Source organism: Chanos chanos, chromosome 5 (assembly GCF_902362185.1).
Source record: "Chanos chanos chromosome 5, fChaCha1.1, whole genome shotgun sequence".
Lineage (NCBI taxonomy): Eukaryota > Metazoa > Chordata > Actinopteri > Gonorynchiformes > Chanidae > Chanos > Chanos chanos.
In genome coordinates this window covers 42,826,611-42,885,057 of record NC_044499.1, presented here as the reverse complement: position 1 = coordinate 42,885,057, position 58,447 = coordinate 42,826,611, and the positions used below count along the sequence as shown (strand labels likewise).

Here is a 58,447-nt window from a genome sequence, read left to right as displayed (position 1 = left end):
AACAGGAATGATGATTAATTTGACATATGAACTGTGTTAAAGTGCTCACACAGTGTTTGGCCCTCTTTTGTTCAAACTATGTGTGTCTATGTGCCTCCTTTTGTTTCTCAGGGAGCAGCAGGGAACAGGTATATCTGCATTTGTACAAAACCATGCAGCCACAGCAGATATGTTACAATACAAAAGAATGAAACCGCTTCACAATGTAATAACATTTCTGGATTCTACTCACATGTCTGACGTCTAAAAAAAAAAAATAAAAGAAGCTAGTCATGACAGATTTCTGGTTGTCTGAAAGTATGACTGAAAGCACTAGAAAATACCAACACTGACTCGTGATTCTTGAACAGGCAGAACATGTGAGTATTTGATTTCTCTGTGACCTATAGTATAAGGAGTATACTTATAGTATAAGTATAAGAGTTCAGGAAAAGTGCAGAAATGCTGAACACACACACCCCAAATGCCATTGCTGATTTTTCCCATTTTTTTTTCTGTTTTTTTTATGAAGCTGTATTTTTTTGAGTGTGTATTTGAAAAGCTTTGTTTAAAATGATTACGATGTACTGCGTTCTTTTCTTTGAAAACAGGAACAGGGTCTGAATGTGTGATTAAGAGACTTGGATTTTTAATGTAAAATTATTTTGAAGTCACTGAAGCGCTGTGCTTTGATAATTTTGTTCACTGAAACTGTGCTGTGAAAACGGAGTCAATGCAACTGTAAAAGCTTTATATCCATGCCCATCCCTGTTATTATCTATCTGTCTTTCAGTCCTCGGAGCTGACATTCAAAATATTGGGCATTCAGTAAACAGAGTGATTAACTCCATCTTTTCACAGTAAAGCAAGACAATAGAACTTTCTGGAGTGAAGATCACTGGATTGTAAAAAATAACTGTTGTAGAACTGTGAAATAAGAAATGACACTGGATTTTATGCCAATATACAAATAACTCCATTATAATATTTATCCTAACAAACAGAACAAATATGAAAAAATGATAACAGTCCAGTCTGGATGAACACATTTTTCTTAAATTTTATATTTTTTTTATGTTTCCATATTTTCTTTACAGTGTCTTGTTTGTTTAATTGGTTTTTAAACATTTCTTTCTTTCTTTTGTTCACTCAGTGTTTTATTTTTCTTTGATAGACCTTCCATAAATATAAACAATGACAAAAAAAAAGACATGACTTCTGGTGCCTTTTTATTCTGTTTTTCAAAAGAGTTTTCAAATATTGATGTATCATAAGCTACAAATATCAGTGCGCTGTAAGCTACACCTGATGTGTATTTCTCTTTGTGGCTGTGTGACTTTGTATCTAGGCTTCCAGCAAATGCTTTGCTTTGGCCTAAGTATGTGAAATTCTGTTAAATCATTTCATTGTTCCTGGCAATATAGTTACAGTTTTGCGAAAAGTGTATCATATTGTTGCATAGACTGTAATGAGTGTGTCTGATTTAATGGACTGATTTAACGTTAGTGAAGACTGAGGGTGCATGAAATGAGGTTGGTACACATTAGTGATGGTTAGTTTATGTGTGAGCTTCAGCACTGACTGACCTGAAAGGCTCCTTTTTTTTCTGTCTGAGTGAACTCTCTGTTTCTCTCTCGTCTCTCCGCTCTCCACCAAAATCATCTTCTTTTTCTTCTTCTCTCTATCTTAACCCACACACTCACACACACACACACACACACACACACACACACACACACACACACACACACACTTTTCCTCCCTACAATTCTCCTCAAAAGCACAACCACATAAACATCTCATCATCTTCTTCTTCTTTCCTGACCTCACCTTTGATCATGGTAACATACATCTGCCTTTTTTTTGTTCATGGAAAGGTAACTTACCCATTGGCCGAACTGTAAATTTTTTCCATTTAAGCAGAGCCAAAGTTGCAAAAGTGGGAGACCATGTTATCTAAACCCCTGTATTCCTAATCAGTGTCGTTCTCTCTGTGTGCACTGCAATCCATCTTTAAGAGATGAAAAGAACTCAACGTGACAGAAAATGAAAAGAACACAAACAAAAGGTTGAATCAGAAAGTGGGGGGTTATGTGTATGGCTAACAACAACAACAATAAAATCAACAAACTCTAAGGCTTTGTGTTTATTCAATCTGCTTGATCTTCGGGCTTTAGTTTTTCTTTCAGCTGAAAAACAAATGTAGAGAAAATGATATATTAGAAGAAGAAAAGGAGACAGAGTCAAGTGGTTGGGAATGAAAGTTAGTCATAAAGACTCAAGTATTAGCACACAAATTAAACAAATCAATGCTGTTTGAGTGCATTCCTTAGAGAGGGACACAAAAACTTTCAATGGCTGATTAGAGTCACGCACAATCATCACTATTTATTTCAAAGAATCTCTGTCCTGCTAAAAAAAAAAAAAAAAAAAAGTTGTTGAATATTTTGTGAAGGCATGCTGTAAATACTTTATTGTGAATGGCCTAGTTAATGTTTTACCATAATCAGAAGAGGTGTGCAATGTCTGGAAAGCCTAGAACAGATAGAGCAAACGCAGAGCAGTGGAAGCTGCGAATGTCCTATTCACCTCCTTCTTCTTAAGTTTCTCTGTTTCGTTGAAAAGCAATATTTTTTTTTCCTGTTGAAACTGGGGCCTTTATATGACTTAGCCCCCACAAGCTCTCTGGCAAACCCCATTTCCAGTTCCGTCACTATACAGCATGAATGTAAAGTAGTCTAAAATGTTGGATAAGAGCCAGGTTGAATTTTAAGTAGTGACCACTGTCCTAATTGTGTCTTTGGACATCTCTCTCTCCCTCTCTCTTTCTCTCTCTCTCTCTCTCTCTCTCTCTCTCTGTCGCTCTCTCTTTCTTCCTTTCTGTCTTTCTTTCTCTCTTACTCTTTTTATTTGTTTTTTAATAATTTCATTTAGCACTTTACAGACATTATTTACAACCGTTCTTGCTCTTTTCTGGGTCCTCTGTCTGTTATTCATTTGATCCCCGCCCCCTGCCCCCGTCCCTATATAAATGTGTGTGTTGGTGTCTTTAACAGAGAATAGGAGTGCACGAGAGAGGGATGATAAGGTGTGTGTCCTCAAGACAAGTGAAAGACCATGAAGTTTAAAGTCCTACTCTATTTATGTCTGCTAGGCCCAATAAAGCTAGGTAAGTATTGGCCCATATCTCTGGCTATAATAGTGAGTGAAGCCACTGTCAAAACATGATGTTTAAGACTTCAGTTTGATGACTTTGATTGTGTGAGTGTGAGTAATTTTTGTTTTTTGTTTTTGTTGTTATTGTTGTTGTTGTTGTTGCTTTGTTTTGTTTTATTTTTTGTCATAGTTATTGATCTGACTGAATTACAACTGTGACTGTCTGATGATAACACTAGTCGTATGCCACTCAGGAAAAAATGCACTATGTCCTTGGATAAATGTAAACACTGTGTCTTGAATCTGTCCTTAAGCAAGTCAAGCACTGTAAGGATGATAACGTGTTAATTACATGATCACGTTTAAGCTGCCTTAAAGTGAATGAAATGTACAAATAATCATGTTGTTCAAAGTTATTGATGAGTGTTTTTATTCTTAAATTAACCTTCTGTTTTTGCCTCATGAAGTTATAAGTTCAAACAAGCACACACTGGTTTAGGAGTATATTTTAGTGACAAGGGTGTATTGAGTATTTCTACGGATATAAGATGATGATCTTCTCAGTGAAGATAGTTAAATGAAGGAAGAACTCTCTCGGTTGTTCGTTTTGATGGGTTTAAAATGCTAAAACCAATACTTAACCTGATCTATTGCTTACCAGAACTGTTGTCAACACAGGTTTCCATAATGATGGTCCAGCTGCACTAAAAACATCTGAATAAATTGCAGAAATGATTTAGCCTCATAGTTCATAGGCTCATTTATTGTTGGTTTTATCATCAGATCAACTGAGGGCAAAAATCTGTCTAGATTATGTCAACCATATTGTGGCATTCTGTGTCACCTTGAGAAGTTTTACTGATTTCTCATTCTCCTCCGATCACACGATTCCAGCCACCCATCGTTCAGACGGTACATTTCTTTACAAACACTTAACATATCACCTCAAGTGTAAAGTGTTCTTAAGTATTCTAGAGCCCACCTTTTATCTTGCCAACAAATATTTATTATCCTGGTTATTGATTAAACCAATCAAAGAGTTCAACCGGCTTCTATCACATACAGGTTGTTCCTTTTATTTGCCAGGGAAAGGGAACAAGAAAGGATTTAATTGGTACTGTTGTGAAATTAAGTTTCACAGAAAGAAATATCCCTTTACCCAGACACAAACTTTATGACCGGTGGCAGGCGCACACACACACACACACACACACACACACACACAAATACACACACACACTAAACATGTCACCTAACCTGATTTCCAGTATCTTTGACATTCCGGCGCTCAAAAATATCTTTATGTCTAGGTCACACCGCAGAGAGTGAACTATGGACCTTCCTATTTTCCTTATATTTTCCTTGTATTTTCCTTCAAAAACAGTCACTGGTCACTTGGTTTAATAGCATTTCCTGCAGTGAGCAAGTTTTTCTCAAAGTAGAAATGTATTCGTCACTGGACCCTCAGAGGACAACAAGAACACTTAAAAAATAATGTTTGCAGTTTCGGCTAAAACACAATCATTTCGATTGTCTGTGTTCTTTCAGTCCTCCTTCCATGTCAAAAAACTCTTTATGTCTCTCTCTTTTGCTTTCAGGCTTCTCAGTGGAGATATTAGCAGACCAGAACTCTTCCGTTACGCTCCCCTGTTTTTTCACACTGCCCGCCAATGTGAATGTTTCCCTCCTGGAGGTCAGCTGGTCTCGTAATGGCTCAGTCATCGCTTCACAGAACAACACTGAAAAAGGTTTTCACCTTGATACATCTGACTTCGTAAATGGATCCTTTGCTCTGAAGGTAGACAATGCCACCGTGGACAAGCAGGGAGACTATGAGTGCAGGGTCACCTTCAACACCACTGACTTCTCCAGCAATGTCACTCTGACCATAAAAGGTAGGTCACTGAGTGACAGAAAATTAATGATATTTGTAAGTAGAAAAGACCAAGTAAATTTATATTATCCCGAAAGATCCAAGTCATTGTCTCAAGACTCCAGGGAGAGCATTTAACCAGCCAGACCAGCTATGGTATTGACAACTCATGGCTCCAAGCTCACCCTCATTGTCTTCATTCCGCTTTTGTTTTGTGGATATTTAAAAATCAAATTCAACACTGATCCCAATGAGATTTGCTTTTTACCAAAACCTCCTTTCTCTCCTTTGATCCCAGCTCGTCCATCTCTCTCCATCCCTTCTCTTGACGTGGTGTTAGGTAAAGAGAGTGAAGTGGAGTGCAGAGCAGAAGGTTTTAGCCCTCCAAAGATTGCCTTTTCCTGGACAAGGGCCAACGAAGAGCTTCGACCACCTCAGTGGGTCACTGCAGTCAGCCGCATGGAGAATGGGCTCTTTGTGGCAGTTAACCGTCTGACATTCGTCCCTGAACCTGTCGACCGAAACAAAACTTTTGGCTGTGTGGTTCAACACATCAGTCTGAACGAACCCCTCATTAAAGAGTTTCAACCCAGAATCAGCAGTTAGTACTTACATTCTTCTTTGCAAGCTGTCAGTGTCTGGTGTCCCTGTTGTGGATTGCATTTGCTCTGCTGACAGAGTTAGCTGAACAGACTAATTATGTCATTTTTGCTATAATAATAATTTTGCTAGTTATAATGATGAAGCTACAACCTATTTCTGCCTGTAAGATTCTGTTACTCATCTGTCCGAAGCTTAAGCATTGTACATCGGAAAGTATATAAACTGTCACTGACCTCTTTTTCATTCTTCTACACCTATCTTCTCTTTCCAGTCCTGCCATCCGTCTCTGTCTCCATCATTCCCTCTTCTTCCCGTTCCTCCCCTCTCACTCTTTCCTGCGATATCAACGGATACTACCCAGAGAGAGTGAGTGTAGACTGGTACAAGAATAACTCAAAACTGCCTGAGAGTTATCAGACGGAGCAGAACCAGGATGGAACGTTCAAAACGCGCAGGTTCTACACTCTCGGTGAAAAGGAGAGGAAAGAGGCTGGGGTGGTGCAATGTGTTGTTCGTCTACCAAATGTCACAGACTCGGCCGTGGGCTCCATCGACCTAACAGCCGCTGACTCATCCGGTACGGTTAAAGAAGCAGGACCTTTAGTCGCTCTGCAGCTTTCAGGCCCAAGGCCTTAATGAGGATATAATGAAATTACAGTACAAACAAAACTTATAAGCCCAAATGATTAATTAGGATGTAAATATTGTCCTACGGTTTGATTAGTCAGTTTCGTTCTATCTGGCCAAAGTGCTTTTTGATCTTCGTCTATTATTATGTTTATCTCAATATGTGTGTAACCCACACAGCTTTGAGTTTCTAGAGACGCCTTCTCTTCAAAGTAGATTGTGACTCATGGTGATTTGTGTGCTTTTTCATTACCAGTACTGTTGGTTCCCTGAACTGGAATTTAACATTTTTCATACAACATTTACAGTCTATCATGTAGACATTTCTACATGTTATACTTGTTGGGGTTTGTTTTATACAGTGATATGTGCACAAGCATCACTCTTGTCATGCCTTGCCCCTCCTTCTCCCTTTCAGTGACAGGACCGGCTCTGACTAAGTCAGCTAAGGCCTCAGTGGCAATGATGATCATTTCCTTGGTCCTTGTTATTCTGCTGTGCTTTGGATTCTCCTGGAGGAACAGGGATGGTGAGAGGCAGCTTACACACACACACACACACACACACACACACATGCATGTGAGCAAACTGAGCACAGAAGAATAAATACACAATGCTATCCTGTCCTACAAAATCCATCACACTGTCTTTCTCTATGTATCTCTGTAGAAAAACAGAAGTCTCTGAATGTGTCCAGAATAATTCTTCCACCAAAGGTAATTGTGGGACAGAAAGGGCGTGTGACACTGAGCGTGGAGGGAAGGAGGGCGGACATGGTACAAGTCGCCTGGTTCCTGAATGACATTCCCATCATAGACACGTCATACGCAGGTAGGTGTGGACTGGAAAGCATATTTTATGAACGATAAATGTATGAAATGAAAATGTCACGTGGGTTGTTCCCTAAAGAGATATGGCATCTATGTGTTAAGATATAAGCAGTTATCATTATTTAAACCACCAATGGTAGCAAGAGTCATAGACATAGAAAGGCTTATAAGTATACAATAATAAGACGACCTTAAAATTCACTTTGAAGACTTGCAAAAGTAAGGACACAAAGTCCTTCTTTTTTCTAACACTCATTAAATGTACATTTCTTATTCTGTCTAAGCACAGAAGTATTACCTAACAACATGCTTCTTGATAAAAACTGATCAGTCATCTCAGATTATTAATCATATTACGTAACTCTGTTTTATCATAGAGCTCTCAGGGACATATATCTCATTATAACTCCCGTGTCTGGTTACCACACATTATTAATAATTAAAGTAATAATCTCTCCACACCCTCTCTCATTCTGTTTTAACTCAGGTGCCTATGCTCCTGTTATTCCTCAAGGCCACACTCCAAGAATCTCTGTGGTATCAGAGAAAGGCCCTTTACTGCCCCCTACTGCACCAGGGTATTATAAAATGCACACACAGCCTGCCTTGCACTCAACCTCTGGCATCAAACAAGTCCTGAGCTCCTTCACTTTCATCCCAAATCTTGCAGTCCACAAAGGTGCAGTCTTCAAATGTCAGATCTCCTATAAAGGCAAAGACAAGCTGGTGGCTGAGAGAGTGTCTGAAAAGTTCACACTGCTTGGTAAGGAGAGCAGATATGGACATTGTTCATTCCCGTTGTATGTTTTTATTTATCTACATAAATTTGATTCAGGTGCTTTTCTTTTCAGAAAACCTTTAGTAATATTACGCTATGTATGATTTTTTTTTTTTTGGTATGTTTTGTTGTAATCTTCTTTGTTTTCCTTGTTTTTTTCTGCATATGTTGTGTTCCATTTCTCAGTATATTTTATTTGTTTATCCGTTTGTCTTTCTGTTTGTTTCTTTTGTCTGTTTTTTTTGGCATGTTTCATTTGTGTAGCTGCTCCAGAGGTGTCAGAGATCCAGCTCTCAGAGCCAAATGAGGAGACAGGTATTTTTTTATCCAGCAAACACTCCCCTTTGTCTGGAAGGTTTTGCAGCTCTGAGAAAGACATAATCATAATGTTGGTAGGACATGATACTAATATCTTAGCTTTTGAAATCCTTATTGTCTGCCTACTGCAAAGAGTAAACTGCCTCTAAAGTTTGTTAGATTTAAAACAACTAAGCAGTGGGTTCTAGAGACAGAAAGTTACATAAAGATGCATTGAAAGCTCATCACATATCATCAGATGTCTGTGTGTAATGTTGTGTAAGTCTTGTGTAACCAAACAATAGCTCACCGAGTTCAAAAAGCATTTCCTCTCACTGTATTTAACAAAACAAAAGGCTTGCAGCATTTCCGCAGGTTTGTGCAAACAGCTATAGTGACCTGCCCCAACCTTGTTTGTTGACAATAGCCCCAAGAAATACTGGAAGTAGATTGTTTCGCTAAGTACACTAACATTGTGTTGTCTTTTGTGCTAACTTCAACTTTTCAATGGAGTATCCCTTTGGGCTGTTTTATTGTAGAGATAAATTAATGCAACCAAAGCTGGCTTTGGCCTTTTGCTATGGCAGGGACATGGTGACACGAAACAAGACAAAAAAAAAATCATAATCAATAGAGTAAATACAGGATAAAAAATATGACGTGTCCCCTTGTCTGTATATGTCTGTACTTAGAATTCTATAAAATACATACAAAAGCTTTAAAAAAACCCCAAAATGTCACCTAGTCATGTATCTCAAAAACATGATCATATGTGTTAATGACCAATTCTCTCTCTCCAGGTATTGTCACACTGACAGCCAAAGCCTCTCATTTTCACCCGGATATCATCACATTCCGCTGGTTTTGTGAGGGTGGGGAGCTGAGCCCGGTGTCTGTACCACCAGCCCTGGCAGCCCCCCAGCCTGACTCTGAAGGTTTCTTTTCTGCCATGAGCCAGTGCAAACTCCCAAGAGCTGAGTTGGAGAGGGGAGAGGCCAGGGTGTGGGTTACCATCCATCATATTTCTCTCAAACAACCCATTACACGTGAAACCAGAGGTAAGAGACAGACAAAGGGTCCATGAGATGCAGAATACAGAGTGAAATTAAAAATGGATGAAAAAACGGACTAACTGATACAACGGTTTAAATAAATCAAGCAAATGAAATCAAAGAATGAACATGAGAGTTGCATGGAAAAAAAAAATATTAATGAATCTCTCCCTCTGCTCCCTCTGCAGGATTCATAAAGAAGCCAACTGTATCTGATATCACCTGCTCTCCCTCATCTACTTCCCAAGTACCTCTGACCCTGGGCTGTGACATCACAGGTTTCTACCCCCCTGACATATCAGTCACATGGCTTAAGCATAAAGAGATAGAAGGGAACAGTGATCAGGAAAAATCTGAAGAGATTAAAGAGGAAGTTGCTGTCTGGGGGCCGCTCCTGACCCATACAAGGACTTTTCGGGCCACGGCTGTTCTGCAAGGGGTTGAAAAGCTTGTGGAGGAAATGCAGAACGGTGGAAAGATCGTGTGTCGAGTGGAACACTGCTCACTTCAGGAGCCCGTAGAAAGAGTCTGGAAAAATGTTCTCATGGGTAAACAGTTCTGCTCTTCCAACAGCTGAGTTAAATTGGTATTTTTTTTCAGTGTTCATGTAAGAATAAATGTCATGAAAGCACTTAAAAACAAATCAGTTTAACACTGTATTTTTTCTCTTTGTCTTTCCCCTCATCTCTCCCTTGCTCTCTCCTGTTCTCTCTTTCAGTGGCTCCCTCCATTCCCCCCAATCTGTCAGTTTACTGGGATAGTGAGGGAGTAGGGGTGTTTTCTCTCCTACTCTCTGGAGGGAACCCACGGCCTGAGGTACTTTGGGCTGCAGGAGGTTCGACTCTTACCCAGCTCCAGTCCAAGGAAAAAGAGCAAATGACTGATGAGGGGAAAAGAGAACTGAGGAGCGTGTGTGCTTTGAAGAAGATTTCAGGGCGACAGAGTCAAGGTGGTGTAACACATAATCGGAGAAATGGAGATGTTCACAGTGAGTAATTAATGGATCTTATCAGTAAAAAGTATTAACATATTACTGGGTTAACTAAAAGTGAAATTATGCAACTGAATTATGTTAAAAACTTTTTGCAGAGCGTAAATTTGATGTGAATTGTTTAGGTTATGACAGTAGTGGTCCTGAGATACATCAGACTTCCATGGTTGTAATGAAATAAACAGATCTACTTTTTGGCAGATTAGAACACAAGGCACATTTAAAAACTTTAAACTCTGGTATATGTTACATTGTACTATAGTTACATGTACAAAAAAACAGATACACAGATGAAATGATCAAAGTCTGTTCTTCATTGCTACAGAGATTCAGGCATCTGATGTGAAATGTGAAACAGAAGAAGAAACTGTTGATGAGAGAGCAGATGAAGAGAAAACAAACCCTCAATGCCCAGAGGTAAGGGAGGATGTGGTGGAGAATAAGGAGAAGGAGAGTGGTGATGAAAAAGAGAGAGGAAATATCCCATCTTATGTCAACACAGTACGCATGAGGAGAGAAGGAAGAGAGTGCCTAAGAGTTACAGTGGAGATAACTCATCCAGCCCTGAGCATGCCAGTGTATCGCACCTGGACAGGTAGTACCAAGCATACAACACAGCTTCTAACATCATACTGCATACAACAGATTATGTCATCTGGCACTATTACAAGGGTTTGGGAAAGCACAATAAGGCCTCCCAGTGCATTCTCAGCAACAGTCAACAAAAACAAAACTGCACATCAATACAGACGCTTATCGCTGGTTTTATTTTGAAGCTGATGATAGATAGATAGATAGATAGATAGATAGATAGATAGATAGATAGATAGATAGATAGATAGATAGATAGATAGATAGATAGATAGATAGATAGATGTAGTAAAACTACATAACTTATCGAGCATTTTGTTACCTAGTAAAAGAGTATGTGGTTATTTATTCACACGTATCTCATTCTTTCAGAGCCCACAGGGGAAGTTTCAACTTGATGCATCACCCACACTGGCCCACATGCTTATTTATAAACCTCTTGAACTTGTCGCTGTCTCATCTTCACCACTCCAGCTGAGAGCTTGTCGACCCAAACTAAACTTTACTAATTAAACAGCATTTACTGTCATTTATTTCCTTGTTCAGTTTCCAGTCTGATGTTTCTTTCCTTTTTACAACTAATAATGCAACTTTTGTAACAAATGAAAATTCGATGTTACATTTTGTATATATTTTGTAAATCACTTTCCATCAGTAAAATTTATTAAAGATAAGTTATGTTAAATAAAATCCTGCCTTGGACAGACTGTTGTTTTTATTACATTTTAACATCCTGAATTTTCGTTCTTGATGAGATGTATGTGCGTGCGTGCGAGGTGCACGTGGTGGTGGGGGAAGGGGTAACAAAACACTGACAGATGTGAAGCGTGCGAAGTTTTGAGGTTATGCGTCATGAGGTTAAATAGAATTTCACATGTTTCATCTCAACCTTCATGGAGAGGGGTGGATCCGGACGTTATGTTTGTCAACTCAGACCAGTACGAAGGCGTGGAGTGCCATATTTATCGTAAAAAGTGAAACAGTCGTAACATTCCTGGTGTCTGTTTTCCTACAATTTGATCAAGTTTGACAAACTGCACTGTTTAGATCTTTGTGACCAAGTTCATTGTCCGAAATAATTGCATTTTCTACTCATGGCGCTGCTTACTTGGCTGTATGGGTTTACAGCACATACGGCATTAAAAACAGCACGAAAAAAAATTTCTTTCATCCCTTCTGTCTTCCTATTATCTAATTTCCTTCGCTAAAATTGTGAAACTGGGAGCGCTGGAGACTTAAAAGAACGTTATTCTTCCTCATTATTCTGATGCGTCACCCTTTAGAGGGTGGTGAGACCTGTCCACTTCTTCCTCTTCAGACAACGGACATCACATCATTTGGAACTGAAGAACACGGCCCTGTGAACTGTTACTTAATTGTTTTGATAAAATTCTTTATGGTTTATTACTCTCAAAACCAAACTCTCCTGGGTGATTAAGTGTCTCTTCTGACCCTTTGTGGCATTTAATCGTTATCTCTGGAGCTCTCATGTTCCGTTATACAGGAAGTTTCCTATTAATTTCCTCTCTTGCAACATACTTTGAGGTGCGGCACTGATATAAAATACCACGCATAATTCAAAGTGGCGATGGACCCCCCTGAAACCCCGTTTGCTCGAGTTGGACGCACTTTTTGGTCAGTTTGGGTAAGTGATCTCGCAGTTAAAAACATGTATTTTGCTTTTAGAAATCGGTTCTGCTTCCAGCTCTCAGCTTAGGGACAGACTGACAGTCTTGCAATAGTGACTGAGACTGTCACACACACGCACGCACATAAATATTTGTTAACCCTTGTTCGGTCCATACTAGAAGAATGCTCTTACATGCACTTTTGACTGTACCTAGTCAGATATTCAGATGTAGGGAAAAGACTGGAAGGCAACTCATCTGATTATATTATTTTCTTCTGCTCAGAGGTTTTGTGGACATTATACCTAGCTGTATTGTTTCAGACTGATCACCGTAAACAAGACATTTTCAAATAGGGGTGCTTCCTTAACCTTAAACTGTGCCAAGTTTTGGTTGAGACCATGTTGCAAAGGTTGTTTTTAAGCTTTAGACACTATCCTGTTCAGTCAGCTGTTCCTGTAAGTAAGATTGGACTTTTACTGCCGTTCCTCTTTCCTGATGCAGTTGTTCTTTGGCATATATTTTTTGTGACACACTAAATAATTTAGCTATTTCTGTGACAGACCTATCTATAGTGGTGGCACTAATTATATCAAACATGGTTATATCTGTCATGTTGCTCAAAAGACCTTCAGGTGAACTAAGTGTTTAAGGGTACATCCGAAAAATGATCAGTCGATTTAGAAATGCAAGATTAAGCTCATTTGTCCGTTTGCTCACACGTTTAACAAGCCCATTTATTAAACAACAAGAAATAAACAGACAAAGGATAAGAACAGAAAAAAGGAACAAAAGGAAAAAAAGAAGAAAAGAAGTTAGCATGAAACACATGCATAGACTTCTTTTTCATTGTGATTTAATTTCTTCAAAATATGAGTCTTTTTAATAAGCTGTTCCCATTGCCATGTACATCCCCTGTATTGATAATATTGGAAATTCTTACTGATATAATTTTTTCTCTCTCCCTCTCTCTCTCTCTCTCTCTTGTTGTCTTTCTCTGTCCCTCTCTATCAAAATAAATATACTAAACCACTCCCACATGTACACACACACACACACACACACACACATTTACTCATGCACTTATCATGTAATGTATTCCTACATTTAGACCTACATCACAGAGGCTGTAGATCGATATTTCAGAGCAGGACCCACACCAGTAGGCCAGGAAATACCAAACTCAAGGCAAAAAGAGTCTACGACAGTCAAGGAAAACGAAGAAAATTATGTGGACAATGAGGGATGTGAGGAAGACAAATCAAATCAGAATGAGAGTCAGCTAATAGTGGAAGCCAGTATGGTAAGCTCAAGAGTTCCAGGCCCTCAATCCACAGTCCCGTGGGAGAGTTGTGAAGTGGTCAGGACTGCTGATACAGACAGACAAGCTAATGCATATGTTGTTCTGTATAGCAGGGCAGAAAAGAAAGAGGTGAGTTCTTATGATGAAAAGGATGGAGGACATGAACAGAAGCATAAAACAGAAAGTCCGCCCAAAGAAAAGAATGAAAAGGAGGAGGAAATTTCTGTTTTTGTAGAACCAATAGATCTTAGGATTGAAAAACGGGGTGAAGGGGCTGGGCAGCGTGTCAGAGGGGACTTAAATGAAGTGAATGAAAGTGGACAGAGGTTAGATGGGAAAGGAGCAGATGATGATAACAAGGCAACTGATAAAATAATCATGAGAGAGTGTCCAGAAAGTGAGGGAGAGAAAGACAAACCAGGAAGCCATCAGCAAGAAGTAGACCCTGTGGACAGTGAAGCTGATAGATGTGATTATGGGGAAACTAAAGTTGTCATAAGGGTCCCTCAGGAGAAAGTGATAGATAGTGTTAATGAGGACCCGTTAAGTGAAAAAAATATTGAGCAAACTGATCGGGAGCAGGACGACAATGAGAAGGAAACTGAAACAGAGGTGAAAGATGAGGATGTGGTGACTGAAGTAAAGAATTTAATACAAACTGAGATCAGTCCTTCAGAGGCACCTCAAAACAAGGAACACGCAATGTGTGAAAAAGAAACAAACATATTGGGTATAGAAAAGGAGGACATAATTATGAATGAAAATGAAGTGAGGATGGTAAGTGAGGAACATCTGTGGAGTATGGTACAAGAAACTGAAATCATGCAAACAGAGGAAGACACAGCAAATGAAGAGGAAGCACAGGACAAAGAACAACAGTTTGATGAATTGGAAAGCACTGAAACGTTTATAAAACATGAAGGGGACAAGCAAGGCACAGAGTTTAAATCAGATGAAAATCTATGTGGAAAGACTAATTCTGGTGTAGAATTGCACTCAGAATTTACTAATGTCATAAAGTCTGGTTCGCTCATAGAGTCAAAGGAGGCACATAGCGAAATGAGTGTGGTTACTGATGAGACAGATGCTGGATTAGCAAAAATGACGACAGAACCTGGATTATTTGAGAAATTCATGGATGCAAACTCTGAGGTCTCAAACAAAATAGAGACTGAATCAGAAGAATTGCAGGTTAAATCAGTGAGGACTGAGATCAGTGAAGGGCTCGAAGAATCTCTGGAAAAAAGAATGACCGGAATTACAGGTGACATTTTTGAAGATGAACATGGAGTTTCAGCAGAAACAACACAGTCAGAAAGGAGACCACTAGAGCAGCCTCAGAAAACAGATTCTGAATGGGTAGAAGAGAGACCAGAGACAGAGACATTGCATGCAGAGGAAATAAATGAAAAAGAGCGTAGACTCACGGACGGAGTTTTACTAGTAGAATCTTTGTCAATGAATGAGACAGAGACCGTGGAGACTGAAAGTACTTTAATGAAAGATACTTTAGAATCAGTCCCAGAGGCCCAAGAGGAAACTCAAAATACAGGAACTGGGAAGTCATTCGAAACAGAAGTTATAACATCAGATGAAGCTGTTGTTAATACATGTGATCTCTTTGAGCAAACACAGTGCACAATGACAAGTGACGCTGAATCACAGATCTGGCCTGCAGAGACAGAGAAACATGCGCTGTCAGAAACACTGGACACAAAATCTCGGTTTAGTGAGGGCATCTTGGCAGTAGTGTCACCAGATGTTTTGAAAATATCAACTGAGATGGAAACTGAATTACCAGACCAGATTATGGGAAGTGAATATGAGACACTGAGTGAGACTTATATTTTTTCTGCTGGTCAGGATGAGGAGGAGGCTAAGCTTCTGACAGAAATGATGGTTGAATCTAGTTCACAGGAGACATCAGTAACAGAGGCATTGAGTAAGGGCATGGATACAGAAATTGAATTGATGGGACAAGCAAGTGTCTCAGAAATTGAAATTGTGAATAAAATGTCAGAAAGCAAAAAATCAAGTGAAATAAAGGAGGTCGAAACTGAACTTTCAGATGAAACAATGGAAACATTTTCAAACACAAAGTGTGAGGAAACTGGGTTACTTGAAACAGAGCTGGACCATTTTACATCACAGGAGGAAACTTCTGTAACTAACTCTGAATTGCTAGAGGCGAGAGTTGCTTCTTCAACCAAAATGAACATTGAAGAACCACAGGCAGAGATTAGTCTGCAAAAAGATAATGTTGAAATGTTTGAGGCACAGAGTGAATCATCAGATATGCATCAGATGGCAATCACTGAGCTGCTGTGTGCACCAGACAAATCTGAGAAGGAATCCATGCAGACAGAAAACAAATCTTCTGCAGAGACTGATGTTAGATCACTAATATTTTCATTGGAGGAGGACCCACCACTAGGGGATGAGATTGCAGAACCAGAGGCATGGTCAGACAGGCCAATACAACACACAGAAACTGCATCACCTGAAATAATGGTTAAGTCAGAGGATGCATTGCTAAAACTAAAGAGTGGATTACCAGAGGTACCCAGTATAACAGAGACTTTTGGAGAAACACTGGAGAAAATGGTGGAAATTCATAGACAATCTCGGGAAGACAGTGTGTTACCAGAACAAGAAGAGTTGCTGGAGGTGAACATGAATGGAGGAGATGAGTCACGGATTCAAGTTGCAGACATCAAATCTGATGAACAGTCTGTAAGGGAAATAGCTGAGGATGAATGTTCAGCATGTAAGGACTCAACACAAAGAGAAATGGAGTCTGTGGAGACTGAGATGAAAACTGAAACAACTTCATCCGATGAAATCATAGACAGTGAGATGGGCAAAGCTGAGATAACGGGAGACTTTGGAATGTTTAAAGAAGTAGAAACTGTTGCCCTTCATATAGAGGGGGTTACAGAGAGAATACTAGAGGAAGAATCAACAGAGGGGAACCCTATGTTTTCTGAAGAATCAGAGAAGAAAGAAACTGAATTATCAGCAGAAATAATGGAGCCAGAGAGTGACTTAGTAAGAGAGCCAGAACCTACAGCACCAACAGAAACTTCACAGAAAGTTCAGGAAAACGTGGAAAGAGAAACTCACTTGCTGCAAGAGGATTTACAAAATGAAAGTGAGTCACAATGTACACAAGTATCAGAAGACACAGAATTAAGAAATGAACCTGAAAAAACAGAGGATACAAAAACAGAAGGTGACAAAAGATCAGGTATAAGCCAAAAAGATAGTGCTGAGGAGTGTATACTGAATCAGTCGATTCAGACTACCAACACCAGATTGGATGAACAGCCAGAGGGTGAAGTAGGTGAGGATGGATGTGCATCACTTAAGGACTTAACACAAAGTTACACAGAGTCCATGGAGCCTGAAATGGAAACTGAATCAACTTCATCAGATGAAATCATAGACAATGAAATGAACAAAGTTGAAATTAAGGGAGACTTTGGAATATTTAGAGAGCTAGAAACTGTTTCCCTCCATATAGAGGGGGGTACAGAGAGAATACTAGAGGAAGAATCAACAGAGGGGAACCCTATGTTTTCTGAAGAATCAGTGAAGAAAGAAACTGAATTATCAGCAGATATAATGGAGCCAGAGAGTGACTTAGTAAGAGAGCCAGAACCTACAGCACCAACAGAAACTTCACAGAAAGTTCAGGAAAACGTGGAAAGAGAAACTCACTTGCTGCAAGAGGATTTACAAAATGAAAGTGAGTCACAATGTACACAAGTATCAGAAGACACAGAATTAAGAAATGAACCTGAAAAAACAGAGGATACAAAAACAGAAGGTGACATAAGATCAGATATAAGCCAAAACGATAGTGCTGAGGAGGGTATACTGAATCAGTCGATTCAGACTACCAACACCAGATTGGATGAACAGCCAGAGGGTGAAGTAGGTGAGGATGGATGTGCATCACTTAAGGACTTAACACAAAGTTACACAGAGTCCATGGAGCCTGAAATGGAAACTGAATCAACTTCATCAGATGAAATCATAGACAATGAAATGAACAAAGTTGAAATTAAGGGAGACTTTGGAATATTTAGAGAGCTAGAAACTGTTTCCCTCCATATAGAGGGGGGTACAGAGAGAATACTAGAGGAAGAATCAACAGAGGGGAACCCTATGTTTTCTGAAGAATCAGTGAAGAAAGAAACTGAATTATCAGCAGATATAATGGAGCCAGAGAGTGACTTAGTAAGAGAGCCAGAACCTACAGCACCAACAGAAACTTCACAGAAAGTTCAGGAAAACGTGGAAAGAGAAACTCACTTGCTGCAAGAGGATTTACAAAATGAAAGTGAGTCACAATGTACACAAGTATCAGAAGACACAGAATTAAGAAATGAACCTGAAAAAACAGAGGATACAAAAACAGAAGGTGACATAAGATCAGATATAAGCCAAAACGATAGTGCTGAGGAGGGTATACTGAATCAGTCGATTCAGACTACCAACGCCAGATTGGATGAACAGCCAGAGGGTGAAGTAGGTGAGGATGGATGTGCATCACTTAAGGACTTAACACAAAGTTACACAGAGTCCATGGAGCCTGAAATGGAAACTGAAACAACTTCATCAGATGAAATCATAGACAATGAGATAAACAAAGTTGAAATAAAGGGAGATTTTGGAATATTTAGAGAGCTAGAAACTGTTGCCCTCCATATAGAGGGGGGCACAGAAAGATTATTAGAGGAAGAATCAACAGAGGGGAACCCTATGTTTTCTGAAGAATCAGTGAAAAAAGAAACTGAATTATCAGCAGAAATAATGGAGATGGAGAGTGACTTAGTAAGAGAGCCAGAACCTATGGAAGTTGTTGAAACTTCACAGAAAGTTCAGGAAAATGTGGAAAGAGAAACTCACTTGCTGCAAGAGGATTTACAAAATGAAAGTGAGTTACAAGTCAAAGGAGCACCAAAAGATGCAGAATCATCGAAATTAGGAGAAGAGTCTGAGAAAACAGAAGATGTAAAAACAGAAGGTGACGTAAGGGTAGATGACAGCCAAAAAGATAACGCTGTGGTGTCTGTTTTGGAATTTGATGTGGCCACAAGGGGAGGACAGGAAGACCAACAAATTAACTCTGGTGAAAAGGTAGAGAGTCATGAAAATCCAAAGGTACACGGCAACACAGCAATGAAAAGACGCTTTGAAGACATACAAGTGCATGACGTGAAAGGGGAAAAGGCTGGAACAGAAACAGATTATATGCAGGTAAGATTTTGTGTTTTTCAAAAAAAAAATTAGTGCAGTAGTATTAAGGAGCTTGACTCATTTCAAGTTGTTCCTCAGAAAATGTGTTTTGCATGTCTTAGGAGTAATACCAATTCACACACCCAGATTTTCTTTTTCGTATTGTGTTCAGTGGATCGAGACATCGCCTTTGGATTTCACAGTTCAGAAATCTCGAATATCTGTGAAGAACCCACTCATTCGACGGCCTAAAAACCCCCGATCCCTCTTAAACATGGCCTCAGCTGTGCCCTTGTCTGCATCTCAGCCCTCAGAGTGCACTACTGGAAACAGACAACAGGGAGTAGGAATCACGAAGGCAGGTCCAGGGGTTATTGGATTCAAACTTCCTGGTAAATCAGACACAAACAGATAGTGAAAACCTTTCTCACTGTCAATCTCTATGCCATTGGTTGTAATTTCAAAAATGTTTGAGTATTTGCCAGATTGCATACTTACACTACAGTGTTGTGGTTTCATTACAACACTATTTGTTCAGGTTTGGGTGCAGGGCTCCCTGTATTGAGGAAAACAGATGCTGGCAGAAGGGTCAGAGGAGAAGACAGTGCAGAGAGTCCAGGTTCACAGGAGCAGGTAAACATACACAACAGAATGAAAGCAGAGGATGAAAAATATCTGCTGCTTCTGTTATACCTTATTTTGCTCAGCAGTTTTGTAAGGTTGTCCTTGGTGGCTGAAATTATGTCATTTTTCATATGATTTACTATTTAGACATATTTAATTTCTTTTCTATACAGAAATCTGAGACAGAGGAACGTTCAGGTGATTCTGACCAGAAAGAGCAGGCCCCAAAGAAAGCAAAATGGACACCTCCTCGACATCCTGGGTAGAGTGTCCATAGTGTTGTTATTTTTAGTAGACCTTATGAAACCACCACCTTCCAGACACAGACACACACGCGCGCACATGCCCGTGTGCATGCACTCACACACACACACACACACACACACACACACACATACACACATGCACACACGCAAAATTTACCCAGAATGTATGCTCATAATACAATAACAAACACATGAAAGGGATCACTAAGCCTTTATCTTGCTTGTTACTGTCTTTTTACAATTTAGAATGGGTAACCCCATGATGATGTCAGAGCTGAAGAGTAAACTGAAGAAGACGACAAAAGAGTAATGAGAGGGTCCAAAGAGTGGCGTCTCTTCTACAATTTATTATGTATTATGATGTTGCAATTGTTAATCTTTTTATAAGTCGAAGAAATTCCATGATTTTTTTTTTCTTTTTTCTTTTTTGTGACTAGCACTTGAAAGTATTGGGCTTGTTTATCATTTCCAAATAAATTGATTAATTTTGCACTGATTATTATTATTATTGTTGTTGTTGTTGTTATTATCATTATTATTATTATTATTATTATTATTACGTGATAGAAATAAAGACATTTTCTGTTTCCCTCGATTGCATGTTTCTTCAGTGAGTCATTCAAACTGTAATACGTCTGCAGGGGGAGCTCGGAATTGAACACAGAGTCAAACAGGGTAGATCCAGTTTGCCTTCGTCACAGGCTTTCAAGAGGGAAGCGCTCGGCAGGTCTGCGCCAGACACCGGCAGACTTGTGTTAGGTGAAAGCTTAGGCGACCTATTAAATTGAGAAAATCGTAATCACACCAAACATTTATCTGTCAGCTGGTTCTGAGAGAGCAGGTTAGAGACAGTAGGTGTGTTTACGGTAAGTTTGGTCGATTTTAATTCTGCATTTATTCGTCATTTCGCGTTATTATCCAATCGAAGCTATCTACTGATAGCAAGCTAGCTCATATAGCCCACTAGATATAATTCAAACGGCTAATTTTCCTAGGCCTTCTCCCGGCTAGGAGGTTGCGTGCTAACATCGGTTAGGTTGTGCCGGAATAGCTAAATCACTGAATGTTTGTTTTATTTGAAATAGTGTACTTAACCCAGCTTCTTTACTTCATAGTTATAACTAATTTGTTTGAACTGAACCCCACAGTGAGTCCATATATATGGTACTGTTCTTCGGCATGATTATTAAAAAGTTGTGTAAACCGAAATCTTCGTTACGTTGGTTACGTAGCTGGCCAACCGGGCTAAATTAACGTTACACTGTACCCTTCGTCAATATAGGGAGATGGGTTAGCCATAATTCCTTTGCTTGAGGATTTTCCACTAGGCTACTACCTTTTGTTTAGTCATTTCACCAATGATTAGTTACTCATCGCTTTATAATAGTAACCCAAATATTACTGTATCACTATCAGTGTTCTCCGATATCAAATTAGGGTAGTGGTAACGTCGTCATTGCCGAATTGGTAAAGTTAGCTTGACATTCAACCACTAGAAGTTGCTTTAACTAAGATGGTATAGTACCGTCTTGTAATTGTGGCAGAACTTCTGTCAGTCAGTTTGCAATATTATTATTTTAGTCAACCTCATTTCTTGCCACTGTCATCGTTTTCTTTATGTTAAAAAGGGATGTATTTGCTCAGACGAGTCTGGGCTGTTGTGATGTGATAATTAGTTAAACATCTAAAGATTACGTTAACATTGGCCAGCATGGTTAGTAATAGTAGTACGTAAAGTGAGTCAAGCCATAACGTGTATTCAAAATAGCAAGTCAGCAAACCGATAATGTTTATATAACAAAGGGAGCTGACTCGATAATCTTTTGTAGTGATTGTAAGCATAAGTAATCTGTTTAGCCGCTAGTGAGAATTTTTAGCGAGTTTTCGTGTGGTTGAGCTCCATGACCTGTGCCAGATTAGTAGCTGCAAATCAATTTCATTTGCCCAGACGCAGAAAACTTATTAGTGATATTAACATATTGTTGGTCGTTTATTTGTATTCGTCGGCCCTCATTCAGCCAGTTTGTATTTGGGCTTAACGTCAAACAAACGCTGAGTAAAGCAAAAGACTAAACTTGCTGCTGAATGTGAAATTGAAATGTGTGTCATATGACGTGATGTTTTGACTTGTACTCATCTACTGAAGTGTCAGGGTCCACGGTGATAGCTCATGCTCTTTAGCTGTGCAGCACATTCCATGTCATGATACTTTATTGTTTGTTTGTTCTGTTTTGTTTACAGGTCAACATAATCTCAGATTTGCCCAACCATTCCTCCAGCTCCATTACTCTGCGCCCTTCTGTGCTTGCGTGTTTCTGTGTGTGTGCATGTGTGCGTGTGCATGTGTCTGTGTGTGTGTGTACACATATGTATGAGGCTTTCCTAGTCTGCGTGTATGTGAGTAAGTTTGTGCATTAGTGAGAGACTGAGGGGGGCATTGTTTACACAAGTGTGTCACAGCCATTGACGTTATTGGTAAACAGGCAGTTTCTGTCTCTGTGACTCACCATGAGTGACATCAGTGATTTGGACAGACAGATTGATCAGCTGAGGAGGTGTGAGCTCATCAAGGAGAATGAGGTCAAAGCTCTGTGTGCCAAAGCCAGGTAATACACCATTATTATAATTCCAAGGGAACTATAAATTAAGTAACACTTTCCCTTTTGGAAAGACAATGTTAATATAACACTGTAAACAACTTAGGACGTTGTCTTTAACATGCTTATCACCAGTTATCACCAGTGATCAATAAACTGTCTTGTGAGGACTTCTCCACAAGATAATAGTGTGATTAACTACTCAGGACTCCATAGATTAGTCCTAATTTATGTCTGTCTGTATTCCAGAGAGATTCTTGTGGAGGAGAGCAATGTACAGAGAGTGGATTCTCCAGTAACAGTAAGTAGTAGATTGGACGCACCTTCTTGTTTTGATCTGTGTTTGAATTTGCTGTAGTGCATATATGTGTGTGTAGACATGATAGCAGTATGAGATGACTAGTTTTTCTTCCTCTCTTTGCAGGTGTGCGGTGATATTCATGGACAGTTTTATGACCTAAAGGAATTGTTCAGAGTAAGTTAGAGCTCATTTGCCTGTCTGTAAAATATATGACCATGTTTTTGTACATGCTACATGGAGCTTACTGTCCCCCCATTTTTGTTTGTTGTGCTGTAGGTGGGAGGTGATGTTCCTGAAACCAACTACCTCTTCATGGGAGATTTTGTAGATAGAGGTTTCTACAGTGTGGAGACGTTCCTGCTACTTCTTGCACTAAAGGTAATCACTGAAATAGTCTTCCAGAAGTTCTACTGTGCATATGTATTCATAGCATTTTTCTTTTGAATAATTTCATTTGTTTTGCATGGACCACCCCACAGTCCTGTATTATCACAATGCCTCACTGCTTTAGTTTTGTTTTTGAAAGAATTTTTTCAGCCTGTCCATAATTTGAGTATGCAAATTTTATTAGTCTGTAACCCATATTTTCTGTCGTGCTTTGTTCTATGCAGGTGCGTTACCCTGACAGAATTACACTGATCAGAGGGAATCATGAGTCACGACAGATCACACAAGTCTACGGTTTCTATGATGAATGTTTGCGGAAGTATGGCTCTGTTACAGTATGGAGATATTGCACGGAGATCTTTGACTACCTGTCTCTCTCAGCCATCATCGATGGAAAGGTTGGCCATTCTCCTTCTTTACTAATGTTCTTCTGTATTGTTGCAGAGTTTGTAATAACTCTCAATAAAAATGATAGCAGTGTCACTGTTGCCCTTTGATCAATAATTTTTTGTAACCTTACTCTTTTTCTTTTTCTTTTTATGTAGATTTTCTGTGTACATGGTGGCCTCTCCCCATCTATCCAGACACTAGACCAGATCAGAACCATCGACAGGAAGCAGGAAGTACCTCATGATGGGCCTATGTGTGACCTATTATGGTCTGACCCTGAAGGTAGTATAAGTCTTAAGTTATAAAAGTAATATTTACTTACCAACCTAATAAAGCTTTAAAATCTAAAAGCTGAAACAGATTTGCCTGGGAGACTCGCACACCTCTTTCATACAACAGCTGTTGTAGAGTAAAAATGGAACGTTTGGTATTAGAAACTAATAGTGTGTTTGGAACTCAGTGATGTGATTTTGTTTTTTCAGCCTCATGTCTTAGCTGTAGGAAACTCATCTTGGCCCTTCTGTTGTCTTTCACAGATACCACCGGCTGGGGGGTGAGTCCTAGGGGTGCAGGTTACTTGTTTGGCAGTGATGTCGTGGCCCAGTTTAACGCCGCAAACGACATAGACATGATCTGCAGAGCGCATCAGCTTGTTATGGAAGGCTACAAATGGCATTTTAACGAAACCGTTCTCACAGTGTGGTCTGCTCCAAACTACTGTTATAGGTACGTGTCAGAATGGGTTTTTTTTTTTTGTTTTGTTTTTTTAAACAGCTGTTCCAATGTCTGATGTTTTCCTGTTCCAATCATATATTTCTTTTGTAAGGATAGCTATTGCACCAACATTTTAGAATATGGTAAATGGGTCTTAAGTTGGTGGGGTTTTTTTTCATGATATAATGTGATTGAACTCTATTAGTGAACTGACATTTTCCTTTATTTTTCCCCCTCCAGATGTGGTAATGTAGCAGCTATCCTGGAGCTGGACGAACACTTACAGAAAGAGTTCATCATATTTGAGGCTGCTCCACAAGAAACGAGGGGCATTCCCTCCAAAAAGCCAGTGGCCGATTACTTCCTTTGAGAGTTTCTTCCTGCCTGCAGGAAGAAAAGCATCATCAACTACAGGAAGCTGAGTCCAGTACTTAGTTATGTTTCCCTTTCCCTTTCCCTGCCCAACTGTCTTAATTGTGCATTTTTTTTTTTCATCCTCAATACATTTCGCAATTTTTTTTTCTACCTTCCCTATCAATATTTTGAAACAACAACTGCGAATACAGAACATGTTCTGCCTTGAACATAGACATAATTTATGTAACATGAATTTCAGTTCTGACCACTTGCACATATTCAACAAAATGTCTCATTCTGCTGTGGTGTCACTCTCCTAGCTTCATTTTATGCCATATCTGATAGCTGGTAGAATTTTTTTTTTTTAATGTGAATTGCGATATGGAAAATGACTACATGAGGGATGAGCAGAGGAAATGATAGAAAAAGAGTGTTGATTACAGGTAATATATGATATTCCAAGTCTCTGAATTCTGCCTTCTTGTGAAACAGTGGGGTTGACATTTGCATTCAGAACCATTTTTATTTTCAGTTTTTTCCCCTGCACTTTGTTAAATGTATAGGAGAATGAATTTGACACATATCAGTTCGGCTGTAGTTAAATGTCTTTTCCCAGGTCACAGTTTCTCATATTTGATTCATATGAAGGAAAAGCTGCAGAAGAGCAGCTTCTGTGGTGAATATAACGGACATTAACCACACTGGAGCAAATGATGATACATCAAGAACCAAACTGAACTTCTAGAGACGTGTTTTTTTTCTCTCTGACTGTTCTCTCTGTAGGACTTATTGTTGATTTTTACTATTAATTATTTGTGACAATAAACTGTACTTTTGTATGTATATTATATTTTGTTTTGTGTTTTCATTACACTTCAATAATGTATTGAAAGATACCATACTTAACTGAATTCCACAACAGAAATTACATTACAAATCGTTTTCTAGCTATGACAGGGGAGCAGTGTTGGAAAAATACTCTTTTGGGAAAATATAAATTGACCCTAGTGAAATTGTCAACGCTCATCACCTGCCGTCCAGAGTGAAATGATTTCCGTAATATGACCCTTGATATTTCTGTTAATGCTATCATCTGCTGAGAGGCGCCACTGTGCAATCACGCTGGGCGGCAGTACCATGCCCAGCCCATAGGTGGTAGTGTTGTAATTAATAGTCTATCGGGGGCATCGTTACTGTTTCCTTTCTCTCCGGAAGAAGCTAGTCTTGCTTTCGGCGCACGCCAGTTAGTTGTGCTGCTAAAACTGTAAATCTGGATCTAAAATCTAACCTGAGTGCCCCTAAAATCAAAGGAACTCTGTACTTCACTAGGTAACAGGTAAGCTGAACTGCAGAAATTCGTCCTATCTGTTGCACCTGCGTTAGTAAAGTGAACTAACTACGTTGATGCACTGTAAAGAATTGCTACGGCCTAGCATTATCACCGGTCGCGTGCTGTCGTTTTTTTTTACCGCTAGGTTTTCAGGCACGGAATCAGAAGTAGCTAGATATTAAATAATAACGACATAACCACATGCTTAATGTCACTTAATGTTTGTTTTAAACAAACAGAAGTTCGACTGAACTGTTTGAAACGTGGCTTTTTATTTAGGGGTAGATACTCAGATTCTTTCATCCGTCGACAATGACGTGTTGTTTCATCATGGTATTGCTTATACGGGTGCTTTCCAGGGTGTTTAGGCGAAACAATAGCTAATGTCTGATTTGAATGAGTTTTTAATACGACTGCATCTTTTTCGAAATCCCATCTCTAGTGTTAGCAGTCGTCCGGCATGTCCCGTTTCTTTGCGACCGGATCCGACAGCGAGTCGGAGGAGTCATCATCCGCTGATGAGATTACCCCCAAACCCTCTGGGACTACTTTCACCAAGCAGTCAGTATCACTCTGGTTTCCATAAATAAAATTTTAGCTTCACTTTATTGTAATGATTTATTGCATATCTGTATTGTAGGTCCCTGTTGCTTAGCGACGATGAGGAAGACACAAAAAGAGTGGTGCGCAGTGTCAAGGATAAGAGGTAATCTTTGTCATGTCAGTTATGGACACAAAGAGTGTTATTTGTATTGGGTCAGATCCAAAATCTTTCAAATTAACAATAACACTTTCCATTTTGTGGAGCATGAGTAAACGTATGGGTACAGTGTGTGCTGTCTACTGGTTCATGAATCTGATGTTTTGGGGATTTTTTTTTTTTTTTTTAATTGTTGAGCCTCATCTGAGTATTGAACTGTATCTTAGATTTGAGGAGTTGACCAACTTGATAAAGACTATCCGCAATGCAATGAAGATCAGAGATATGGCTAAATGTCTGGAGGAGTTCGAGCAGTTATGTCGAGCGTTCCTTAAGAGTAAGACAGTAGTGGATAAAGAGGGCGTCCCAAAGTTCTACATCCGGCTGTTGGCTGATCTGGAAGACTACCTAAACCAGGTATTCCGTTTTTTCCCTAACTGCTTAATGTCTTTCACCTGGGATTGTCGTAAATAAAGAGAAGTAGATTTTGTTCATTTGTCTCACGACTACCCAAGAAATATTTAAAAAAAAAAAAAATTAGTTAAATGAAAATCTCAAAAATGCACACGGTTCTGCACATAGTTTTGCCCATAACCCTTGCTCATCTGAAAATGCTTCTGTGTTCTCTCTTTCAGTTATGGGAGGACAAAGAGGGGAAGAAAAAGATGAACAAGAACAACGCAAAGGCCCTCAGTACTCTGCGGCAGAAGATCCGCAAGTACAACCGGGACTACGAGACTGAGATAGCCAGCTACAAAGAGGTAACAGCACCGTGCTTTCATTACAGCGTCGTTTTTTATTGGTTTGCCTCTAAATGTTTTCCACCAGCAGTTAATTATCACATCTCCTCTAACCGAGAGCATTAGTATGAAATGTTCCTTGCATTACGGCCCTGCCCTGTTTCGGTTCGATTCATCGAGATTAATTGTCCTGTGAACTTTTTTTTTTTTGCTTTCAGAACCCAGAGCAGTCTGCTGAGGAAGAGGAGGAGAAAGATGGCGTAGAATCTGGTGAGTCTTAACGGATCCTGTTTTATGCTAGTTTGTATCCTTGGCATTTGAAGTACAGATTCATCGCTTTCCATCAATGCACGATAATTATTGTGAGAAATGCGCAGATAATTATGTTATCACAATAATTTCCTTGAGGATTTCTTTTTTTTCTTTCTTTCTTTTCAGGCTCGTCCTTAGAAAGCGAGGACGAGACAGGAGAGGAGGGCGGAGTCTCGGCCAAGAGCTTCATGAAGAAGAAGCCGGCCAGTGAGCCGGCCCCAGAGGCCAGCAAGTTCCTCAAAGCAGCCACAGGGGTAAATAAAAAAAAAACTTGATTTAACCAATGGAAATCTAGATTACCTTGTCTCTGAGTCATACCTGAGGAGCATTAACATCATTAGCATTTGATTTCTTTCCTGCAATGAGAGCATTTGATTTCTCTCACTTAATGAGAACGTTTTGTTTCTCTCTATAATGAGTCTCTTCTGTTGGTGGTTTATTCTGAGGTTATAGGTTGACTTTTTTTTTTTTTTCTCCTTTTGATGCCACAGGAAGATGAGTCTGAAAGCGATGATGAGGAAGATGACGAAGACTGGGATTCAGACTCAGTAGGCAGTAGCAGTGAGAGTGAGGATGAGGGGACCAGTGCATCAGTGGCCATGCTTTTCCTTAAAAAGTGAGTCATTCTTCTATCTGTTAAACAGTGTGCTATGAAGAATGGGATTGACAGAGTTCATGTTTTGTCCTGTGTTGGATTTGCACTTGTTGTTTGAGTGAAGTCAGGATCATACTGGATTACGACTATTTGTGTGACTGCTTCGTGCCTGTCTTTTTGTGTGATAAGTTTCTGTGTGTCTCCTGACTGTTAATTTCCTTGTTGTTAGGGACAGCAATAAAGAAAAAGCAACCAGCGACCGTAGGAAAGACCCCAGGACTAAGAGACCCAAGAAGAAGGAGCGAATTGAGGAGGAAGAAATTGAGGAGGAAGGAGCAGAGGCAGAGAGTGGAGAATGGAGGAAGGTGAAAGGGGGAGTGCCTTTGGTCAAAGTGAGTAGAATTTTTAGATGAATATATAGAATGATCAGGGTCGTTTTTTGTGAAATTCTCAGACTGAGAAGGAACAAATGTTTGAAAACCATTTGTTCGTTTAGTATGTTTACGTGAGTTCATTCTCCCCCTCATACTCTAACTTCTTTTCTCCCTCAGGAGAAGCCAAAAATGTTTGCCAAGGGCACAGAGATCAACACAGCTGTAGTGGTGAAAAAACTCAATGAGATCCTGCAGGCTCGTGGCAAGAAGGGAACTGACAGGTAGAGTTCTGATAAAGCAACACACTTACATCTCTGTCATTGACACAACGTCGACAAGTGTGTGACAACTCACTGTTAGAGTCATCATCACGATTAACCCGAGGCGATATATTGTCTCTCTCGCTCACGCTGTCCCTCAGAGCCGCACAGATCGAACTTCTCCATGCGTTAGCGGCTATCTCCAATGAGAATAATCTGGGAGAAGGCATCTTGGTCAAGATCAAGTTCAACATCATCGCTTCTCTGTATGACTACAATCCCAACCTGGCTGCCTTCATGAAGGTAAGCGGACCCCTTTGGAATGGTAGTTTTCATTACGTATTTAGTGCCTAAAAAGCACTATAAAAAGAAATGAATTACAGAATTGGATTCCATCAATCAGTTTTGTTTTTTTTTCCCCTCCTTCTTGTCCTCCGTCTCAGGCGGAAATGTGGAAGAAGTGTCTGGGCTGCATTGAAGAGCTTTTGGACATCCTGTTCGAGAACAACAACATCTTCATTGGCGAGAACATTGCTGAGGATAGTGAGAATCTGGCCATCTCTGATCAGGTCAGATTGGATGTGTACATAGCTTGACGTGGTTTAAAAACCACTGATATTTGCTCTGTGATTCATGTTTAACCGGTATCTCTCTAGTCTGGAGCACAGTTGAGTTTAGCGTGTTTGTCAGAGGAATCTTTAGAAGCTCGCTCATATTTTGTTTGATCTTCTTCTTTTTCTTTCACTGCAGCAACCCTTCAGGGTGCGCGGCTGTATCTTAACCCTGGTGGAGAGGATGGATGAAGAGTTCACCAAGATCATGCAGAACACTGATCCCCACTCCCAGGGTCAGTCTGTCTGTTAGCAGTACATCTAGTGCAAACCTACTCCATTACCTGTTCAAATTATATATTGTCTGTTTAGGTAATCTCATCTGTTAGAAATACATCTAGAACCACAACTAGTATGTAAACCCTTCTGTTAGAATTACCCCTAGACTCACTAGATTAGCCTGTCTGTTGGAATGTCATGAATATTTATAGGGCAAGTCTATATGAAAGAATTTTGTCAAGCTTCAAAGAGTAAGTGTGTTGTGCAGAATGACAAGTTTAATCTTATTGTGAGTGTGTTTTAATGCAGATAGATTAACACTTTGAGGATGAGTATGCTGAGTCTGGTAGTTCATGACCAAGTGTGTCTGCACTCATACCGTTAATCCCTGCCTCTCGCAGAGTATGTTGATAACCTGAAGGACGAAGCACGTGTGTGTGGCATCATCGACCGGCTGCTCCAGTATCTAGAGATGAAGGGCAGCACTGAGGAGGTGTGCCGTGTCTACCTGCGTAGGATCATGCACACCTACTACAAGTTTGACTACAAAGCCCACCGCCGCAGCCTGGGCCTGCAGGGGGAGACCAAGGTACTGAACTCTCGAGCACTTAAGTTAAAGCAGAGGAAAGCGATCCATCTCAGACCCCAAAAAAAAAAAAAGCCAGGCCGCTGTGGTCCCGAGTTTCTTGTCTTCCTTCACGTGTTGGTCTTTGTGTGTCAGTCTGAACAGGATCAGGAGGAAAGCGAGGGGGAGGACAGCGCGGTTATCATGGACCGTCTCTGCAAGTTCATCTACGCCAAAGACAGAACCGACCGTATTCGCACCTGCGCCATCCTCTGTCACATCTACCATCATGCCCTGCACAGCCGCTGGTACCAGGCACGCGACCTGATGCTCATGAGTCATCTCCAAGACAACATTCAGCATGCTGACCCACCTGTGCAGGTACGCGCGCACACATACACACCAAAATGCAATAACCTCACCCATGTAGGTTTGTGCAATCACAAGACAAAAGACTTGCTCATACAGACAGTCATACTCAAGACAGTTACAATCATAAAGCTATACTTTGAATGTTTGGTGAAATAAAGTTTGTCTGGGACTAGTGACCTTACCTTGGAGATCTCCCTGGTTTTCAGATCCTGTACAACAGGACCATGGTGCAGCTGGGCATCTGCGCGTTCCGTCAGGGCATGATCAAGGATGCCCACAATGCATTGCTGGACATCCAGTCGAGTGGACGTGCCAAAGAGCTGTTGGGCCAGGGCCTGTTAATGAGGAACATGCAGGACAGGAACGCAGAGCAGGAGAAGATCGAGAAGAGACGACAGGTAGCTGCACAGCGCAACACCAAACGCTCAGGTTTACTGATAATTCAGTGACATTCACTCAACAGAAGGCTTAGCCCGGGGAGGAGAAGCAAGATGATACTAAACTGAATTCTGTCCGAATTTGTGTCCCGTGAGAGTTTGAAAGTAGTTGTATAATGACCTCACAGAGGACGTTATAAATGAATATTAAACTTTCTCTGACTCCAGTGAACATCAGAGTTCAGTTTATGTATCCGTTGTATATAAACTGAACTCTGATTGTGTATAGCATTGATGTGTTGTTAGTAATGGAAGCTTGTCTTTCATAGGTTCCATTCCACATGCACATCAACCTGGAGCTGCTGGAGTGTGTGTACCTGGTTTCAGCCATGCTGCTGGAGATCCCATACATGGCTGCTCATGAGTTTGATGCTCGTCGCAGAATGATCAGCAAACAGTTCCACCACCAGCTGAGGGTGGGAGAGAGACAGCCACTGCTCGGTGAGTTATAGGGATACTGGGCTTAGGCGTGGTTTACTCTGTTGAAACCCGGGTCCTGATAATCAAAACTTGGACATCAGATTTAATTTGGAATTTGAAACTTGAAGCAAATTCAAGTTCTTTTTTTCCCCTCTGTTGTCTTGAGTGTGTGCTACAGACACTGTGAAAGGTTTCAGATCAGATTAAAATTAAGATAACTTCATTTATGTCTTTGATATGTGTTATATCCACTCCATATAAATTCATGACCTAGTCATGACCCAAAACATATATATATATATATATATATTTAGGGTATACATTAATGTTCAGTATTGTTGAACAGTTGTTTCCATGGTGTCAGTAAGTGAATTGTGTGTTTGTGCAGCAAACCGCTGAAGCAGTTTGTCTCTCTGCATTATTCAGGGCCGCCTGAGAGCATGAGAGAGCACGTAGTGGCCGCCAGCAAGGCCATGAAAATGGGCGACTGGCGCACCTGCCACTCCTTCATCATCAACGAGAAGATGAACAGCAAAGTGTGGGACCTGTTCCCAGAAGCACAGCGTGTGAGAGAGATGCTTGTCAGGTAGACTCACACCCAGGTGGATCTGGGTAAAATGTTGGATATGGGGGCATGGATATGTATCTGTTTACATGATGTATAACAGTTTTTTTTTAATGTTCTCTGACCTTACAGAAAGATCCAGGAGGAATCTTTGCGTACCTACCTGTTCACATACAGCAGCGTGTATGATTCGATCAGGTACGGACCAGTGGAATTTTACACTGTAGTGTCTTCAGGCTTTTGTCTCTGTGTACAGCCACTGACGAGTTATCTGTCTCTCTTGTTAGCATGGAGACGCTGTCTGAAATGTTTGAGCTGGAGTTACCAACAGTGCACAGCATCATCAGCAAGATGATCATCAATGAAGAGCTAATGGTAAACCACTAATATATTTTGACCAGTTTCTTTATCCTGTTAGATTGATTTACTCAGTCATTTATATATTTAATGTATATATCTGTTTGTCTCAGGCATCTCTTGACCAGCCCACTCAGATGGTGGTGATGCACAGGACAGAACCCACCTCCCTGCAGAACATGGCCCTGCAGCTGGCTGAGAAACTGGGCGGCTTGGTGGAGAACAACGAGCGTGTCTTTGACCTCAAACAGGGCGTCTACGGAGGCTACTTTAACAGGGGTAAGCGCCATAGCAACAGAAACTCTGACGTTAACAGATATAAAACTGTATAATTCTCAAAGAGCAGCCTGTAATGGCCATTTGAACTGTGTGTCTTTATTGACAGTAACATAGACCAACCGCTGCTAGTTGAACGCAAATTTTCTTTATAGTCAACAGTAATAGAGTAGAACTCATTCAGTGCTGTAGTAATAACCATTTCAGCGGAGGTGAGAAAATGTAGTAATGTCCCTCTCTCCTACAGATCAGAAAGGAGGCTACCAACAGAAGCAGGGCTATCAGCGAGGTGAGTGTGCTCTGATCTGAAACACATCTGTTCTCATACAGTTGCACAAATCAAACGGTGCACCAGGGCGATTGTAGTCTTATGTGTTGTGTGCATGTCCGCTGTACCTACTCTTGCAGTTTAGTTTCAGACCAAGAGGAGGGTTAGCAGTGATGTGCTTATGAATCAGTTCATTCACTCACTCATACCCCTCTTCTCTTTTCCACTCAGCTACAGTAAGACAGGGACAAACATCCCATCCCATCACATGCTCTTTTAGGGATCTGGGGTTCCTTTCAGGGCTCCCTCCTCTGCTCCCCCTTTCTGAGGGGGAAATTAAAAAAAAAAAAAAAATTGGCTCCTCTCTTTCTATTTCTCCTCCAATCCTCACCCTTTCTCATTTATCTTCATGTTTGTTATCCCCAGATCAAAAAGGCGGATATCAACAGAAACAGAATTACCAGCGAGGAGGCTACAGAAACCAGAACCAAGGCTCCTACTGATTCAGCTGCACCATGCCCATCTTCATTCCAGAACCAGAACCCAGATTGCTGGGCTTGGCTTGTCGCCTCTATACAGTTCTGCTCGCTCCACTGCTCCCGATATTGACTTTATTAGCGAACGTTGCTTTGTAGCATTTTTCCACACCGTGGTTGCAGTCTTATCAAATCAAATAGACTGTATTTTATTGGTCACAAAACTTACTCTTAACAATTTCCTACAGTGAAAGTGGTTTGTTTTGCATAATTATGTGTTGAGGAGGGACAGAGCAAGTCGGGTGGTTGTATAGTAGGATTTGAAAAATGTCAAGTGATTTCCATCACCTGTAACCTGACTAATAATAAACATTATTCAATTTAGCAATGTCTTTGTCTCATCTGTGTGTGATAGATTTGGTGTATTCTTTGATGCTGTTGATTAGTAGCTCCTGTAAGGGACCTTTACAACATCACCCCTTTTCAGTGTATCATAGATGAACATGCAGCAGTGACAGATCCTGACCTACTTTTGTTGATGAAAGGCAAGACATGAATCTAAAACGAAAATGCCTGTCATGATTTTCTTGTCTGGTTTTGTCTGCCTTGTTTGATAGCCATCTTGATGGAGCACGTAAGAGAGAGATTTCAGACAAACGCTATCCGCGCGTGTACTGTTTCTGATTCATACCTGAACCTCACTGTCATACCAACCTAAAGAGTGAAATATACAGGTGTTACACACTCATGCCAAAACTAATGGGACTGAAAGGTCCTTAAACAATGTATGTACTACCGTGAATGACTGTCATTAGTACCAAAGTAGCATTTACAAGACATTGTAAGCAAATTGTTTTATCATAAATTATTACAATTGATTAGATGAGGGACCAGTCCATTGGGTATGCTAGTAGTGTACTCCACCTCCAAAATCTTCCCCCGGCACACTGAATGTCCTAGGTTTGCGAGCACAGGTTGCTGATATCTTTGAGTAGTTAATTTTTACTTTTTTCCCTTATCTTTTGTTGAGCAGGTGTATCAAGTTTATCTCCATTAGTGTGTATTGGAGGGCAGTGTTTACAAGTTTATCTCCATTGGGTTGTATTGGATGTCAGTGTTTCTTACACCTGTTCTTCAGTCGCACAGCACCTTAGATTTTAGGTGTCTTCCTTTTCAGACAAACCTGATTCAACTCTGATAAACTGAACAAAGTGTAGTAGAGGAGGGAGAGACTCCAAATGTGCAGAACCATGGGACTCCAAGATTGGGAAACACTGATATTGGAAATGCAGTTGCGCTATCAGTCTTCTGGGTTTTTGGAGGACACATATTCGTTCTCGTTATTGTAGAAGAGATTATGGAGAAGCATGCTTTTACGTGCCTCTCGTATCCATAATTTAAACTGGGCTGCATCGATATGTGTTGTGTTTTCCTTTATGCTCACATTCCAAAGGAAACATGTTAGTCATTTTGGCTGTACTTGAGTTCATTCTGACCTTGTAAGATACTGAGGTGAGTTCAAGGCAGTTCTGGGTTAATTTTTGTCCCTTTGTTGGTTAACATGATCAGTTTTGGGACCAAAGTCTAAAATCCTCCTCCAATATTAAAATGTCAAACACCTGTTGCCATCCCAATCTCACGTCACACCGCTAACTTGGCATCTGCACAGTTCTCTGTCTTATCATCCCCTCTGTTTAAGCCTGTTCATGTTCATCCGGTCCAGACTAGAACACGAGACAAAAATTAGGTCATGGAAAGAAATTTTTTCATACATTTCAAAATATTTGAACAATCTTGCTTCCCATAGTTCCGAGAAAAGTGACATAATTTAATTCTAAGTGCAATCATAGAGGAACACTTTAAAATAGCAATTTAATAATATTCCCAAACACTTGAGATTTTCTTTCCCCTGAAATCAGTAAATTCTGGTTCTGAAGAATTACAAAACGGTTTAGCTGTATAATGGAGCATCACCAAACTAATCCTGGATTCTACATCGAGCAATGTGCTTTCTTGTTTCGTTTTTGGCGGATTGAACAGAAAAGGGGGGCTTTAGTCGTTTTTGAACATTTTCACTGCAAACTGATCCTAAGTTCAGTTTCAAAGTCAGTCATTAACCTAGAAACCCAAAACATACCCCAGTGCACCAGTCACATCCTTGGTTCCCCTCCCCCTTGTGCTCCCTCATATTTGTTTTTTCTCCACCATTGTCATCCATTCACTGTATTGGTCAAGAAATACGATTGGTAAAGGACTCTCTTTGTGAGCGTTCTCGGTCATAAGGTAAGGATACATCTTATTCGCAATCTGAAAATCTATTCGAATCTGTTTCCATGCTTTGATAATTATTTATGTAATTGGATTATACATGTGTGAGAGTATGATCGAGCATGATCAGATTTGACTAGAGTTGCAAAGTGGTATAGTCAGCTTTCTTTAGTTGACGTTTATGTAGAATTCAACCCTTTTTTTTTATTACTACAGCCTGTTGCTGTTGTTTTGCTCTTCTGTTAAAAATGTGTGTCAGTTCTCTGCATCTTACAGTTATGGTTGTTTGGTGTTTTGTCCTTTCCCTCCAAATTATGTTTGTTTTTCTTCTCTACACTATTAATCTAGAGAGTTCTCTGTGAGGAAAATTGAGACTTTCCTTGCTGCTCTGAGTGTGTGTTTCCGTCTGTGTGTGTCTAACAGCTATATATAACACATATGTACCATACTGTCCGCTGAGCCAGCACAGACGATATACACTCACTGCAGTGAACTGCTGTCAGGAGAGAGTGACAGTTCCAACACCAATTCAATATTACAGCTGGTGAGGAAAAATAGTTTAACAAGGAATTCTGTCCAGAATCATATGTTTAAAATTCCATTTCACAGGGAAACTTTAACATCATTAACTTTAAGATCATTTTATGTTTATACACACACACTTTCAGTGTCCTGCGTGAAATCATCAAAGAAGACTACAATGTCCTCTTTTCTCCGTCCACCACTGTTACATCATTTCTTTATGGTCCGACTCTTGGGCACGGCAGCCTCTCGAACGTTGACAGCAGAACGTCTTGGTACTGCTTCTCCTGGGGGTCATGACCTCCGTGACCCTGCTTTGGCTGCTGTTCTGACCTTTGAGGATCCTCAGGCGTTCAAGGTGAAGAGCATCTGGGAACTGCTGAGAGCTCTTGGTGTCTTCAGACTCTGCTCTTTCCCTGTGCTTGTCAACAACTGTGGCAAGGTAAGATTCCTTATACATAGTATAATACACGTACATACACATATCATTATACATGCATTCTTATTCACTACAGTACATATGCAAACCGGCACAAACTCTGGAGAAACCTTTGTACTGTTCAGCAACTACAGTAAGGTGAGACATACACACACATAGGCTTTGCCCACCCCCAGTGAACTCAGTGTCTTCTCTTCCTCTGGACACGAGTCTGGAAATATGGGTCACGCTCTTGTTTTTCCCTCTACCCCCCCCCCCCCCTTTCCCTCTCTCCCCCCCCTTTCCATCAAACTCTCTCTCCTTCTCTCTCTCTCTCTCTCTCTCTCTCTCTCTCTCTCTCTCTCTCTCTCTCTCCCTCTGTTTGTCATTGTTGTCTGTTCATTTTTACACTTCTTACCCTTTCGTCTTTCTTTCATTGGCATAAAGAAAACATCACATCTTTCTTTTCTTATACGTCTCCTGAACATATTAATGTCAAACTTCACTTCTCTCTTTCAGCTCATGTCTTTTGCAAGGACAGTTTTGGGTAAAAGAGGTTTCTCTATGGTTTTACGTCCATCTGTATACGCCCAATTTGTTGCCGGGGAGACTGAAAATGAGATTGCCGAATCTATGGAGAAGATGAGCTCACTGGGACTACACCCAATGTTGGCTGTTCCCATTGAAGAGGACCTTGGAGAGAGCACTGGGTGAAGTCCTCAGTCTGCAAAGAGTGCTTGGTGTAACACATGATAATTAACATAACACCTTACATCACAATGCACATTAACATGATGATAGACTTCCATAAAAATTCACAGTCTAGTGGATTTTCAGACACAGACGAAGCCTAGTCATGGGTTAAATTTCTGTTAATAGGTATTCTAAATTGATCATTCTTTGTCATTCCCTGAGCAGGCTAAATCTGCGTCTTTATCTACTTATTTAGTTATTTTGACCAATTCATTTTGCTGTCAACAGGGAGCGCCGTTATGATGATAATCTTGCTACTATGCTGGAATGTGTCCGTATGTCTCACAGCAATGCCTGGAGCAGAGATCCCATGATGCAGCTGAAAATTACTGCACTTGTTAATCCAGATCTATGTGTAAGTGTCTGCCGTAACAATAAAAATAATCAAACATTTGAGCAAACAGTGCTTAGATATATGTGAAAATATTTAACTGAAGAGCTGAATTAAAAAGCCAGTACTTACAAATGAGTTTCATCTCGTTCAGTCATTTAACGTAAATCTCTACTCCTATGTCTTCTCTACGTTTTTCTCCTCACGCCGTTATAATTTCGTTCAGGTGAAGCTGACTTCCCTACTTAACGAGGAGCAATACGATCTCGATGTGCTTGTCAGGGCCATGAATGGAGAGGTACAGCCTTATGTGAATTCAATGACATGCTCATATTCAAAGAGTATTACATTAACTCTTAATGGGACAACTCTATGGAATGACTGGTCACATTATGGTCATGTATCATTTTAACAGTGTTTTAAGGTGTGTTATGTTTGATTAGTGTTTGCTCAGTTAATTAGCTCACTTTTTCTTCTTTTAGGCAACTTTCTACTTCTTTTTTCTTCTTTGTTAAAATACCCTGCATGTGTCCATTTTCCAGAAAGTTCTGAATAATGTTTTATTTTTCTGACATTGTATCTATGCTAGCATATTATCTTTCCTGGCCTGAATGAGAAAGAAAATACCCATTTCCTTTGTAGCCTTCACAGACTAAACCAAATAGGAGAGGTATGTAAAACATTGAAAAATGAAGCTCAGTAAAACAAAATCACTACACTTTTTGCCCTTTTAGTTGTAGGTGCAGTTTGAGATGTTTTTTTGCATTCTTAATTTTCTAGGCTAGCGTGAATAAGGTGAGAGTTCTAGTGGATGCTGAGTATACTTACATGAATCCGGCACTTTCCCTTATCACCATGGCAATGATGAAAAAATTCAACAAAGATGGCGCCTGGATCTGGAACACCTATCAGTGTTACTTAAAGGTTGATACGCACATGGAAACAATCCTGTCCCTGCCTAGATCTTTTTCATGATATGTTACGTGAATTTAAACTCCTGAAGCCATCTCTCTCTCTCTCTCTCCTTTGTTTCCTTCTTTTAAAGGAGTCAAGAGCTCTTTTGCTTGATGCCATCCGCCTGTCTGTTGACCATTCCTTCTGTTTTGGTGTAAAACTTGTGAGAGGGGCTTACATGGACAAAGAAAGAAAATTGGCTCTACAAAAAGATAAAACAGACCCCATACACCAATCCTGGGAGCACACCAATGATAGGTAATCATATATCAGAATGACCGATGAGGAACACAAACGTCTCACAGTGTGGCAGTGTTGCCTTCTTATTAACACACAGTGCTTTTTCGTTCATCCCGTATAGTTACAATGGCTGTCTAGACATCATGTTGAACCTAATCTCTCAGGAACCCGCGCGCTACATGATCATTGTTGCGACGCATAATGAAGAGTCAGTCAGACATGCAGTGACACGGTACAGTTATACACTATGCACATTTACCTCTCCAGCAGAAAGCTTATGAACTTGTTGTTCCCTGTCTATTTAAGCCTGTCACACTTGTTTCACATTTAGACACATATGTATTGTTCCTCCTTCTTTATAAATCTCTTGTCTCTCAGCATGGGTGAGCTGGGCATTGATAAAGATGGTGGATCTGTGTGCTTTGGCCAGCTGCTGGGAATGTGTGATCATGTGTCTCTTACGCTTGGTAAGAAGAGGTTTCTTCTCTCTTATCTCTTATGTCCCTATGTAGTTTTTTCTCTTATCATTTAAACGTTTCCCATAATATTCAAACACGGATTTTACTCTCTCCCTGCTGCTCTTCTTTGTTTGTTTGTTTCTTTCTTTCTTTCTTTCTTTCTTTCTGCAGCCCAGCAAGGTTTTTCGGTGTATAAGTCGGTGCCATATGGGTCAGTGGATGACACACTGCCATACCTCGTGAGAAGGGCACAGGAAAACCGCACTGTGCTACAAGGCATCCGCAAGGAGAGAGATCTACTGAGACAGGAGCTGCACAGGAGAATCAAAGAAAGGATAACAGGGGCAAGGTAGTTAGGTAAGGGAGGGTGAAATTGAAGATTTAGAGAGAAATGACAGTGCAGGACACTTGGAGAGAGAGGAAAAATGCTACATGTAGGAAAATACTTTGTACTCATGTCAAGGGACACATTGAAATGAGAGGGGAACAGGACTTTCATGGTAAATATAAGGAGAGAGGAAATGGTGATGAAATAGAGATAGGTCAAAATGAGGAGATATATGATGGTTGTGGGGGGGAAAGTGTGCTTATTGGGTGGTGGAAATATAGGAGAACTAAAATAGAAGATTAAATTGCCCTCTAAGAAGAGGACAATTAGAAAAATGAGCAGTCAGGCAAGATAATCATGATATGTTGGGGATTCAGACTATGCGAAGAAGTATTTCATAATTCTTAGAGCTGGAAATACACTCGACAGCACATTTTTACTCCAATCACTCATTAACATGACTTACTGAACTGATATGGGTGAGCTCAATAGTAGAGCTAGACTGCAATCAACTAGTGGGCTCAATGGTTCTGCTAGATTAGCACAAAAACATGTTTTAGTACTGAGACCGCTAATCTAGAGAAACATTTAGGGGTGCTTTATAGATACAATGAGTGTCAAATATTTGGCAGCTGGAATGTATTTGTGTTTTACCACCTCTTCAGTAGATGGCACTTGTTTCAATGGTGTTGTCCACAATATTTTATTTTTAGCTCAGATCTAGATCAGATAAGGTCCAAGGGCACTTAGCAATAAATGAATATCAGACATACATTTCAGTGGATTGGTTTTCACACATCTCCAAATTTTGAAGCCAACCTGGGAAAAGAAATAGATGTCTGGCTTTTAAACGAATTTGGATGTTTTGAGAAGATGCTAAGGAAATTTTGGTTTTAATTTTTGACATTTAGAGGAAGAAAACCCAGACAGGACATTGACAAAAGTTAGGATGTTGTTTTGAGGCTGCAGAGGCAAAATTAGAGAATCGCAGGCAGCGTAAGCATGTGTGAAATCAACAGTCATCAAAGAGCAGTTGTGCAAAACACAAACATAATGGCCATCATGATGTATTTCCCACTTTAACTAGACTTTGCCACGTTGAACAGCTGAATCTTTCTTTAGCCTTTCTTTTAAACATGTGAATCATCTGATGCAGAAAATGCTTTAAACTTTTTTCGTTACTATCTAAGGTTGTATATGCCTGAATATACCTTTCCAGAGTCATTCTTGTCTTTTCTACAACTTCAGAGTCGTTTAAACATTTAGTTGTATCTCTACACAAATAAAACTACTTGAAATAAATCCATGTTTTCATGAGCGATACATATACATATATTCACATTTGTGTGTGCCAATATGACGAATATTCTGTGAAGCTTTATTTTGTCTCACCATTCTTCAGCTTTTTCACTTTCCTTGTGTATTGCCAAATGCTGAGGGAGAGGAGGTGAAAAAATGGGGGGGGGGGGTCATTAACACCTGGTCCTGAATTACTCTCCCTCTGCTCTGAACTACTCCTATTTCAACACCTGTTTGAGAGCAAATGTGTCATTGCAGTGGGAATTCATGGTAAGACAAACACTGTTAAACAAATATTATAAGGTTAAATGGGCTTTATTTACCACCCAAAGTCTGAACAGCAACTAACCCATAGAAATATTTTAATTTTTTTTACTAACAAAGACATAAAGTTATTGAGGATCGTACTGAAAGCTTGTCATAATGTTAGGGCTTGTAGCTTGATAGATTTATACTGATCAGACTGACATAAATAGGATTCTTCTAAATCACATGTTAATTTAGCCACATGATTTTTGCATCCAATGGTTAATCCCCACATTGTGACATTGGGTTCCTTGAAGATTGTCGTTTGTCACACGAGTTTCAGCTGTGGTCAGCACAGACATCAATTTGAACTGAAAGCAGAACCACTTCACACTAATTCCCTTCATTATTGAGCACGCTGCATATTTTTTGCTGGTGAGAAATAATGTTTTATTTATTTAAAGTTCCCAAATGTACAAAGCCACATTCTTCACCACTAGTGTGAATATATAATTATTATCTATAAAAATGATTTCTTTAAAAACCATTGATGTTTAATTACTAGTTATGTAAAACCACTATCATCTCATATTTCTCCTTTGTAATAAAAAGAGACTAACATTCTGAATTTCATAATTGTGAGACTCATTGTTTAAATTTTCTGTTGTTATTGGTGTGATTATAAACAGGAAAAGAGAATCTGGGATACTTAATTACAGTCAAAACACACTTTATTTTTAATGAAAAAACATGCAGTGATTTGAAAACAAACAAACAAACAAACAAAAATATTTACAATGTCCTGAAAAACATCTTATTTACTGTAGCATAAGCTAAACTAATACTTAAAAACTTATCATAAACTTATAATAGTCACACATACTGTATTCTAACTCTAACAGTTTCAGGGCTGTAGTTGAGTATATTCGATGTCTTTTTTAAATAATGTGAAAAAACCTTCTGAATATGTCAGACAGTTTCCAGCTAAGGAAAAAAATATCGGTTAAACATTGATCTATTTACACAAAAACTCATCAAAAGACTGAAACTTCATGGTCATGATAGCTCTAAACAAAAGAGCTATGGCCCACTTCAACGCCAGGACTTATCTTCCTGCATGAAAACAGTCTCATCTCTTTTTTCCAACCTTCCTCTTTAGAATACAGCTCTTCCTGCTATGTCCAAGTAGGAGCCTTGGCTGTGGCTATGAGCGTGCTGAGACTGTCTGTAAATGTGCCTGAGGGGAATATGGAAGGACGATCGGGGGTCTTGACACAAGCGGAGAGGGTAAGAGGGATATGCAGGGTATAGGACAGGGGCAACAGAGGATGGGTCTAAGGGAGGCAGAAGAGAAGGATGGAGTACTACGTCTGGCAGGTAGGTGGTATTTGAGTTATAGTGGGAGTAGGAGCCAGTCTCAGATGGAGGCACAGGAGGATAGGGATTGGTGGTCACTGGAGCAGGATATTGTGGATGGACTGAAGCTGGAGGAAGAGAGTGATTTGATAGGGAGGAATGTGGTAAGTGGGAAGGTGCAGCCGACTGAATAGAAGGGAGGGGCTGAGAGCGAACTGAAGGGCAGGAGGAAATTTGGGAAGGGTTAGACGGTTGCGGTGGAATGTGAGGAAAAGAGGAAGCTGGCAATGCCTGGGTGAAAATTTGCTGGGTTTGTGTCATGTTTGGAACAGCTGGAACAGTGTGAGCAGAGATAGAAGAGGACAGCGGTAGATTTTGTGGAGGAGCAACCTGAGGGACATTTGAGATTGATGAGGAGAAAGGGTAAGCTGTTGAAGGAGTGTTAGCTGGGTTAGTGAGAGATCCAGGGATGCTGTGTGTGGGAAGAGAAGAGAATGAAAATGCTGGAGGAGGGTGGATTGTGTTAGGAATGGACAGCGGGGATGGATGGACAGAATTTGAAGACGTAAGAGGGAAAGATCCATGAGTCTGATGATTTGAGTTTAGAGATGAGGCTGTAGTGGGATCAGAGCTGGACGATCCCATAGGCGGAATGGAAAGTGCTGCAGGTGCCGTTTGCACCGGATTTTGAATTGATGGTGAGGTTGTTGGGTCTGGGTTTTGAGAATGCTGAAAGGATGAAAAGGGGAAGGCTGGGTTTGGGTCAGGATGTGTGGTCATAGAGGCAGGGTTATTTTGTGAAACGGGAGGAAAGGGGAAAGCAGTTTGAGGTGGATTTGTGATAGATTGAGGAGTTGTAGGGTCAGCATCATTGGGTGACTGCACTGGAGGGAATGGGAAGGCAGTTGGGGTTTGTTGTTGAACAGAAGGAGATGTAGAATTAGAATGGACCAGGCTTCCCTGATCAGCTTGGCTCTGAGTATTGTCAGTGGGCAGAATAGGAACTGAATTACTGATAGCTGAGCAGGAGGACTGAGGTAAAGACTGGAATGGTGGATTTGTCGGTGTGTGAGGACTGAGATTGTCTTGGGACTGGTTTGGTGGAAGAATTGAGTTATAAGAGGAGGATGGAAGGAGCTCAGGGGAGGAGGAAGAATGGGAGATGGCATGAAAGTTTGAACCTGATGGAGGGGTGGAAGATGAAGAGATAGGAGAAGAAGAAGAAGAAGAAGAAGAAGAAGAAAGGGATGAGTAGCTAGAAGCAGGCATGGATGCATAGTTTGATGTAGGTGGAGAGGACTCAGAGGGCTGGTGGAGTGAAGGATCAGAGTTTACTGTAGAGGAAACAGATGAGTAAGGAGAAGATGACTGAGTGAGAGGTGCTGGAGGGAAAGCAGAGGAGTTCAGGGAAGGGTCCGGAAATGCTGGAGTATATGATGAGAGGCCAATCATTTGTGTTGATCTGTTGAAAAGAGAAAATTTATACAAGTTAATGTAATTCAGCATCCTACTGTATCTTACAAACACTTGACCATATTGCGTTGCAGTCACATAGAAGCTTCAGGGAAGCTTTCAGGATATTTTGATACCTGTAATTTCAAGAACTTACCCATCAATCAACTCATTGTGCAGATCATTCCTTGAGGCTGCCTGTGGTCCATTGCCTATCGAATCAGGAATTTCTTGAATATTGGGGAGCTGAGTCATTTCTGAAGCCAGAAACTCCTGGCCAAGTGTGAGTGCTTGCCCTTGGTCTGCTTGTTCTGGGAATGGTGGCATGTCTGGACGGAAACCAGACTCAGACATTGGGAGAGCAGAGTTTGTGATGGACAGAGTCGAACTGGAGATTGAGAGAACAGAGTTCTGGAGGTCTGGTGGTGGCAGGAGCTCAGTAGAATCACATGGGTCAGATGACTCTGGGTGTGGAGGCCATTGATTAGTGGAGCAGCACAGAAAGAGATGAAGAAAAACAAAAAAACATATAAATATATAAATGTATATATGTGTGTGTGTGTGTATGACAGATTTAGGAAAAAATGGAATAAAACCTTCGGAAGAACAGTTTCATGAAAAAACAAGTAAATCACTCTCAGTGCTTAAGGAGGATATTTTAATCCGCTTCCTCACCGATATCTAAAGATTCCTCATCACTGGCCTGGGTAATTTTTCTCTTTTGTCTTGCCTCTCTCTGTCTGAAAGAGATATCACAGAATGAATTTTTTTTTCTTGTTCTTGGAATCATTCACTTCTTGTTCTTTGAGGTGATTTTATACTTTGTGTGCATATATGAAAGTGTGCACTACCTCTTGCAGTTCATGCCGTTCTCTCTGAAGCCTTTTGCGAAAGGGTTCGAGTTTATCTTCAGTTCTGTGATCTGGAGGAGGACACACTCTTAAGATTACACTTACAACACTTGACATTCCACATTTATTTTTAAATAAAATCTGGATTCTGATAAAAAGTTGTTGTATTACCTTATATACCATTGCCTTTTGTCATTGAAAGTATAGCTCTCTGAATCAGTTCTTATTTCTCTTATTACATCTCTTATTTGTGCTTTAAAATAGACACCATTTGTAAAAATTTCAGAAATACCTTGTTGTTCTGGTAAGCTGTTACTGTAAGGAATTGGGTTTCTGGGAAAGTAAAGGAATGCTGAGCTCCACCCCACATTAACACATCTCTGGCCTCAATGACGTGAACCCTTGGCTGGTACCGATGCAGCGAGTGGAGAATGATCTGATGGACAGAGAAAGCGAGATTGCATATTTCCCTGAAACATTTAAGCCGAATACTTGGGGCTGGGGCTGTAGTGACATGATGAGGTTTGGAAAGAAATGTTTTCCAAATAGCACTAATATGCTGTGTCTGGGATAAGTAAAAGGAATGATGAACATTCAGCAAGTTCATACGTTCATACATACTCATTCTCTAAAGAATATTTACTCACATATCCCTGTGTGTCCAATGTGTTGTTGGTAAGTTTCACACGGTGAAAAGATATAGGGCCCTTCTGCCAGTGCTCTCCAGTTGATGGTGAGTCTGGGTGGATGAACACACGATCTGGGAGTCGTGCTTCTGCCCCACCCACAACCTGCCATCTATCATCCTGGAAGCGGTAACGGGAGGAGTCGACAGGTACAATATCTAACAGCAGGATATAACGCAGAGACGGATTCAAACCTGAGAGTTTCACTCTGAGATGAGGAAACATCCGTCTAAGAAAGGAGAGAATAAAGGGAGTAAAAAAATGAAAAAATGAAGATGAAGAACAATGCAGTAACAAAGGTGAGACCTTAAACAGAACCTTTAAAGAGATGACTTAAGAATGTTGCCGAAACATAGACTCCCTTTCCCTCCCTATCAAATATATTCAAATCTATTCCTATTAATAGGTTACAAGGGTTGAAAAAACATATGAAAAACCTGATCACTCACCGGCCTTTCTTGGTAATAATCATCTCTGTGCCAACTGTGCTGAACTGTTTCCATAGAGATGCATTCTCTAGCTCCACCTTGACGGTGTCCTGTGGCTTTCCAAGGGGCTCTCTGTTTTGGGGAGGTGGGGGCAACATACGAGGGGGTATAGTGCGAGCTGCCATGTCACATGTTGTGGGATACAGGGGAACATGGCCTGACGCTTCTCGATCTGGAGAACAGAAATGAATCTAAACTTGTGGAGTCCACTTAACTTTTTCCTTGTCCCACACTTTCTCATTGTATTGTTTGCTATCCATTAAGCAAATACAATGTGCTGTATACAAGAATTTCAAGATTACAAAAATGGTCAAGGCACTTCACATGAGTGGATTTTTTCAACATAACCACTTAGAGCTAAATGAGTCACACTGTCAGTTTGAAAATTTGTAGTGATCTCAAGCTCCTCTCTCTCGCTTTTTCAGACACACACAGACAGACAGACAGACAGACACCCACACACACACACACACACACATATGCTCACATGAACACATGCTCACACATACAACGTATTGCAACAGCATGTCTTACAACAGTATGCCTTAAAAAACATCCTTCTTTGTATTTGTATCCCATGACTGAACACACACAAATACAACAAAGGCACATCTTTCACATGATCATTCATTCAATCTCTCTCTTACTCACCTCTGTAGAAGCCATCTCCCAGTCTTTGGGGTCCTAAGGCCAAACTTGGGTACATTTCCACACCCAGCATCCTTCTGTTTATACCTGTTTTTTCCTTGCTCACTGCTACCTCAATGAATAAATAACTCTGGTTTTTCTTATCAGCGTTAAGAAGCTTTTCTCAGTGGTAAAACATTGCAAACATATTCTTTGTTAGTTATCTGTCTTATTTTCTCTTTCTACTTTTCTCTATCCATCTGCCTTGTTCTCTCTTTGGTTTTCTAATGCCTTTCCACATCCCTTTCTACAGGTTATATAGGTGAGTGAGTGTTCACACATTTGCCAAATGGTGATGTCTTCACACTTCCTCCCTCTCCTTCTGTCTCTCTCAGACCCAACTCTTCAGCAACTTGCCCTCCTAAACAAAAACACACACTCAACTAGATTAACACATCCTCTGCATTAATATGAATATACTTACCGACAGTTATATACTCGCCCACAGACACATACACCCATATGGACAGGATGTCCACGCCAGCATTGCATGCTCAGACTTGTTTTGAATGGTAGGATATTTAATCTCATGATTTTATAAGATATCAACAGCAGTGGGTCAAGGTTACTACAGCTGATTCTGTAGATTAGATGGTCTCAGTAACTTCTTAATGTCAAGTTGTATTTTCGCTGAACAAAGTTCTCGGATCCAAACAGGTGTTCTGACTTGCATGCTCGTGTTGCCGTCATTTTTTTTTTTTTATTCTTTCATACATTCATGGACCTTTACAGATGTATTGATTTAGATTGCTAAATGCTTGAAACATATTACACGTTTCTTTTGGAAGTCATACATTTCAGACAAATGGCAGTATTTGACTCTAAAAGGAAAGAAAATGAGTCTCTGATGTCTTGCCGGTATAAGGACAAGTACTTGTTCAGTATCTGAACACCATTAACTTTGTTTTGTGTCCCAGCACAGCTGACATGTGCCCCTCTCTGCTGGTAGGAGGTAAAGGGTTGGATCTGTCTGTGAAGGAAGTTGACTGGGACAATTTGGCCTCGCCACCACAATTTGGTCTCTTAGGTTAACAAGCAACCTGCTGTAGAATAACATTTTATCTGAAAAATAGACATATTCATAAATACTGGATTTCCTCCCAAAAAAAAATTGACAGTTTATTTGCTGTACAGTATTTATGCCTTGCTGTACTTTTTATGTAGTCCTGATAAGAGTGATAAAAGACTTTGTGCGTTAGATATGTATGCAGTCGTCTCTTGATATTTAGTAATACTCATGTCTCACTGGTCTTGTTGAAAATTTTATCTGCCCACACCACGACAATTATCTTAGTTTCTACATTCCCTCTAAACATGACTTGCAATTTGATGCAGGTTTTTTTTAATCTTTTTTTAACCCTCAGATGAGAACGAATGATAGGTAAAAAGTCTAAAATATTTTGGTAGTCTTTTTTCCACTCTTAAATAATTTAAGAATTGTGCCGTTTAACTTCAGATTTGTCAAACACAAATTTGGGTAGTACTTTTTGATACTGGATTTGATAGAGAGATCAGAGCCTCTTTTTCAATTTAAGGAACATATTTCTGTTTTCCATGCAAGACTCCCTGAGAAAAGGCTGACTCACCCAATGTTGTTGTAGTTGTTGTTTTTGTTTCACATTTGAATGGGGGATGAAAGTCAGACAGTGAGAGAGGGAGAGGAAGTGGAGGTGTTAGCCCCCCATGTCTGTCCCAGAGGGGTGTGAGGACTCATTACTTGCCTTAATGTGTGTGTGTTTGTGTGTGTGTGTGTTGGGGGCAGTTGGGGGATATGGGGCCATGACTGTTAATGTTTTTATGAGTTGACAGGTGTGCTAAGGGTAATTTCAGACCACAGTAATGCTAGTGTCTTACTCATCTTACCCTGACTTTGTTTTATTGTTTGTCTTATGCCTGTGCTTTCAGCATTTACATTTTAAAACAGTAACGCTACATACTTGAAAAATCACTCTCAGGGGTTTAAATACCAACCAAGTTCTAAGAACAGTTACTTTCAAATTGCAAATTCCCATGTGAGACAACAATTTTGTTAAATATTTTTGTACTTTTGTTTCATTCAAGTATTTACTTATTTATTTTTTATATGTCTCCCCTGGTAAATGCTAATTGGGACATGTGTATCGCAGGGAAATTAGAAGTTAAACTGAAATAAAAACTTTTCAAGTTGCTTGTGTCAGCAAATCCGTGGATTTCTCATGTGAATCTAAGAGTGAACTTCTGAGACAAAAGTTGCGTCATTGTGTTGTGTTGAGACACTGACATGGTTTCAGTAAGGCTTGTGGTCATGACAAGAGATCGTTTTCTGTGAATTATAGAAGAAGAAACTGAGGCTCTTTGGACTGTCTTTGTTTTATATTATGGAGAAACAAATCAAAATTGGAAAAAAAATGTTAAAAAGAACAACTGTACCAACGAGAAACATATTATACAAGCATCTGTGTTAGCAAATAAATGCCCATTAACACTATCTCCATTTATTGAGTCTTCTATATGTCGTTTACAAATGTAAATGTGCAAAAATCAAATTAATAGTTTGTATTTGTGAAAAACAGTTTTGAAAGAATGTCAATATTCAATATCTTTCTCCTCCTGACTTGCATTTTTGTTTTTTGGTTTTTTTTTTTTAATTTTTCCCTGTGTCATTCCATGTTAACCGCTTGGTTTTGTCACCTGATCACACACACGTACAAAAAGCAACCACATACACTTCCTCACATTCCTCATGAGTATAAAACACAGTACAGAGGCTACACATTAAGACAGGGATAGTTATTGTGTTAGGCTTCATATAGCAATTTCTGAAAAAGCGCTACATCAAAAAGAAGTGTCAGCTGGAATCCAGACAGCTGGCCTCCTTCCAAGGGAACTTTGTTCGACTGACCAAACAAAAGATACAGAGTACCGAGATTCGATTCTAAAATCTCCAGCTTTCATAAAAGAACTGCAATCATTCTCTTCTAGAGTTAAAAACTGTAGACACGTAGCATGGAGGTGATGCCAGAGATTGCTTGTGTCATCATCTTTTTTCTGCTATATATTAGTTCTTCATTGTTCTTCCTCTACAATCCTAATATCATCCACAAGAAGAAACGTCTAGCCTTTTTCTGCAGACACATCTCTCACAGAGGAGGTAAGATGTTGTATGTTTAATTGGTCTGTATAGGCAAAAGCTTCATTTCTTGTGTACAGCAAAGTATAGCTCATTATGAAAATGAGAACTGCATCTCAGTGTATATACCTTGTAGAGATAAAGGACATTTGTACACAATACCTGAACAGTATTAATGATAGACTAACGAGGTAAAACCCGTGCTCTGGTAACACTGGTAGGTTCCTGATAATACCAGTAATAAAATTAGTAACGGCAGTTAAAATAACATTTTTTGTTGTCTGATAAGTAAAAAACAGATTTTTTTGTTTGGTTGGTTTTTTTTTTTTACTTTTTTGTTGTTTGTTTGTTCTTGTTTTGTCTGCCTAGGCGCTGGTGAGAGGATAGAAAACACTTTGGAAGCTTTCACACAGTAAGTCAATTATCTCTCTCCCCATCTTTCCGCGTCTTTTTATACAGCTCGAGAGAGTTGCTTACACTGTATCCCCTATACAGTACATGCCCTCCACCCTGTTCTTGCCTTTCTCGTTCTCTCTTAGTGCTGCTACCACAGGAACTGATATGCTTGAGTTAGACTGTCACCTGTCCCTGGATGGTCAAGTGATTGTATCACATGATGAAAACCTACTGAGACAGACAGGAAGTGATGTTACAATATCGTCGCTTAAAGCACAGGTTGGAAATTCACTTCCTAAAACTAAATCAAACCCTCCTGTATACAGGTCAAAACTGTCCAAAAAGTTTGAACTGTTACACACGTGGAAAATATTCTTAGTTTGTTTATTCATGTGACTAATCATGACAGATATTTTAAAAATTCTAATGCAATTTTTTCAGGACTTGCCTCTTTACAAAGAGAAACTTGAGGTCACTTTTGATGTTGGTAAGTAATGACTGTTAAAAAATTCTCCTTTTTGGACCTTAAAATATTACTTATTCAGTATTATCTACACTCTAGTATTCTAGTATATCTGTACTTTAGTGGTGATACCATTTTGACTGTGTCAATCCATAAATGTCATTTTATCAGATCACTTTAGCTCAGGAAAAGACAGGAGGTTTGCCCTATTGGAGGAAATCTTCAAGAAATTCCCTCGAATGCCTGTCACCCTTGAAATAAAAAAGAATGACAGTGTACTGGCAAGAAAGGTACGACAATCTATATCAACATACTATACCAGCTATTAAAACAAGACTGTCAATGCAATTAATCTAACTGCTAATATTGCACCCTGCTCCCCCTCAGGTCTCCTCCTTAGTGAGACAGTATGACAGAGAGGACATCACTGTTTGGGCTACTGGGGATTCAGATGTCATGGCAAAATGCCGGAAAGAGGTACAGTAAGTTGTGCGCTTGTTTCTGATATTAAGCGAGTTTTCATTAAATGGTTGGGTCTCTGCATGTCAATTCATAGTTCAGGATTCCATATTGATAGCACATTACACTAATCAGTGCTGTTCATTCTTTGTATGTCTGGATGTTTGTAGAACCCAAACATGCCTTTCATGTTTACTGAAAAACGGGGGTTCCTCCTTCTGGTACTGTACTATACCGGGTTGCTACCATTTGTACCCTTGGAGGAGAGTCTTCTGCAGTTTTATTTCCCAAGAGTTTTCAACAGGTTAGTCTTTTACCTTACCCACTTCATCAGTACAAGTAATCCATTTACTGTAGTGCCTGAAATTTTTCTGTCTCTGCTGGGCCGACTGTTGAATCCACACGCATTCAAATAAAATATATTTAAAGCATTGTGTGTATTTGCTTGTCAGTATGATTCAGTTTGACAATGTTGTTAAAGTGTTTATAAATGCACTACCACCTGCCTTTGTACCTGAACCTAGTTGATGTTCACAGTCTTTTTATTATTGTTTTACAGAACATACATTGCAGATGAGTGGTATTTCAGGAATAAGGTTACAGTGTATCTTATTGAAAAGTAAGTCAAAAACAATCCAGACACAGAGGTGATACTGAGTCAGTTGAGAATTGTTAGATAAACGAGAACAGTGATCAGAGTCATTGTTGTTTCTGTTGTTAGGCTGACCATGAGAAAGACTTTGTTTCATCATTTGACCAAACGTGGGATTCAGGTATGTCAGAGCTATGCTGCCATTGGTCTTTATTTCTACTGAATTTCCATTCTACAGTGGTATATTTATGACAATATTTATCGTCTGTTAACAAGTGACATTAAAAGAGCTAATATGGCTATCGCACAAACATATATGCCAGCCACTTTGGATAATGAATACTCCTAATAAATTATAGCCTTACTGGAATAATGATTTATGTTTTGTGAATTATTTTGTAATTTGTTTAATTTGTATTGTAACTAGAAAGCTGCTTTATACTGTCAATTTGGAGGCACCTCTCAGCAGGTAGCAATTAGAGTAATAAGGGAACACAAAAGGAAAATGACATTAACAACCAGTTATTTGTCTTGTAATATAATGTATGTCATGATTTTCTCACTGAATATTTCCCATATTTACTTCTTTGCTCCCTGCCTCCTTAGGTATGTTATAGATCCATCCTGATACAAGGTTTAATTGTATCACTCTCTCTCTCTTTATCATATGCAGGTCCAGCTGTTTGTTTGTAATAGAGAGAATGATATGGATGCTGCTTTTAAAGTGGGAGCAACAGGGCTTATGACTGACTATCCAACCCTACTATCAAAGTACCTCCACAAACATCCTCCACCTGAAATCAAATAACTTATACTCTCATAATACACTTTATTTTACTTCATTCAACTAAGTGACATTTCCCGTGAATGAGAGATACATAGTTTTTTCCTTTTGATATTATTTTAGAACATTGCTTGCTATGTCACTGCACACCTTAATTGATACATACTTCAGAACAATACTTAACACGGGAGTATCTCTTGCACAAAACATGGTGCAAAAAGTTATCAGTACGTGACTGACAGCTAAGCAAGTATCCATTTAAACTCCTCTGATGGACACTGTTCAACAGAGTGGTTTCAGACCACCTCCAGTGGGTCTCTGTCTCTTTGGGAAATCGCTACGGTAACTGATTCCGGTAGACGTACAGCCAGCCTTTCTTTAAATACAGTTAGAAACCCTCTCTCACTGTTGCTGTGGTCACTTAGGATAACACTCGTTCCTTTGGCAACAGCATCCAGGACCTCATGATGAGACATCTCACCTATTGGGCAGAATCAATATTTGAAAATAAAATACAGAAAATCCATCTTTAAAATAAAGAATTTAATACTATTCTTGTTTGCGTCCAATGTATGTATTTATATGTATAATACTATGTACATTTAACTGTGATGTAAGCTACTGCATTTTATGTTTGGATAACACAAATTTACAGCTGGTAATTAATATGATGCAATCTTGTAAACGTGTCTGTACCTGTGATATAAAGGTCTGCTTTTACTCCCTGTAAGACAGAGGCTCCAGAACCAGCACACACAGCGACAGTTTTCACAGTGGACTCTAGACCAACACAGACAATGAGCACGTTTGCCTTATGAAACAGTGAAATTCTCCTAGGGCGGTTGGTCTCTAACACGTACAAGTACTTCAATAGGCAGAATATCAACAGCAGTAAATGAACATAATACATAACATAAACTCTACTGAAGTCCATCTTTCGTTAATGGGCATATGTGTCCATCTCACCTAAGGTTTGCTGGTTACCCAGGGCCAGTCTCAGGTGACTCAGCCCTAGATGCAGCTTCATACGCTGGACTGACTCTGCCACAGATATTGGTTCATCTAAAATGCTGAGTCGCCCCTGACCACAGCCTAAAAGAGGGGGCTGCAGGGGAGACAGAAAAGGGGAACACATCATAAACGTGAACATGACTGAGCAGAAAAGATGTGACTTGTGAGGAAATATGAAGTCTTGTTTTCATTTAAACCCCAGACTAAGTGAGTGAGGTGGATTACAGCATCATTTTTTTGTGTGCATGTTAAGATTAAGTGACGTTCTCTTCAGCTATGTGGAAAGCCAGCTAAACTGGCAAAAGAGCCTGAAAAAACCTTCACAAAACTATGCAACTGTCTGCACTGAAATGCAGAGATTACATGAAGTTGATGTGCTAAGACCAAAAAAAAACAACAAAGATCAGGCATGAAGATACTGGGGGAGGCACTTTACCTGCTGAAGCTGAACAATGTTGAGGGATTGGCTGACAGTGGCATGTCCTAACAGTATCTGAACAGTAGAGGTCAGTGCTGAGCTGGGACAAGTCACGTTCACAAGATACACACCTTCCTCAGGGCTGCAGACAAATAAGAATTCAAGAATAGGAGTTACGGAACACCCAGCTCAGAATCAGAGGCAGATTATGCAGGTCGACCAGATAAAATGCATTTGTAAAAAACAATTTGCTTTCGATGCGTCTAGGCATTGGTATAGTTCACAGTAGACGTATGTGCATCTCAGAGTTTTATGCTGAATGTGCTAGAAGCACCATTATATATGATATATATTGTGTTTGTGATTATGAATTCTGTTATCTAGACTTTGTCTTTTATGCTGTTCAGATTCAAAACTGCAGTTTTTAAAAAAATTGCATGGACAGTGCTTGTGTATATCATGGTTTTGCATGTCTAGTCCCAAGGAACAGACATACTTTTGACATTTCATCATTTTAACCTTGGAAATAAGTCATTCTTAATACAGTCAGACACCACAGTGGGCAGTTCTGTAGAACTAGAGGCCAGAATACAGGAATCCTGGATGCACTAGTGTGTTTTGCATTATAGCATTCTGCCTCTCATCTCTGTCAAACTTGACACGAGTTTTCTAACTGGAGGTTTTTGTGCTGACTGATAAGTGGTGTGTATCTGTGTTGTACCTGAGCATGGTGTGCTGTAGTGTACCACTACTGTCAGTCTCTCTCAGCTGGGCCATGATGTTGCTGAGTTCATCCTGATTCTTTACTTTAAAGTCCAGTCTGTGCCTCTGAGGGGTGCTACAAAGAGCTTGACTGAGCACAGACACACATCCACTACCTGAGCAGAGGAAAGGGAAAGAATTTCTCCTTTAAGACCTCGATACTTCTACACATTCTCCCACGTATTGTTCATATGCATATCACCCTCCCATACAATAACATATTTAAAACAATGTGCTTTCTTACCCATTCCTCCGAGCAGCCAGTCATTAACTCCGCCTTTCACACTGTCCCAAGATGTATGGGGTGAATAAACTGCTATCCCACTTTCCACAGCCCTGACAGCGAGCCGCTGCTTCCAGTCCTTCTGAACCAAACGTTTAATTGGACGAAACAGAGGTGGGTGATATGAGATGATCAGGTCGCATTTCATTGCTTCAGCCTCATCCATAACAGAGGTCGTGAGGTCATTGGTCAGGAGGATGGTTCTGATTTGACGAGGTTTGCTGGGCTCCACCAACAAGCCAACATTATCCCAAGATTCGGCCAATGACAGAGGGGCAAGCTGCTCGAGAATATCCAAAACCTCTTTCAAATCCATGGAGCCGGTAGGGCGGACAAATTGAGAATGCCAGCAAGAAAGTTTCAGAGGCTGGTATGGCGATGAGAAGGCAAAAGAATGCAGACGAGGAGAGACAAATCTGAGAGGGACTGAACGCCAAAGATGAGTGCGAGATGGCTCCGAGAAGGAAGAGGAAGATGAGAGAGGGAAGGAGGATGAAAACTTAATAGCAGGCAGAGAAGCAGAGGCTATGGCTTTATAAGTGTAGCTTGAGCTGGGGATGAGGTGAAAAGCTTTGTGTGTCACTATGAGGAGTCTTCCAGAGGCTGCTCTATATCCAGCAAACATGAGTGTGAGGAGACAACTGCAATAAAATGAAGAAAAATCAGAAAAAGGAACAGATAAGGGCTCTTTCACATGCCATGCACAACATAACTTAACTTTAGAATGATAGCTCCTAACCACTCAAGCAGAGGACTATAACTAAGAGACACTGGTACTTGTCATTGGTAAGAATAGCAGAGTTTATCGGTAATTGCTTATCAATGATTATGTTCTTATTTTGCGTTTATACATGCTTGGTATACAACAACTGGACTTAATAAATTACTAAATGAAAAACTTAATTTACAGCACTGCAGACACAGACATATACACTGACCCCACAAAGAGATAAAAGCGGGTGAAATAATTAAGTTCAACTTTACGTACATCATGGCATGACTCTAAATGAACAGGAATTAGCAACCTAGCTTAGGCTATGTGCGATCAGACAGGATATATTTGCTTGAGCTATAGTGCAACTAAAAAGTTATGCAGTTAAGGCGCGCTCTCTTCACATTTCAAAACAGTGTCACTAAATTACCGCCAGCGTTTTACCTTCAAAGATATTAGAGATATTTGTGCAGATGTTGCTGTTAAGTCTAAAGAACTAGGAAAGGGGGCGTTACCGACTAACATTTCCACTGAAGTGATTGGATTCATTTTCGCCAAACGTAATATCCGTTTTCAAATCGCTTCTGGATTTTGTAGTTAAAAGTCGGTTGTCGTCGCGTAGGTGGCAACTCTCTGTCTTAGGATGTGTTTGCTGTTTATGCCGACTTAACATACAGATCCCCCTCCCCACTCAGATTATCAAGCATAAAGATAAATCACATAACTGATGTCTGAGCAGTGTAACATTTGCACCCGGTAATAGCTCTGTGCAGTCTGATTTGATTTTGGAGATGACCAAGGTGTAAGGGGCCGATTTTTGTTGAGGAATTACAAAAATTCAAAATGGCCACGACTTTTTTTAATAAAATCAGATAATAATTCTTCCTCATACACATTTTCCTAGCTCATTTGACATATTTTTTACTTTCAAACTAAAACTTCGTCTTTCAATCATTTTCTTGCATCAGAATGGTTGACATATATGTCTATAAAGGTTGTCAACCAGGGATCAATTGTAAGAGTGCTTATATATGCTCATTTGTTGTGTGGTCAAAGTCTGTTGGATAAAAAACATGCGTATCAGTGCTACATTCAACCAGTTTCTGGCTAGAGGTTTACATCTCTAGTACTTATCTAGAGATGTCAATTTCTCTCTGATGTGTGACTCTGCATGGAAAGAAAAAGAATTCTCAGAAGCATAGAAAAGCCGGAAATTCACAACCACTTTGAGTACATAGGCATTCTCTGGAAGCAAAACCAGTCAGAGAGTGAGGTGTCAGGCCAAAGAGGATTAGAGGGAGGGGTTAAACATAGTAAGGGTTGATGTCTGGACCACTGACATGTACTCTCTCCCTCTCTTAGCTGAGTCGGGTGCCATTAAAAAAATGGAATGGCTGATGGAGCTGGGGAAATGAAAGGGGAGGAATGGGGAACATAGAAGGGGAGAGAGATTAATTTGGATTAACAAGGAAGGACAGAGGTCAGACCTGTCCTGGATGTCAGAGGGATCAGAGTTAAATCAGCACGAAGGCCATCGTTACATCATCTCTCTCTCTCCCTCTCTCTCTCTCTCTCTCACACACACACACACACGCATGCACACAAATGTAGTATGATTTCAGGGCAAGGCAAAATTAACAGGTATTAATTGATAGTCGAGAGAGAGAGAGAGGGAGAGAGAGAGAGAGAGAGAGAGAGAGAGAGTGAAAGAGAGAGAGAGAGAGAGAGAGAGAGAGAGAGAGCGTTATATAACGTTTTAATCAAACACATTTCGGAGAGTGATCCTTGCATGCAGTGGTGCCACAATTTTAGACAGACGTTTACTTTATGGGACTGTGAGAGACAGATGTGAGCTTTGCTACAGGGAGCCAGAGAGAGATGGGTATTAGCCTACTTTGGGAAATTGGTGGTGTAAGCCTTCAAAATCACAGCTGTCATCTGTTTCTCCCTTTTCTTTTCTTTTTTTTACTCAGAGTGCTGTGCTCATGTTACTGAGAGTTTAGCACATGTATTTTTTTTTCTCTCTCGTTTGATTTCAATCCACAGACCTAATAATGAGTGCCCATCCGATGATAAATATACTTCGATGTCCCATGCGGTTTATGAACTCAATAACTGATCGTGTATCTGACTCATGATCAAGATAAATGGCCAACAACAGCATCATGCATCATGGTGTTTTGTCATGAAGAATAACTGAGACTGAAAGTCACTCAGAATATTGTTGTTTTACAGACAATGGTCTTCCACAGCTTCCACAGTCATTATCAGTTTGCCCCAAATGAGACCACTGCTGTTTCTTTTCAATTTGAAAATTAGCACACTGCAAGTCAGACTACGCAATGTTACACTCAGGAATCTATGGTAGAGACATTATAGTGTAGTGCTCATTTGAGAAGGATGCTTCACGCTTTAAAATGGAATGGTTTGTGAGTCAAGGTATTCACTCAACACCAGATCTGACTTTAAGCAAAATTCTCTCTCTCTCTCTCTCTCTCTCTCTCTCTCTCTCTCTCTCTTTCCCTGACCTGAAAAGCTCTTTGTGATTTTGTGATGATGTCACAACTCAGATTCTGTTGATGTCATGCATAGAGAGTCAGTAACATGCTGTGAACCATTTCTCTCGTCACGCTATCTCTATAACCTTGTCGTGTCC

General features: G+C 40.0%; 6 protein-coding genes across 6 annotated transcripts; 4 read left to right on the top strand and 2 right to left on the bottom strand.

The window, feature by feature from the left end:
* The first annotated feature begins 20,591 nt into the window (after positions 1–20,591).
* ppp4cb (protein phosphatase 4, catalytic subunit b) lies at positions 20,592–25,376 on the top strand. The gene is made up of 9 exons (XM_030773951.1): positions 20,592–20,708; positions 22,084–22,448; positions 22,689–22,740; positions 22,864–22,914; positions 23,017–23,118; positions 23,352–23,525; positions 23,673–23,799; positions 24,054–24,243; positions 24,472–25,376. Exons 2-9 carry the CDS (start codon positions 22,351–22,353, stop codon positions 24,599–24,601), a joined length of 924 nt encoding a protein of 307 aa, XP_030629811.1. The 5' UTR covers positions 20,592–20,708; positions 22,084–22,350; the 3' UTR covers positions 24,602–25,376.
* Positions 25,377–25,804: 428 nt separating this feature from the next.
* eif3c (eukaryotic translation initiation factor 3, subunit C) lies at positions 25,805–33,855 on the top strand. The gene is made up of 23 exons (XM_030773215.1): positions 25,805–25,924; positions 26,361–26,479; positions 26,559–26,624; positions 26,846–27,035; positions 27,254–27,379; positions 27,577–27,628; positions 27,797–27,924; positions 28,162–28,286; positions 28,495–28,657; positions 28,817–28,920; positions 29,061–29,202; positions 29,343–29,468; positions 29,650–29,746; positions 30,131–30,318; positions 30,451–30,675; positions 30,873–31,064; positions 31,373–31,544; positions 31,950–32,109; positions 32,221–32,286; positions 32,376–32,463; positions 32,559–32,724; positions 32,969–33,010; positions 33,416–33,855. Exons 2-23 carry the CDS (start codon positions 26,379–26,381, stop codon positions 33,490–33,492), a joined length of 2,796 nt encoding a protein of 931 aa, XP_030629075.1. The 5' UTR covers positions 25,805–25,924; positions 26,361–26,378; the 3' UTR covers positions 33,493–33,855.
* Positions 33,856–35,668: 1,813 nt separating this feature from the next.
* On the top strand, positions 35,669–40,029 carry prodh2 (proline dehydrogenase 2). The gene is made up of 12 exons (XM_030774566.1): positions 35,669–35,748; positions 36,157–36,277; positions 36,402–36,697; positions 37,193–37,383; positions 37,655–37,781; positions 37,984–38,055; positions 38,347–38,427; positions 38,538–38,681; positions 38,803–38,969; positions 39,073–39,183; positions 39,330–39,418; positions 39,581–40,029. The coding sequence occupies exons 3-12, from the start codon at positions 36,434–36,436 to the stop codon at positions 39,760–39,762; spliced, it is 1,428 nt and encodes a 475-aa protein (XP_030630426.1). The 5' UTR covers positions 35,669–35,748; positions 36,157–36,277; positions 36,402–36,433; the 3' UTR covers positions 39,763–40,029.
* Positions 40,030–42,437: 2,408 nt separating this feature from the next.
* tbx6 (T-box transcription factor 6) lies at positions 42,438–46,836 on the bottom strand. Its single transcript, XM_030775046.1, has 8 exons — positions 46,767–46,836; positions 46,077–46,287; positions 45,589–45,856; positions 45,234–45,377; positions 44,942–45,012; positions 44,766–44,830; positions 44,248–44,554; positions 42,438–44,100 (listed from the first exon to the last, which is right to left on the bottom strand). Exons 1-8 carry the CDS (start codon positions 46,834–46,836, stop codon positions 42,438–42,440), a joined length of 2,799 nt encoding a protein of 932 aa, XP_030630906.1.
* A 2,951-nt stretch (positions 46,837–49,787) lies between these two features.
* gdpd3b (glycerophosphodiester phosphodiesterase domain containing 3b) lies at positions 49,788–52,637 on the top strand. Its single transcript, XM_030775045.1, has 10 exons — positions 49,788–49,932; positions 50,281–50,323; positions 50,451–50,586; positions 50,749–50,794; positions 50,942–51,060; positions 51,158–51,247; positions 51,400–51,533; positions 51,789–51,848; positions 51,951–52,002; positions 52,495–52,637. Exons 1-10 carry the CDS (start codon positions 49,788–49,790, stop codon positions 52,627–52,629), a joined length of 960 nt encoding a protein of 319 aa, XP_030630905.1. The 3' UTR covers positions 52,630–52,637.
* A 17-nt stretch (positions 52,638–52,654) lies between these two features.
* Positions 52,655–56,302, bottom strand: nif3l1 (NIF3 NGG1 interacting factor 3-like 1 (S. cerevisiae)). The gene is made up of 7 exons (XM_030774077.1): positions 56,236–56,302; positions 55,041–55,720; positions 54,756–54,912; positions 54,053–54,176; positions 53,572–53,710; positions 53,302–53,385; positions 52,655–53,086 (listed from the first exon to the last, which is right to left on the bottom strand). Exons 2-7 carry the CDS (start codon positions 55,702–55,704, stop codon positions 52,902–52,904), a joined length of 1,353 nt encoding a protein of 450 aa, XP_030629937.1. The 5' UTR covers positions 55,705–55,720; positions 56,236–56,302; the 3' UTR covers positions 52,655–52,901.
* Between the last annotated feature and the right edge of the window lie 2,145 nt (positions 56,303–58,447).

Coding starts and splice junctions, on each gene's coding strand:
- eif3c (XM_030773215.1), top strand. CDS start 26,379: ATGTCCCGTTTCTTTGCGACCGGATCCGACAGCGAGTCGGAGGAGTCA. Junction 29,203..29,342: donor ACCTGGCTGCCTTCATGAAG/GTAAGCGGACCC, acceptor CCTCCGTCTCAG/GCGGAAATGTGGAAGAAGTG. Junction 31,065..31,372: donor AGATCGAGAAGAGACGACAG/GTAGCTGCACAG, acceptor TGTCTTTCATAG/GTTCCATTCCACATGCACAT.
- gdpd3b (XM_030775045.1), top strand. CDS start 49,788: ATGGAGGTGATGCCAGAGATTGCTTGTGTCATCATCTTTTTTCTGCTA. Junction 49,933..50,280: donor ACACATCTCTCACAGAGGAG/GTAAGATGTTGT, acceptor TTGTCTGCCTAG/GCGCTGGTGAGAGGATAGAA. Junction 51,534..51,788: donor TTCCCAAGAGTTTTCAACAG/GTTAGTCTTTTA, acceptor ATTGTTTTACAG/AACATACATTGCAGATGAGT.
- tbx6 (XM_030775046.1), bottom strand. CDS start 46,836: ATGCTGGGTGTGGAAATGTACCCAAGTTTGGCCTTAGGACCCCAAAGA. Junction 45,378..45,588: donor CATTGGACACACAGGGATAT/GTGAGTAAATAT, acceptor TCTGTCCATCAG/ATCATTCTCCACTCGCTGCA. Junction 44,831..44,941: donor AACGGCATGAACTGCAAGAG/GTAGTGCACACT, acceptor TATCTCTTTCAG/ACAGAGAGAGGCAAGACAAA.
- ppp4cb (XM_030773951.1), top strand. CDS start 22,351: ATGAGTGACATCAGTGATTTGGACAGACAGATTGATCAGCTGAGGAGG. Junction 22,915..23,016: donor ACCTAAAGGAATTGTTCAGA/GTAAGTTAGAGC, acceptor GTTGTGCTGTAG/GTGGGAGGTGATGTTCCTGA. Junction 23,526..23,672: donor CAGCCATCATCGATGGAAAG/GTTGGCCATTCT, acceptor CTTTTTATGTAG/ATTTTCTGTGTACATGGTGG.
- nif3l1 (XM_030774077.1), bottom strand. CDS start 55,704: ATGTTTGCTGGATATAGAGCAGCCTCTGGAAGACTCCTCATAGTGACA. Junction 54,913..55,040: donor CTGGCTGCTCGGAGGAATGG/GTAAGAAAGCAC, acceptor TCCTCTGCTCAG/GTAGTGGATGTGTGTCTGTG. Junction 53,711..54,052: donor ACATTGTTCAGCTTCAGCAG/GTAAAGTGCCTC, acceptor TCTCCCCTGCAG/CCCCCTCTTTTAGGCTGTGG.
- prodh2 (XM_030774566.1), top strand. CDS start 36,434: ATGTCCTCTTTTCTCCGTCCACCACTGTTACATCATTTCTTTATGGTC. Junction 37,782..37,983: donor TTGTTAATCCAGATCTATGT/GTAAGTGTCTGC, acceptor AATTTCGTTCAG/GTGAAGCTGACTTCCCTACT. Junction 38,970..39,072: donor TGGGAGCACACCAATGATAG/GTAATCATATAT, acceptor CATCCCGTATAG/TTACAATGGCTGTCTAGACA.